We start from the raw sequence: 62,477 nt of genomic DNA, 5'->3' as shown, positions 1-62,477 counted from the left end.
GGTCCCAGACTGCAAGAGGGCATAGGCCAGGCTGAGGGACCCCACCAAGTGCACAAATTTTTTGCACCGGTCCTCTAGTCTATAATAATAAAAGCGTAATATGCTAAGTAGACCAGAGGTCTGGACAAAGCTGGGGCTGCCAGGGAAGCCCAGGTCCAAGGTGCTTGACAGCGGCCGGAGAGAAGCCCAGGTCCTGGTTGCCAGAGGGAAGACGAAGCCAGCAGCCAGGGGAAGGCAGGCCTACTTACACAAATTTTCATGCATTGGGCCTCTAGTATACATTATATATACATATATTTTATATATATATACTAGAAGCCCGGTGCACGATATTCGTGCACTGGGGGGTGGGGGTTCCCTCAGCCCAGCCTGCCCCTCTCACAGTCCGGGAGCCCTCAGTAGATGTCCTACGGATGGCCACATTCTGGCAGCAGAGGCTCGGAGCAGGCGTCCCGTGTGTGTGTGTGTGTGTGTGTGTGTGTGTGTGTGTGTGTCTGCTGGGGCCTGCCCCCAGCCACACCATGGAGGCTTGGAGCAGGAGCCCCTCTGTGTTGATCTCACAGGCTCCTGGCCTCCACTGCATGCTGTACTCTCCCTTCAGCTATGGCCAGGATGAGGGTGCTGCTTGCAAGCCGGGCTTTCCTGCTCCAGGATCCCCATGGCGACTGGGGAGCAGGCCCAGCTGTGGGCTGCCTACAGGCCGGGCTTTCCTGCTCCTGGATCAGGCCCAGCTTGGGGCTGCCCGCAGGCCGGGCTTTCTTTCTCCCTGATCAGGCGCAGGGCTTAGCAGTGTGGGGCTTAGGCGGCACGGGGGTCCTGACTGGGGGCTCAGGTGGCACATAGTGGTCCCGGCAGGGGGCAGGGCTTATGCCCCGCTGCCCAGGGCTGCACATGGGGTCCAGATGGCAGCTCGCGCTGTCCCGCCCTGCCTGTAGTATAGGATAGAGGCCTGGTGCACGGGTGGGTGCTGGCTGGTTTGCTCTGAAGGGTGTCCCGGATCAGGATGGGGGTCCCGCTTTGGTGCCTGGCCAGTCTGGATGATGGGCTGATGGCTGTTTTTAGGCTGCCTGCACCCCCTTTAGGGTGGGGGTCCCCACTGAGGTGCCTGGCCAGTCTGGATGAGGGGCTGAGGGCCTTTTTTAGGCTGGCGGGTGACTGAAGCTCCCAGCCTCTTCTTTTTTTCTTTTTTCTTTTCTTTTTATTCTGGGATTTATTTACTTTCTATGGCTGTCACTGGAGCTGAGAGCCAGCTTTAGCTCTGAGGCTGGCTCCAGCTTGAGGCCTCGGCTGCTGAAAGCAGATATCTGGGCTTTGTTTAGCTTCTATAATTGAAACTCTGTTGCCATCACTGCTGCTCTAAGCTCTGAGCCCACTGCCGGCTGAAAGCAGGTTTCTGGAGCTTGTTTAGCTTCTATAATTGCAACATTGTTGCATCCGGAGCTCCGAGCTGGGCGAGGGCAGGCGGGGAACCTTGGGTTCCTCCATCACTGGAGCAAGCAAGCCTCCTGTTCGCTTCAGCTGCCTGGCTGCCGGTCGCCATCTTGGTTGGCAGTTAATTTGCATATCCTGCTGATTGGCCACTGGGAAGCGTTCGGGGGTATGGTCAATTTGCATGTTTCTCTTTTATTGGATAGGATATATATTTTAAAATTGATTTCAGAGAGGGAGAGAGAGAGAGAAACATCAATTATGAGAATCATCGATTGTCTGCCTCCTACACACACCCACACTGGGGATACAGCCTGGAATCTTGGCATGTGCCCTGTTCGAGAATCAAGCTGACCTCCTGATTCATAGGTCAATGCTCAACCATTTAGCCATGCTAGCCGGGCAAATATCTCCCTCTTAAAGAAAGGGCCTGCCCCGCCCTGCCCTGCCCTGCTCATCATGGCCCAAGTCCCCTACCCGCCAACCCACTCTGGTGCCCTACCCACTCAGGGTTCCTGCAAGACCTTCCCTGGGATAAGGAGTGTGGGGCTCCATTTCCTGGCCCATCCCTGCTAGATTGTGAGGACAAGCTCTGGTCATCCATCAGGTGTCACTGCCCCTTCTGGGTTCTAATTCCTTCACACCTGGGTGGTGACAGCTCTGGTCCTACTAGCCCAGCAGGTACAATACACCCTCCCACATTTTGTAGATAAACCCTCAGGGCATCCCCCAGTAAAAGGCTTTGTGAGAAAGTCAAGGAGAGGTGGGAGGCCGCGGGATCTGCTTTGTGTCTGAAGCACCTGAGTCTGCCTCTCAAACCCACGCTGACCGCCCTGTGCTGCTTAGCTGTCCCTGCCTGGACAGCTGGAGAATTAGGGCCTGTGACTCTCAAGAGCAGGGCGGGTCCGTTTGTCACTGTCTTCTTGGTGCTGGGGAAATAGATGGCACTGACCAGTGACTTGAGTGCTTAGTAAAAGGGGTGGGGTGGTCAGCACACCCGGGGGACATGGAAGGAAGGGGCGCCATTACCAGCTTAGCCTGAAGGGCTCACTGGCCGGCCAAGTTCCAGGACCCAAAAAGCATCCTGTAGAAGAGAGGTCGCTGCCAGGAGACCCCGATGTGGTCCCTGCAGCAAGTGCTGGGGAATGAATGGCGATTTGTTTCCCAAATACTCTGCCAAAGGGGTCCCCCAGACTGGTTCTGGTTGACTGTCTTGTGCTATGTTTTTAGTGAGGTGAAATTCGCAGGAAGTAAGTACATCTGAGTCACTTCAATTGCATAGCCCAGGGCATTTGTACCTCCCAGCCTTGTGTAACTGTCTCCCCTTTCCTGTCACAGATGCCTCATCACCCTGGGCACAACCCACACCCGTTAAGCAATCACCCATTACTAACCAGGCGGAGCAGGGCATGGCTGTCAGCTCTGCTTAGCACCCTCAATGCCGTCACCCCTGCCGGTCCCTGAAAGTCCCCAGGTGGGAACTGTGTTCCATCTTCTGTTCAGTGCAGAGTTGCTTGACTCTAAGAGGGTGATATGAACGTTTTATTCTTCCAGTTCATGGAGGGATAGGGAAACACACAGCTCACTGTGCAGAGATTTCTCACTGCTGCTCTCCAGGCTCCTCATGCTCACTGTCCCATCATTCCACGCTTCTCATGACCTCACGACACAGACAAAATGCCACATGACCAGGGGAACTGAGTGGGGTTCAGGAATGTCAGACCGACATCAACCCTCAGGAACACATATTCTACCTTGACCCTGAGCCACACAGATAGAAATTTCACCAAGTAGTCGTTACTCCTTTGATGTCAGGGGCCATGTTTTTAATCTTTTTCACACAAACACATGGCAAACCAACCAGGCACTGACCTCACTGATGGGCAGGACCCTTGTTAAAACGGGCCCTTCCAGAGGCTCAGGCTTTGAGCAGGTGCCCAAAGCCCAGGGGATGAGCGGCACAGCCTCCCAGCCCACCGGTTCTGAGCAGCTGTGCAGCAGGTTTACACAACACTTTTGGTACCTGCAGTGTCATTGCTGCTACGGAAACAGTGTGACTGAGCACACCTGGAACTAATCGTCTAGAGCCGGGTTTATTCGCATCCTTTTACTTACGGGGGCAACCGAGGCCTGGAGACAGGACGCAGAGTCCAGAGCTGTTGGAGCGATTCCTGGGGTCCCGGGTCGACCACCCACTGGCTGGGACCTGGGGCAACCCCGCTGGGCTCTCTTCCTCAGGGGGAGGGTCTCAGGCCCGGCGCGTGGCTGTGAAAGACCTTTGTAAACACGTCTATTGGTGGTTATGGTTTCAGATGAAGAACAAAACCCACAGCAAAGGAGGAAATTTGTAAAAAATTAAAAATGTATTTATTTAGGGATCACTTCAGCCCTCTTGGAAAGCAATTTAGTTAAGATCATTGGTTGGGAGGAAAATACGCTGTTAAAGTCAGAAGCAGAGATACCAGATTGGTGCATGGCAGCCCCTCCAGCGAAAGTGGCACAGCATAGAGAAGGTGTTCATGACCCCGCCACCCGAACACGTGACAGAGAACCACATGGGAAGGTTCACTTCAAATCCAGAACTAGAAAGAGTCCAGCTCGTCCTGCTTGGTCTTGTTGGTCTGATAATTGTGCAAGGCCAAGGCCTTGTTTTCCTGAGGGAGACTTTCAAACACTCGAAGGTGCACAAAGTCATCATCTGCAACTTGAACCTGCAAAGAGAGAGTCCAGTGAGGGGGGCAGGTGCTGCCTCTGACCCCAAGACCCTGTGCCTGGCGGACTGTGTGAAAAAGGCCCTGAGAGCCTGGAGGCCGAGTCCCTTCAGGGCAGCGGTTCTCAACCTCTGGGTGGCGACCCCTTTGGTGGTCAAACGACCCTTTCACAGGGGTCGCCCAAAGACCATCCTGCAAATCAGATATTTACATTACGTTTCATAACAGTAGCAACATTACAGTTATGAAGTAGCAATGAAAATAATTTTATGGTTGGGTCACAACATGAGGAACTGTATTTAAAGGGCCAGAGGGTTGAGAACCACTGCTTCAGGGCATCAGCCACTAGGGTGGTGACAATCCCCTCTTCCTCCTTTGGGCGTAGCAGATGCCCATCACCCCAGCCAGCACCCCTGGCTCACTACATGCGCTCCTCAGAGCCCTTAGTTGCCCTGAAAGCTCAGTTCTCTCCTCCATGGAGGCCTGCAGGAGTGCATGCACACTCATTTTATTATTTCAAAAATATCTTTATTGATTTTTTAGAGAGAAAGAAAGAGGGAGAGATACTTTGACTGATTGCCTCCTGCATGCACCCCAACTGAGGCCAGGGATCCAACCTGCAACCCAGGTACACGCCCTTGACCGGGAATCAAACCCGAGGCCCTTTTGTGAGTAGACGGACGCTCTATCCATTGAGCCACAGCAGCCAAGGCTACAGGAACCCCCTTAAGCACCCCTGTCTTGGCTCCTGTAAGTCCCCCATCTCCCCACATCTGCATGAGCACCCCTGTAGCAGACACTCCACCTTGATGAAGTAGTTAGTCCCGGCGACCACCTGGCTCCTGTACTCCGTGGCCTTGAAAGTGGGGTACTTCTTGTTTTCCTTCTCCTCCAGCTGGGACTTCACCTAGGGGGCAGGAGAGAGGGGAACTCAGTGTCTTCCTTCCTGCAAGAGTATTTGACCATGGAGCTGCGACCTCATGTCAAATGTTACAAACTGACCTCTAAGGCCCACCCTTTACAGATTATTCCTCACAATGCAGGACCAAGCCTGTCAAACTCGTGGCCAGCACGAGGCATGTGGCCTGCCTGCGCCTTGAGGGAGGAGCCCTAACCAGGGATAAGAATGGAGGGAGAATGGAGTCAGCAGCTAAGGACAGGAGGGAGGGTCAGGAATGAAGAAGGCAGGCCCCTCCTGCCACTCCTCTGCCCTCTGCATGAGGCAGCAGGGTTCTCGCTGCAGGCCTACCTGTGTCTCAGTGCTTACCTGTCATGTAAGGTGTCATGTTTGGTCCGCAGGGATCTGACCCTGCAGACGGTGGACAAGCCTACTGGGATGAGTGACACACACAAATGCACACGGGCGTTGGGAAGGAATGGCCTCCCTCTTGGCCTGTTTCAGGAGTGGAGGCACGAAAGCAGGAATGGTGAGAAGACCCAAATGCAGGTGATGGGACTGGGCATGTGGCAGCCTCCAGGCACTGCCCGGGGTGCCAGTTCACTGATAGTACTGTGGACCGGGGGAAAGCCTGTACTAGAGGGGCTGACTGATTGCCTCCTGCATGCACCCCAACTGAGGCCAGGAATCCAACCTGCAACCCAGGTACCCCCCCTTGACCGGGAATCAAACTGGAGGCCCTTTTGTGAGTAGACAGACAGGCTGTACTAGAGCCAAGGGGAGCAGGAAAGGCCTGGGGATGGGGAGGAAGTTGCCAGAACTAGCCCTCACGGGGCCAGGAGACTGCAGAGAGCCAGGGAAGGCCAAGGTCGGGACTGGTGGGTACTACTTGAGGAGGCTGAGCCAGAATTTGGGACTTTGACATCCTCTGGCCAGGGCTCCCTCTCTGACCTGTGTTCTCCACACCTGCAGCCCAGAGAGCTTGGGGAGGAGTCAGTACCTGAGGCAGGAAGAGGGTGTCCCTGCCCTGTCCTCTAGGATCCACAGGCAAAGCCCCGCCCTCAAGAACTGCCCCCCAGCATCAATGGTGACCGCCCTTTACTTGTCACTTTCAAGTGACCAGCACCCATCAGGGAGCCCCGAGACAGCAACTCCTCTCTGCTGAGCTGATGCGCATTCACAGTTCATGCAGCAAGTGAGGAATTCCTTAGGCCTGGGAATCAGGAACCTCAGGAGAGGCTGGGTTCCAGAGCCGTGTGGGAGAGGAACTTTGCCCAAGCTGGCTCACCACGAAGTCCCTACACATTCCTCATTTTCAAAGTCTCATGGGACTGACTCACCGTCCTTTACTGTGGTCAGATGGTCTAAACCAGCCGTGTAATGATGTTTACTTTGAATTTATATTAGTTCACACAAACACTTCATCCATGCTTTTGTTCCGGCCCTCTGGTCCAGTTTAAGAACCCATTATGGCCCTGGAGTCAAAGAGTTTGCCCACCCCTGGCCTAAACCACCTGAGCAAATGGGTGGGGTGTGGGGGTTCTATCGGGTTAGGGCAGTGGTCGCATACTCATTAGTCAACAGAGCCAAATGTCAACAGTACAACAATTGAAATTTCTTTTGAGAGCCAAATTTTTTAAACTTAAACAATATAGGTAGGTATATTGTTATTAACTTAAATAGGGTCCTCCTAAGGCTTAGTAAGAGCCACACTCAAGGGGCCATAGAGCCGAATGTAGCTCTGGAGCCGCACTTTGCCGACCACGGGGTTAGGGAAGCAGCAGGTTTGTTTGACTTTGTGTCTTCTCAGAACCTGAGCCTTCCTGTGGCCCCACAAGCCCACCTTCCCCAGAACCTTCGGTAAAGGCACCCGTGTGATGCCCACTTTACAGACGAGGAAACTGAGGCACAGGAGTCAAGTGCTGCCCAGGGTCTGAACCAGGCTGTGCCTCTGCATCCCAGCCTGGTGTCTGTTTTTGTTTTACTTGCACAAGGAGCACTGGAATAAGGCAGGGCAGAAATTAGGACCCCTGCAGACCCTTCCCCAGCTTCACTGACCGGAACCGACCCAGGACAAGCACACCAGGCCCTTCCCTCTAGAAGCCAAGGCCCAGGGTCCCTGTCCCAGGCAATACCCTCCGAGTCCCGGCGGACGCTGCCCCTCTGCGGACAGGGCGGGACCCGACCCGGGCTCGGGAGGACCCTGCCGCCTACCTTGTCCGCGATGGCCTGGATCTCGGCCGTGGCGGGCCGGGTTTCGGAGGGCGCACCCCTCATCGTACGGCTCATGGTGGAGCAGCGGACACGGAGCAGCGGGCACAGAAGGGAAGAGCAGCGGGCACAGAACAATGGCCTGCGAATGGGATTAGCAGCGAAGGCAGAGCGAGGGTTTTAACTGCGAGCATGGCCCTCCCTCTGTTGTAAGACCTGGGCTCAGGTGACCAGGGGCGGAACCACACGGGGGCGGGGAGGAGGGCTGTCCGGTGGAAGGGGCGGGGCCCCAAAGCCGGTTAGGGGTGGGGTGCGGTGGGGTGGGGCATAGGAGTCGGGTAGGGAGGGGGGACCTGGGCGAGGGATGGCGTCTTGCACAACCTGGTAGCCGCGGAGGGCGCCGCCTGGGGACCACTGGCGTGCGCTGCAGTGCATTTGCCCTGTTTGGTGTTGGTCTTATTGGCCGCGGAGACACGCGGGGGAGGTATCCGGCTCTGCGCGCCTCCAAAAGGTGCCACTTTCGCGTGTTGATTATGTTGAGCAGAGGGCGATCAAGACCCAGCCATGGGATGGGGAGGACTTCCACCTCTCCCCTCATGGCATTCAGGGAAGGCCCTGGCCGGAGTGGTCAGTCCTTTGTAGCTTTCTCCTGTGCACCAAAGGGTCGTGGGTTCAACTGCGGGTTCCATATCCCCCTGGGGCCCTAAACTGGAGACAACTGATCAATGTTTCTCTCTCACGTTGATGTTTCTCTCTTGCTCTCCCTCTCCCCTCCTCTCTCTAAACTAAAGGGGGAAACAAAAAATAAAATGATTATATTAAATCATTTAGGTAGGGAGCCTGGTCCAGAAAGAGAGCAAAGATCAGAGAGAACTGTTTTTAATCTGAGACTCAGCTGCATGGCAGGGCAGACAGCTGGTTACCAAACATCTGCTCTTCCCTCTTCCTGTGATTTGTCCTCCTCCCTGTGAAGCTGCAACCCCACATCCCGGGCCTGAGCTCTGGAAGCTAGGACTTCCGCTGCCACACCCCCTGCAGGGCAGGTTCCAGGTGGGAGAGACTGAGAGATGAGTGGGAGCTGGACCTGAGAGTCCCGAAGAGAAGAAGGGAGAGACGTCTGTGCCCACTGGGCTCCAGAAGTAGCTGGGGACAGAGACTGCCAGGGCATCTTGGAGTCCAGGACCAGGCCTGCCTGGCCTCACTGCCCAGTGCATGGGACTGCTTTGCATTTCTCATCTGCAAGACCAGGTCCAGCACCCACCTTGCACCAGCCACTCTGGATGTCACCAGCGTGTGTCCCAGGGACATAGCGAAGGGCTGAGGTGTGTGAGCAGAGGGGAGGCACAAAGGAGTCCAGTGATGAGATGCCTCCCAGGGCTCAGGTTGGGGTGGAAGTGGCATTCCAGCTGCACCCCTCCCCCATCCAGGGCTGCACCTCAGGGGATGCTGGGCCTCTGCCACTACTGGGTGCTGACTGCAGGAGCAGGCCCAGCCTTTCCTTCTGTAGGCTCCGTGCAGAACCCCAATGGGAGCGGCCCATGAGCAGGTAAGCGGGAGAGTCCAGCTTTTCCTGCATCTGCCAGGGAAGAGCCTGGTTTGTAATTCAAGGACGGGTGGGAGGCCAGTGTGGAAGGAAAGGAGAGACCCCTACAATTCAGTCATAATTGAATGACTGAATGAGTGAAAAAGGAGTTACATAGCAGACCTGACAAGCTCTGGGCGCTGCTTGTTGAGCCTGAAAGTAACCACAAAGGTGATTCGATCATAAATACGTAGCTGGGCAGATCATGAAGGTAATCACATCCGAGGCCTATAGCAGGGGTGGGCAACCCCAGGCACGTGTGCCAAACATGGCACGACAGTAACTTTTGCTGGCATGCGAAACCCTCTCTTATAATCTTCCTCTCAGGATTTTTTTGTTAATATGGACTTTTTTATTTTTCAGATAAATTCAGTGTAGGTGCATCTTAGATAAATAAATGATTTTACATAACAAGTTATCTTAAAGACCATAGACATGGATTGACGAGAGAGGGGAAGAGCAATTTCTACTCCTCTGCCTTATCTGATGTGCAGATCTCCCTAGATCTGACCAGTGTTTTGGTTTCATCCACATACGATTGTGAATCTTTGTTCTCAGTGATGAATTTTGTTAAGTCTCGTAATAGGCGTAGCCTGAGGGATGAAAGTAGTAGCTCCTGTATATCGCCGAATGTCAAGAAATATAAATCTGATGTAAAATCTCTGTCATCAGTGATGCAGCAGCAAAATTCCTACTGATAATATCAAATGGAGTCCTAAAGTTTTCTGTTGGACTATCAGTGTACATGTATACATTAAAAAATAACTGTATTTTTCATCATCATATACTGTGTTTGTGTCGCTCAAATAAATTTTATTATTTCTTCAAGGTTCTTCACATACATACACCTTAAGAGATATCAAGTAGTCCTAACATGTTCTCAAAAAATTAGGGTTGGCACTCAGAAGAATTTTGAGTCAGAAATTTTGCCGGTTTTGGCACTCACTCACAAAAAGTTTGGCCACCCCTGGCCTATAGCTTCCTTAGTGAAAGGCCAATCTTTCCCAAAAGCAGCCCTGCTCATTGTTCTTATGCATTTAGGATACGATACCTTTGATAAGTCAGGGTAAATTTCTTTTCCAAACCCCTTGGAGGCATTACCACATTGGTACCAGTTATGCTGCTGCCCACATACCATCTCTACTTACTGTAAATGTTAACTATCCTGTAGTCACTAATGTAGAGGAAGTGGGTGTTTCTCCATTTTGCTTCCTGGTAGTCGACATCTCACATGTGTTGTCACATCTCCTTGCTGGGGAGGTAAGTGTGGCCTGTGTGTCTCCACCGGGAGAGGATTCTGGAAGCCCCCTCTTGATGTCTCCTGGACTCCCTCTGTATGACCTTTTCCTGTGCTGATTTGCTTTGTGTCCCTTTGCCATAACAGATCATAGCCCTCCATCCTCGTACCCTAGGCTTGAGGTTCCTGACACGTGGCCCTTTACAAAAAAAAATCTGCTGAGTCCATTCTGCATGAACATAAACACTACATTGTCACACCTAAGAAAATGAACAATTATTCTGCACTATAATCCAACATCCAGTCCATATGCAAGCTTTCCCAATTGACCCCCAAATGACATAGAGCTTTTTCTTTGCACCAGGATCCAATCAAGATTTGTATATGCAAATATGTAAAGGAGTACATCCCCTCCTTTATATAGGCGTTCATTCCATCCTTCATCCATGACTTTAACTCTGTGAAGATATCAGGACGGTTGTCTTGCGAACTGTCCCAGACAAGGGTTGTGATTGTTTCTTGTGCACCCTGCTCAGCCTTCCTGTGTCCTGGTGTTATGGGTTGGCTCAACGAGATAGACCACCGACTCAGAATTTAAATTTAAAAGCCTTTTATTAAACTGGCCAGCTGACCACAGCACCTAGCTCCCCCTCTGGGAGATTCGGAGCATGTGGCCCCGACCAAGTGTGCAGCAAGATCTTTTATTGCCAACTACACAGTGTTAGAAAAAAAAAAAGAAAAAACCAACTACAAAGCGGTTCATTAGCCGTTCCTGGTACTGTCAGGGTAAAAAGTTTACATAAAATTTATGAGCAGGGTCATACCTGGCTGGGTTCAATCATAACACATTGCTTTTTTAGCGAGATAATTAGCAATTTTTCTCTCCCATGGACCCTGCCCTTGACACAATCAGTAACTTTTTCCAGGCCGCAGTCCCTCCCTCCAACACATTCAGTAAGTTTCTCATGTTTCATTTCCTTCCCCAGCACACTGGCAGCTGGAGTGCAGCCCTGAAGGCTGGATGAGGGTCAGGTTTGACAGCCCACAGGTGCGGCTGCTGCGTGGGAGGGCCCCCCGCCCATAGTGGCCATTTCTTGGGGCGGGGACTGATAGCTTGGACCACCTTTCTTTATCTTTTTGCCATTTTCTGATGACTTTCACCCTGAATCAAAGATTCACTGGGGGCTGCACAGAGTTTTCTCCAATTCTTCCATTCCTTCTATCTGTGCTCGCTGGTTTTCTTTGCTAAAGAACCTCTGTCATCAACCAGGTTAAACTACCGCTCCCCTAAAAGGCGGGCACAGGTTTAGTGACCTTTTAATTACAACTCTATAGAGCTGTCATTGCGCTGTCCGGCCACTACGGGGCGATGGCGTGCGGCCAGGCAGAGGTCCTCCCAGGCGCCGAAGGTCAGAGAGCGGGCCCGGGCCAGGCCGGCGCGGTCCTGTGACGTCACACCGCGCGACCCGACGAAGCGCAGCGGCGCTGTCCCTGGTACCTGGGGTTCTCAGTGGCGATCGCCATGGTTCCGCGGGTGCAGCTCCCCCCTGAGATCCAGCTGGCACAGCGCCTGGCGGGGAAGGAGCAGGTGACCCGCGACCGGGCGGTGAGGAAGCTGCTTGCTCTGGCTGCCTTCTCTTATTCTCGCCTTTGATGCCCTACCTCTGTGCATCTGTGGGTTCTAACCCATCCACTCATCCTCAGTGTCCACGTGAGACCAGTTCGCCTCACCGCTCTCCTTGATTCTAGAGCAGTGGTTCTCAACTTTCTGGCCCTTTAAATACCGTTCCTCATGTTGTGACCCAACCATAAAATTATTTTCGTTGCTACTTCATAACTGTAATGTTGCTACTGTGAAGAATCGTAATGTAAATATCTGATATGCAGAATGGTCTTAGGCGACCCCTGTGAAAGGGTCGTTCGACCGCCAAAGAGGTAGCGACCCACAGATTGAGAACCGCTGTTCTAGAGGCTTTCCTTCCCCTCCGTCCTCCCTCCTCCTCACCTGTCCACACAATTGTGGTGAGAATGGGACAGCCTCACTAATGACGACTCTGCTACTGTCACCCAGGCCCCGGGCCCACTGCAGACCACTAGGCCTGGGGCTGCCTGATGCAGTGAAATGGGCTGTGCCCTTTGCAGTGTCCCTCGATTCACCACTGCTCTGCCCAGGGCCCCGCCGGTCATATTTTTCAAACCTGGGCTTTGCGGCAGGCACAGGGCCCACTCGAGCACCTACTCCAGCAGCCCCCAAATGCCATCTCATGGCTCTGGTGCACCAGGCTGAGTCCCTGCTCCCGGCCCTGCTTCTGAGCCTGTCCCTTCTTTACAGCGTCACCTCCAGCCCCAGTGCACTGAGCCTGGGCCCGCCCACCCCCTCTGTCATGTCTTTGCCTTGATCCTGTGCTCACTGCTCTTTCTGAGGCTGCCTCTCTGGTATCAGGAGCCAGATGTCCACCCTTGTGTGGGGCCCCAGCTGCTGGTGTGTGTCTGCTCCTGAGGATGTCAGTGTTTCTGTGCCAGGTGCTCTCGTGTTTTCTGCTGCCCTGGGTTGGCACCTTCTGTCAGCATTGAAGTGAAGTAGCCCAGGCCTTCACGCACCTCATTATGTGGCCTTGCTGTTTCAGGGAGAGGTGAACAAGAGGACCCATGTGGAGACCTGAGTTCCAGATTAGAGAGAAAGAGGCAGGGTCAGGGCCCAGAGGCTGACCCCAGTGGGCCCCAGGAACAACCCGGGGGCCATGGCAGGAGAGGAGTGCACAAGAGGTGGTGGCAGCCTCAGGCAGGGGCCAGAGCAAAGGTGCCTGGGTGCCAGGAGCCAGGCATAGAAAAGAAGTGGACACGGAAGAGCAAGAAATGACGTGGCCAGGCCCAGCCCTGGCAGGACAGCACTGTCTCTGCCACTCTCCCAGTCTGCGCTGTGTTGAATGAGCGAACAGGACAGGTGGGCCATGCTCCCAAGACTCGCGACATGGTCTGAAGGCCAGCACTAGCTGATGTTGGCTCTCACTCAGCCATGCCCCAGAGAGCGCTGCTGCTGTGCTGACCCTGGTCAGGCAGGACCCGCAAACAACCCTCCCTGGCAGGGCAGGGGACTAGCCATGCAGCAGGCGGCTGTAAATAAAATGCTGCACATTCTTAGAAATGGGAGTCCTGCCCTGTGTGCTCACGCTGGAAGGTTTCTGGTGGGGTGAAATGACAGGTGCCGGCTCTTGAATAGTTTTTATATTTTACTAGAGGCCCAGTGCACAGATTCGTGAACCAGTGGGGTCCCTCGGCGTAGCCTGTGGTGGATCGGGGGATCGGCCGAAACCGGCAGTCCAATGCTGCCTGCCACTCCTGCCTGCGCTCCTGCTCATCTTGGCCCCACTATGCCTGCCACCACCATTGCTCTGTAGGCTTGCTGCTGCTCTGCTGAGGTCTCCGGGCTGCAGCAGCAAGCCGTGAGCCCTGTGTTTGGCATCCATTGGTCAGCTGAGTGGTGCTCCCACTGTGGGAGTGCACTGACCACCAGGGGGCAGCTCCTGCATTGAGCGTCTGTCCCCTGGTAGTGCGCATCACAGCGACCGGTCATTCGGTTGTTTGGTTGCTTAGGCTTTTATATATATAGACTAGAGGTCCGGTGCACAAAAATCTGTGCACTCGGTGGGGGGGGGGGGGGTCCCTCAGCCCGGCCTGTGCCCTCTCGCAGTCTGGGACCCCTCGGGAGATAATGACCTGCTGGCTTAGGCCTGCTTCCGGGTGGCAGAGGGCAGGCCCAATCCCTATGTGCAGCCCCTGGTCGGGCTCAGAGCAAGGCCGATTGGGGAGTTGGGGCACCGCCCCCTGTCACACTCAAGGCAGGGTCGATGGGGAGGTTGCGGTGCCACCCCCTGTCACACACAGAGCAGGGTCGATCAGGTGGTTGGGGAGCTGCCCCCTGTCACGCACAGAGCAGGGCAGATCAGGGGGTTCAGGCGCTGCACCCTGTCACACTCAGGGCAGGGCCAATGGGGAGGTATGGCTCTATCCTGTCACACACAGAGCAAGGCCCGTGGAGGGGGGTTGGGGCGCCACCCTCTATCACCCACAGAGCAGGGCTGATCAGGGGATTGGGGCACCACCACTGTCACACTCAGGGCAGGGCCGATGGAGAGGTTATGGCTCTACTCTGTCACACACAGAGCAGGACCCGTGGCGGGGGGGGGGGGGGAGCGTTGGGGCGCCGCACCCTGTCACACACAGAGCCGCAGGGCGATCAGGGGATTGGGGAGCTCCCCCCTATCAGGCACAGAGCAGGGCTGATCAGGGGGTTGGGGCACCTTCCCCTGTCATGTACAGAGCAGGGCAGGTAGGGAGGTTGTGTCCCCGCCCCCTGTCACACACAGAGCCGCAGGGCGATCAGGGGGTTGGGGTGCTCCCCCCCGTCACACACAGAGCCGCAGGGCGATCAGGGGGTTGGGGAGCTCCCCCCTATCAGGCACAGAGCAGGGCTGATCAGGGGGTTGGGGCGCCTTCCCCTGTCACGAACAGAGCAGGGCGGATAGGGAGGTTGTGGCCCCGCCCTCTGTCACACACAGAGCCGCAGGGCGATCAGGGGGTTTGGGCGATGCCCCCTGTCATGCTGATCCCGGTGCCGGGAGCCTCGCTGCTCCGCTGATTCCGGTGCTGGTAGGCATATTACCCTTATAATATATAGGATAGAGGCCTGGTGCACGGGTGGGGGCCAGCTGGTTTGCCCTGAAGGGTGTCCTGGATCAGGGTGGGAGTCCCCACTGGTGTGCCTGGCCAGTCTGGGTGAGGGGCTGAGGGGCGTTTTCAGGCCTGTGGGTGACTGAAGCTCCCAACCTTTCCTTTTTTTCTTTTTTCTTTTTTTTATTCTGGGCCAGCTTTAGCTGTGAGGCTTGGCTCCAGCTCTGAGGCCTCAGCTGCTGAAAGCAGGTATCTGATTTGTTTGGGTTCTATAATTGTAACACTGTTGGGGTCCTGCTCACTCCAGCTCTGAGATTCCGGCTGGCTGAAAGCAGGGATCTGCGTGTGTTCTACAATTGAAACAATGTTGCGGTCCTGCTGGCTGAAGCCCGGCTGGCTGAAAGCAGGTCTGAGGTTTTGTTTACCTTCTATATTTGTAACAATGTTTCTTAAACTGCAAGCTCAGAGGCCGGCAAGGCAGGCAGGGAACATTGGCTTCCTCCATCACTCAAGCAAGCAAGCCTCCTGTTCGCTTCAAGCTCCCTTGGCTGCCAGCCGCTATCTTGGTTGGCAGTTAATTTGCATATCTCCCTGATTAGCCAATGGGAAGGGTAGCGGAGGTTCGGCTAATTATCATGTTTGTCTATTATTAGATAGGATAGAGACCTGGTGCACGGGGGGGGGGGGGGGTGGGGGGGGAGGAGGGAAGAGGGGGCAACTGGTTTGCTCTTAAGGGTGTCCCAGAGCAGGATAGGGGGCCCACTGGGGTGACTGGCCCACTTGGGTGAGGGCTCATGGAGGGCTCATGGAGGCTCCGCATGATCACTGTACCACCCTTCCACGCTCCTCATGACCTCAGGACACTGACAAAATGCCACAAGCCCCAGGGGAGCCGAGAGGGCTTCAGTAATGTCAGACCAACAATAACCCTCAGGAACACATATTCTACCTTGACCCTGAGCCACACAGATAGAAATTTCACCCAACAGTCATTACTCCTATGATGTCAGGGGCCCTCGTTTCAATCTATTTCACACAAACACGGGGCAAACCAACCAGGCACTGACTGCACTGACGGGCAGGACCCTGTTGAAACAGGCCCTTCCAGAGGCTCAGGCTTTGAGCAGGTGCCCGCAGCCCAGGGGATGAGCAGCACGGCCTCCCAGGCTGCCGGTTCTGAGCAGCTGTGCAGCAGGTTTGCGCAACATTTTGGTCCCTGCCATGTCATTGCTGCTACAGAAACAGTGTGACTGAGCACACCTAGAACTCATGGTCTAGAATCGGGTTTACTCGCATCCTTTTACTTACGGGGGCAACCGAGGCCTGGAGACAGGACGCAGAGTCCAGGCAGCGGAGTGCAGAGCTGTAGTTGGAGCGACTCCTGGGGCCTCGGGTCGACCACCCACTGGCTGGGACCTGGGGCAACCCGCGGGGCTCTCCTCCTCAGGTGGAGGGTCTCAGGCCCGGTGCGTGGCCGTGAAAGACCTTTGTAAACACGTCTATACGGTGGTTATGGTTTCAGATGAAGAACAAAACCCACAGCAAAGGAGGAAATTTGCAAAAACTTAAAAATGTATTTAAATAGGAATCATCTAAGCCCTCTTGGAAAGCAATTCAGTTAAGATCATTGGTTGGGTCCTAACTGGTTTGCACAGTGGATAGAGCGTCGGCCTGCGGACTGAAGGGTCCCAGGTTCGATTCTAGTCAAGGGCATGTACCTTGGTTGCGGGCACATCCCCAGTGGGAAGTGTGCAGGAGGCAGCTGATCAATGTTTCTCTCTCATCGATGTTTCTAGCTCTCTATCCCTCTCGCCTCCTTTCTGTAAAAAATCAATAAAATATATTAAAAAAAATAAAAGATCATTGGTTGGGAGGAAAATCACGCTTTTAAAGTTAGAAGCAGAGACACCAGATTGGTGCAGAGCAGCCCCTCCAGGGAAGGTGGCACAGCATAGAGACAGCGTTCATGACCCCGGCACGCGAACACGTGACTGAGAACCACGTGGTGAAGGTTCAGTTCAAATCCAGAACTAGGAAGAGTCCAGGTCATCCTGCTTGGTCTTGTTGGTCTGATATTTGCTCAAGGCCAAGGCCTTGTTTTCCTGAGGGAGAATTTGAAACATTTGAAGGTGCACGAAGTCATCATCTTCAACTTGAACCTGCAAAGAGAGTCGAGTGAGGGGAGCAGGTGCTGCCTCTGAACCCACGTTCCTGTGCCCGGCGGACTGTGTGAAAAAGGCCCTGAGAGCCTGGAGGCCGAGTCCCTTCAGGGCATCAGCAACTAGGGTGGTGACATTCCCATATTCCTCTTTCGGGCATAGCACACGCCCATCACTCCAGCCAGCACCCCTGGCACGCTACATTCACTCCTCAGAGCCCTTAGTTGCCCGGAAGTCTCAGTCCTCTCCTCTATGGAGGCCGGCAGGAGTGCATGCACACTCATTTTATTATTTTTAAAATATCTTTGTTGATATTTTAGAGAGAAAGAGAGAGGGAGAGATACTTTGACTGATTGCCTCCTGCATGCACCCCAACTGAGGCCAGGGATCCAACCTGCAACCCAGGTACCTACTCTTGACCGGGAATCAAACCCAAGGCCCATTGGTGTGTAGGTTGACGCTCTATCCATTGAGCAACACCAGCCAGGGCTACAGAAACCCCTTTAAGCACCCCTGTCCTGGTCCCTGTAAAGTCCCCCATATCCCCACATCTGCATGAGAACCCCTGTAGCGGACACTCCACTTTAATGAAGTAGTTATTCCCGGGGCCACCTGGCTCACGTACTCCGTGGCCTTGAAAGTGGGGTACTTCTTGTTTTCCTTCTCCTCCAGCTGGGACTTCACCTAGAGGCCAGGAGAGAGGGGAACTCAGTGTCTTCCTTCCTGCCTGGGAACCAGGAACCTCAGGAGAGGCTGGGCTCCGGAGCCGTGTGGGAGAGGAACCTCGCCCAACTGGCTCACCACGCAGTCCCTACACATTCCTCATTTTCAAAGTCTCATGGGACTGACTCACGGTCCTTTACTGTGGTCAGATATTCTAAACCACCTGAGCAAAGGCGGTGGAGTGGTGGGTGGGATTCTATCGGGTTAGGGCAGTGGTGGGCAAACTCATTAGTCAACAGAGCCAAATATCAACAGTACAAAGATTGAAATTTCTTTTGAGAGCCAAATTTTTTAACCTTAAACTATATAGGTAGGTACATTGTTATTAACTTAATTAGGGTCCTCCTAAGGCTTAGTAAGAGCCACACTCAAGGGGTTAAAGAGCTGAATGTGGCTCTTGAGCCGCAGTTTGCCGACCATGGCATTAGGGAATTGGCAGGTTTGTTTGACTTTGTGTCTTCTCAGAACCTGAGCCTTCCTGTGGCCCCACCATCCCACCTTCCCCAGTCCTGTGGGAGGGCAGGGGTGCCAACGCAAGTTAGGGGTTTGGTGGGGTGGGGTGGGGTGTCGTGGGGCAAGGAGTGGGACAAGGAGTGGTGTAGGGCGGGGGGCGCTGGGCGAGGGACGGGCGTCTTGCACAACCTGGGCGCCGCCTGGGGACCACTGGCGTGCGCTGCAGTACGTGTATCCTGTTTGGTGTTGGTCTTATTGGCCGCGGAGACACGCGGCGGAGGTATCCGGCTCTGCGCGCCTCCAAAAGGTGCCACTTTCGCTTGTTGATTATGTTGAGCTGAGGGCGATCAAGACCCAGCCATGGGGTGGGGAGAACTTCCACCTCTCTCCTCATGGCATTCAGGGACGGCCCTGGTCGGGGTGGTCAGTCCTTTGCAGCTTTCTCCTGTGCACCAAAGGGTCGGGGGTTCAACTTCGGGTTCCATATCCCCCTGGGGCCCTAAACTGGAGACAACTGATCAATGTTTCTCTCTCACGTTGATGTTTCTCTCTTGCTCTCCCTCTCCCCTCCTCTCTCTAAACTAAAGGGGGGAACAAAAAATAAAATGATTATATTAAATAATTTAGGTAGGGAGCCTGGTCCAGGAAGAGAGCAAAGATGGGAGATAACTTTTTTTATACATTTTTTAAATTGATTTTAGAGAGGAAGGGAGAGGAATAGAGAATTAGAAACATCAATGATGAGAGATAATCATTGATTGGCTGCCTCCTGCACACCACCTCCTGGGGATTGAGCCCACAACCCAGGTATGTGCCCTTGGCCAGAATCGAACCTGGGACCTTTCAGTCCGAAGGCTGATGCTCTATCCACTGAGCCAAACTGGCTAGGGCAAGAGATATCTTTTTTTTAAATCTGAGACTCAGCTGCATGGCAGGGCAGACAGCTGGTTACCAAACATCTGCTCTTCACTCTTCCTGTGATTTGTCCTCCTCCCCTGTGAAGCTGCAAACCCACATCCTGGTCCTGAGCTCTGGAAGCTACGACCCCCACTGCCACACCCCCAGCAGGGCAGGTTCCAGGTGGGAGAGACCCAGAGATGAGTTGGTGCCAGAAGCCAGTCCATCCTTGCTGCTTGACACAGTCACTGCAGGGAAGAAACATCTGCACAGCATATGTTTCAAGGGACCTGGCATATATGGCATACTGTTCTTAATATGTTTGCTCCCCTTCTTAGCGCTATGTGTTTTACCAGGGTCACCTTCCCAAGAAAGGTTGTTTCCCCAGGTGGGGATTTTTCTCTGGAGTTAGGGATGAACTGGACTAAGGAAGGGAATAAATCAGTAAAACCTCTTAAGTGCCAGGTGGGTAGTTAATCACCTTAACTACAAACAATCACGCTTAAGCTACATAATCTTTACTTAGGATAATCTCCTTCTGGTACTTCCTTGTAGCTTAACAGAACAATAGGGTAGTGACCTTGGAATGGAGATAACAAACGCCCTAACTTTTGGAATAGAATGGATAGGATTAAAATCAACTGGTATAAATACAGATATAACAGGAGAATAGAGATAGAACCTAGCTGGAGAAGGTGGCTGGAGAACCTGTCTATGCTAAATGCTGATGATCTGAACGCTGCCTTCGAGTCATTCCTTCTTCGCTGACTCCGTCCACACCTTTGGGAACCCCTGGACCTGCTGGGGCTGGACCCCAGCATCTCCGGAGCCCCACAGGGCAGAACAGAAAGGAAGCCCTCCTCTTTGCCTGGCAGTTTCCGGGGCGTGTTCTCACTGTCCTGGGCCTAGAGGCAACAGGAGCAGAAGGTGAGAGAAGCGCGGAGCACTCGTGTGGGGAAGCGTCTGGGAGCCTCAGCGGCAGCGCCAGGTCACCACGGCCCTCCTGCCGCCACTGGCGGGGTTGGGGTGGGGCGGCCAGTGGTGAGGCCGTGCCCTGAGCCGAAGCCTCCGGGGAGCGGGAGCCAGGTCGTGGGGGGACGGGCCTGGGCCTGGGAGCCACGCAAGCCGGGAGGAGGCGAGAGGCTGCTGGCGGGCTGTGAGCCTAGGCCCTCTCCCCTCGGCCTTCTGGCGGGGCCCGGGTCACCCCAAACCGCGGAGAAAGCCACCGGGAGGTGCGGCCGCGCCTTGGAGCCCTGACCCCGCTGGGTCACTCGGACTTGTAACTTGTGGGCTTACCGCAACTGAGCGAGGGGGACCCGGCCTGGTGACCTGGTGCCTGTTGGTGGAGCCCCTGGCCCTCCAGCCCTCTTCCGCCCTCCTGCGAGTGAAGGGATTCTGCCTTCCGGGTCTGGATTGCGGTTCTCGCGCCCCTGCTGTGGGGAGGGGGTGTTTAACCCGAGGCCTTCGGTCCTTCGGTGTCTTGGGAGTATTCTGTGTATGTACATATTCTGCTCTTAAGTTGATAAATATCCATATATTGAGCGTGTCCACGTCTCCTCGCCAAACCTTAGGAGTCCTTTGGCAATATGTCCTGTGTGCATTATAAATTCGCTTCCAAGCTCAACTATGCCACCGTCACCTTTGATGGGCTACACATCTCCCTCTGCGACCTAAAGGAGCAGATTATGGGGAGAGAGAAGCTGAAAGCTGCCAAGTGCGACCTGCAGATCACCAACGCACAGACCGAGGAAGAGTATACTGATGATAATGCTCTGATTCCTAAGAATTCATCTGTAATTGTTAGAAGAATTCCTATTGGAGGTGTTAAATCTACAAGCAAGACGTACCTTATACATCAAACTGAACTAGTGATGGGAACTTCAAAAGTAATTGATGACTCTTCTGCATCTGTTTCTCTGGCCCAGCTCACAAAGACTGCCAATCTTGCTGAAGCCAATGCTTCTGAAGAAGATAAAATTAAAGCCATGATGTTGCAATCTGGCCATGAATACAACCCCATCAATTACATGAAGAAGCCTCTAGGTCCACTATCTCCATCTTATACCTGTTTCCGCTGTGGTCAACCTGGCCACTATATTAAGAATTGCCCAACAAATGGGCATAAAAACTTTGAATCTGGTCCTAGGATTAAAAAGAGCACTGGAATCCCCAGAAGTTTCATGATGGAAGTGAAAGATCCTAGCATGAAAGGTGCAAAGCTCACCAACACTGGAACATACGCAATACCAACTATTGATGCAGAAGCATATGCAATTGGGAAGAAAGAAAAGCCACCTTTCTTACCAGAGGAGCCATTTTCGTCTTCTGAAGAGGATGACCCTATCCCAGATGAGTTGCTGTGTCTCATCTGCAAAGACATCATGACTGATGCCGCTGTCATTCCCTGCTGTGGAAACAGCTACTGTGATGAGTGTGTAAGAACAGCACTCTTGGAATCAGAGGAACATACATGCCCAACATGTCATAAAAATGATGTCTCTCCTGATACTTTAATTGCCAATATATTCTTGCGACAGGCTGTTAATAACTTCAAAAATGAAACTGGATATACAAAAAGACTACGGAAACAGTTGCCCCCAACAAAACCCCCAATACCACCTCCGAGACCACTCATTCAGTGGAACCTACAACCTCTGACGAGATCTCCAATATCAAGACAACAAGATCCTCCGATGATTCCAGTGACATCTTCATCAGGCCACCCGGCTCCCTCTATATCTTCATTAACTTCTAATCAGTCTTCCTTAGCCCCTGCTGTGCCTGAAAATTCATCTACCCCAGAGCCTGTTCCTGATGTAACTGTAAAGGTTTCTGTATCAGTCCACTCAGAAAAATCAGATGGGCCTTTCCAGGATTCCGATCATAAAATATTGCCAGCTGCAGCCCTTGCCTCAGAACATTCAAAGGGAACCTCTTCAATAGCAATGACTACCCTTATGGAGGAGAAAGATTACCAGGTGCCTGTGCTTGGAACCCCATCTTTGCGTGGACAGTCATTATTGCATGAACAGTTGATCCCTACAACTGGTCCAGTAAGAATAAAGGCTGCTCATACACGTGGTGGTCGACCAGCTTGGGAGCTTTCCAACAAGCTTGGATATCTGGTTTCTCCGCCACAGCAAATTAGGAGGGGAGAGAGGAGTGGCTACAGAAGTATAAACCGTGGACGACACCACAGCGAAAGATCACAGAGAACTCAAGGCCCATCACTACCAGCAACTCCAGTTTTTGTGCCTGTTTCACCCCCTCCTCTGTACCCACCTGCTCTACATACACTGCCTCTCCCTCCAGGTGTTCCTCCACCACAGTTTTTTCCTCAGTTTCCTCCTGGCCTGCCAACACCTGCTGGGTATAGCGTCCCTCCCCCCGAGTTCCCTCCAGCGCCAGCCAATTTATCAACACCTTGGGTATCATCAGGAGTGCAGACTGCTCATCCAAATACCATCCCAACAACACAAGCACCACCACTATCCAGGGAAGAATTCTATACAGTGCAGCGATGGCTAAAAGAAGAGTCTGAATCTCCCTATAGAGGTTCTTCATGCTCCAGAAGTTCTTATACTTACTCCAAATCAAGATCTGGTTCAACGCGGTCACATTCTTATTCTCGATCATTTAGCTGCTCACACTCTCGTTCCTATTCGCGATCACCTCTATACCCCAGAAGAGGCAGAGGCAAGAGTCGAAATTACCGCTCAAGGTCTAGATCTCATGCATATCATCGGTCTAGGTCAAGGTCACCACTATATAGACGATATCATTCACGATCAAGGTCCCCTCAAGCATTTAGGGGACAGTCTCCAAATAAATGTACTGTACCACAAGGGGAAACAGAACGTGAATATTTTAATAGATACAGAGAAGTTCCACCACCATATGACAGAAGAGCTCATTATGGGAGGAGTGTTGACTTTAGAGACCCATTGGAAAAAGAGCATTACCGAGAATGGCAGAGAAAATACAGAGAGTGGTATGAAAAATACTACAAAGGTTATGCTGCTGGAGCACAGCCTCGACCGCCAGCAAATAGAGAGAACTTTTCTCCAGAGATGTTTTTACCTCTTCATATCAGGAATTCTCCCTTTAAAAGGGGCCGTAGAGAAGATTATTCAGGTCGACAAAGTCATAGAAGTCGAAACATAAGTGGTAGCAACTATCCAGAAAAGCTTTCAACAAGAGACAGTCACAATCAGAAGGATAGTACAAAGTCAAAAGAGAAGGAGAGCGACAGTGCTGCAGGAGATGGTAAAGGAAGTAAACATAAGAAACATCGAAGGCGGAGAAAGGGGGAAGAAAGTGAAGGCTTTCTAAACCCAGAGTTGTTAGAACCTTCTAGAAAATCAAGAGAACCCACAAGTGGCGAGGAAAATACAACAGACTCATTATTTGTTCTTCCGAGTAGAGATGAACCAATGGATGCAGAATCCATCCCTTTAAAATCAGTGTCTGAAAAATACAGGAGAGAAAAAGATAAGCCAAAACTAAAAGGAGACAAGACCAAACGAAAAAATGATGGATATTCTGTGTCCAAAAAAGAAAACATCAAACCTGCTAAGGGATCCCAAGAAAAACTAGAGGGAGAAGGTGAAAAATCTCTATCTGAACCTCCACTTAAAAAAGCCAAAGAAGAGACTCCAAAGACTGACAGTGCCAAATCATCATCTTCCTCTCAAAAAGATGAAAAGGCCATTGGCACCCCCAGAAAAGCTCACTCTAAGTCAGCAAAAGAACACCAAGAGCCAAAACCTACCAGAGAGGGAAAAGTGAAGAAAGACTATTCCAAAGACATCAAATCAGAAAAACGAACTAGTAAGGAAGACAAGGCCAAGAAGCCTATTGAGAACAGTAAGCCTCTTGATAGCAAAGGAGAAAAAAGAAAAAGAAAAACTGAAGAGAAAGATGTAAAGAAAGACTTGGAATCATCTTCAATGAAAGTCTCTACACTCAAAGTAACTGAAATAGTGAAGCCATCGCCAAAACGCAAAATGGAACCTGATATTGAAAAGATGGATAGGACCCCTGAAAAGAACAAAACTTCATCATCAACAGCCCCAGCCAAAAAAATTAAGCTCAACAGAGAAACTGGTAAAAAATTTGGAAATACAGAAAATATATCTAATACAAAAGAAACCTCTGAAAAATTAGAGTCAACATCCAGCAAAGTTAAACAAGAAAAAGTCAAAGGAAAGGTCAGACAAAAAGTAACTGGAACTGAAGGATCCAGCTCTACTCTTGTGGACTATACCAGTACGAGTTCAACTGGAGGCAGTCCTGTGAGAAAATCTGAAGAAAAAACAGATACCAAGCAAACTGTCATCAAAACTATGGAAGAATATAATAATGATAATACAGCTCCTGCTGAAGATGTCATTATTATGATTCAGGTCCCTCAGTCCAAATGGGATAAAGATGACTTTGAATCTGAGGAAGAAGATGTTAAAGCCACACAGGCTGTGTCAAGTGTAGAAAAACCTGCCACTGTTATAAAAAATGTTAGCACTAAACCATCAAATACAGTCAAGTATCCTGAAAAAGAAAGCGAGCCAGCAGATAAACTTCCAGAACTCACCAAGGCAGTGAGCCATGAAATCATACAACATGAGGTCAATGGTTCAAAAAACTCTACATCTAGTGAAAAAGGGAAAACCAAAGACAGAGAGATCGATCATTCAGTGTTGGAGAAGGAAAATCCTGAAAAGAGGAAGAGCAGCACTCAGCCAGAGAAAGATAGGAATTTGGACCGTCTCAATGAACAAGGTAATTTTAAAAGTTTGTCTCAATCTTCCAAAGAGACTAGAACCTCAGATAAGCATGACTCCACTAGAGGTTCCTCAACTAGAGACTTTACTCCCAGTAGAGACCAAAAAACGGACTATGACAGCAGAGAATATTCAAGTTCCAAACGTAGAGATGAACGGAATGAATTATCAAGAAGAAAGGACTCTCCTTCACAGAGCAAAGATTCTGCATCTGGACAGAAAACTAAGCCAAGGGAGGAGAGAGATTTGCCTGAAAAAGAAACAGGAGATTCTGAGAAAAGCAATTCTAGTCCCTCAAGAGATAAAACCCCTCATGATCATAAAGCCACTTCTGATACTAAAGGCTTAAGTGAAGAGACAAAATCTGTAGATAAAAATCCTTGTAAGGATCGTGAGAAGCATATGTTAGAAACAAGGAACAGTAAAGAGTCAAGTGGCAATAAATTACTTTACATACTTAATCCACCAGACCCACAGACTGAAAAAGAGCAGGTTGCTGGGCAAATTGATAAGAGTGCTTCCAAGCCTAAACCCCAGTTAAGTCACTCCTCTCGACTTTGCTCCGGTTTAACTAGAGAAACGGATGAAGCTGCTTTTGAACCAGATTATAATGAAAGTGACAGTGAAAGCAATGCATCAGTAATAAAAGAGAAAGATACTTCGGGGGAAATTTCTAAGGAACTGAAAGATAAAGTCATAGAGAAAGTAAAAGAGAGCCCGGACACAGCAGCAGTCAGCCAGGTAGGTGTCACCAGGAGCCAAAGTCAGAGCAGGCCCAGTGTTAATCCAAGTAGAAGTCACAGCCCTTCTGGAAGCCAAACTCGAAGCCACAGTCGCAGTGCCAGCTCGGCAGAAAGTCGGGGCAGCAAGAAGAAGAAAAACAAGGAAAAGAAAAAGCACAAGAAACACAAAAAACATAAGAAGCATAAGAAACATGCAGGCCCTGAAGCAGAATTGGAAAAAAGCCACAAACACAAGAAAAAGAAATCAAAGAAGAGCAAAGATAAAGATAAGGAAAAGAAGAAGGAGGAGAAGAAGGAGAAAGATGACCAAAAAGTGAAATCTGTCACTGTGTAGAAGGACAGATTTTAAAAATTGACTTAATTACTAAGTCATCTGTATTAAATTTTGTTATAATGTAAAGAGATTCAAGCCTTGTAAATAAAGATAGGGAAGACCCTGTGCTGCACTTAAAATATTGCTGCTTGATGATTTGATTTTTACATCAGAGCTTTATAACACGAACTTTTGTACAGAATTGTGAGTTGTGACCATGTAACATGAGAGGTTTTGCTAGGACCAATTTTTAAAAATATATATATTTTACTGATTTTTTTACAGAGAGGAAGAGAGAGGGATAGAGTTAGAAATATCAATGAGAGAGAAACATCGATCAGCTGCCTCCTGCACACCCCCTACTGGGGATGTTCCCACAACCAAGGTACATGCCCTTGACCGAAATCGAACCTGGGACCCTTCAGTCCGCCGTCCGACTCTCTATCCACCGAGCCAAACTGGTCAGGGAAAGACCTATTATTATTTTTTTAATATTTTATTGATTTTTTACAGAGAAGAAGGGAGAGGGATAGAGAGTTAGAAACATCGATATGAGAGATCGATCAGCTGCCTCCTGCACACCCCCTACTGGGGATGTGCCTGCAACCAAGGTACATGCCCTTGACCGGAATTGAACCCGGGACCCTTGAGTCCGCAGGCCGATGCTCTATCCACTGAACCAAACCGGTTCGGCAAGACCTATTATTTTTAACCACCATTAATTAGTTGCGGTGGAGTTTACTGTACTGTGAAATATTCACATTTGAATGTTTTAACTGCCTGGCAAAAGCTGATATCAGTTCTAAAATATCAGCAGAATGATTTACAGACCTGACAAGCTCTGGGCGCTGGTTGGTAAGCCTGAAAGTAACCACAAAGGTGATTCCTTCATAAATTCCTAGCTGGGAAGGTCGTGCGGGTAATCACATCCTAGGCCAGGGGTGGGCAACCCCTGGCACCCGTGCCAAACATGGCACGCCAGTAACTTTTGCTGGCACACAAAACCCTCTCTTATAATCTTCAATTTACAATTTTTGTGAATATTTGAATGACTTAAATGTTAAATTACAAGGAACTGGCAAGACACTTGATGTTATGTTTGGTTACATAAAGGCTTTTGAAAAGAAAGTGGAAGTCTTTCAGAGGGATGTAGATGGTGAGAGATTTAGATATTTCCCAAACCTCAGGAGGCACATCAAAGACCTCCCAAAAGGTGACAGAACAGACTGTCAAAGCCTCCAAAAGCTGTTTTTAAACATCATCGAGTCAACTATTGAGCAGTTCTTTTCAAGATTTGTGAAATTCAGAGAACTGGAAGAGACAGCAAAATTCATGAGGTTTCCAGACAGCATGAAACTGGAGGAACTAAACTTACAAACATTTTCATAGACAGACATGGCTGACTTTGAAATGCAGTTGATTGAATTTCAGAGTAGCTCAATTTGGAAGAAGAAATTTATTGGCCTTAGAGTTGACTTGGAAAACATTGAAAAATGCAATTAGAGACAGAAGTACCAGAGAGAAGTATCAAAAACGAACTACTGAGGACTTGAAATGCGATTCCAGAAATTTTTTTCTGTTTAAAAAACTTTGCATGTTCTCATTCACATACGCTTGTGAATCTTTGTTCTCAGTGATGAATTTTGTTAAGTCTCATAATAGGAGCAGCCTGATGGATGAAAGTAGTAGCTCATGCTTATCTCTGAAGGTCACGAAATATAAACCTGATGTAAAATCTCTGTCATCAGTGATGCAGCAGCAAAAGTCCCACTGATAATATCAAACGGAGTCATAAAGTTTTCTGTCGGACTATCAGTGTACATGTATACATTAAAAAATAAATATATTTTTCATCATCATATACTGTGTTTGTGTCACTTGAATGAATTTTATTATTTCTTCAAGGTTCTTCACATACATACACCTTAAGAGATATTAAATAGGCTTAACATGTTCTCAAAAAATTAGGGTTGGCACACAGGAGAATTTGAGTCAGATTTTGCTGGTTTTGGCACGCACTCACAAAAAGGTTGCCCACCCCTGTCCTAGGCCTATAGCTTCCTTAGTGAAAGGCCAATCTTTCCTGTAAGCAGCCCTGCCCATTGTTCTTATGCATCTAGGATACGATACCTTTGATAAGTCTGGGTGATTTTCCTTTCCGAACCCCTTGGAGGCATAACCACATTGGCACCAGTTATGCTGATGCCCACATACCATCTCTACTTACTGTAAATGTTAACTATCCTGTACTCACTAATGTGAAGGAAGTGGGTGTTTCTCCATTTTGCTTCCTGGTAGTCGACATCTCACACTTGTTGTCGCAGCTCCTTGCTGGGGAGGTAAGTGTGCCCTGTGTGTCTCCACCTGGAGAGGATTCTGGAAGCCTCCTCCCGGTGTCTCCTGGACTCCCTCTGTATGACCTTTTCCTGTGCTGATTTGCTTTGTGTCCCTTTGCCATAACAGATCATAGCCCTCCATCCTCGTAGCCTAGTAGATCCACAGGCTTGGGGTTCCTGACACGTGGCCCTTAAAAAAAATCTGCTGAGTCCATTCTGCATGAACATAAACACTACATTGTCACACCTAAGAAAATAAACAATTATTCTGCACTATAATCCAACATCCAGTCCATATGCAAGCTTTCCCAATTGACCCCCAAATGACATAGAGCTTTTTCTTTGAACCGGGATCCAATCAAGATTTGTATATGCAAATATTAAAGGAGTACATTCCCTCCTTTATATAGGTGTTCATTCCCTCCTTCATCCATGATTTTAACTCTGTGAAGATATCAGGACGGTTGTCTTGCGAACTGTCCCAGACAAGGGTCGTGATTGTCTTCTTGTGCACCCTGCTCAGCCTTCCTGTGTCCTGACAGCTGGGGTGCAGCCCTGAAGGCTGGATGAGGGTCAGGTTAGACTGCCCACAGGTGCGGCTGCTGCGTGGGAGCCCCCCCCCCCCCCCCCCCCGCCTACAGTGGCCGGCCATTTGGGGCGGGGACTGATAGCTTGGACCACCTTTCTTTAGCCCTTGTGCCATTTTCTGATGATTTTCGCCCTGATTCAAAGATGCATTGGAGGCCGCAGAGAGTTTTCTCCAATTCTTCCATTTTCTTCTATCTGTGCTCGCTGGCTTTCTTTGCTAAAGAACCTCTGTCATCAACCAGATTAAACTACAGCCCCCCCTAAAAGCCCGGCAAACTTGTAGTGACCTTTGAATTACAACTGTCTAGAGCTGTCATTGCGGTGTCCGGCCACTACGGGGCAATGGCGTGCAGCCGGGGAGAGGTCCAGGCTCCCGGTGGTCAGGGAGCGCCCCGGGCCAGACCGGCGCGGTCGTGTGACGTCACACCGCGCGACCAGGCGAGGCGCGGTGGCGCTGTCCTTGGTACCTAGATCTCCATGTTTCCGCGGGTGGAGTTCCCCCCTGAGATCCAGCTGGCGCAGCGCCTGGCGGGGAACCAGAAGGTGACCCGGGACCGGGCGGTGAAGAAGCTCCGGAAATACATCGTGGCCAGGACTCAGCGGGCTGCAGGTTGGCGCGTGGCCTGCGGGGCCGCCTCGGGGACTGGTCCTGCGGTTCGGGTCGTGGCGCGGCCTGGCAGGAGGGGGTTGTGGTACGATCCCGGCTGGGTGGCCTCCGATCCACGAGGTCCTGCGCGTCTAGGGGGTATTTCCACTGCCCCTCCCCGCGGCATTGTCACTTGTCAGTAATGCGCCTTGTGTAATTGTTGGGTTGTCATTTGAGTTTCACTGTAGCGTACGCCCCGCGAAAGCAGAGAACATGCTTGTTAGCTCGTCTGTGTAACAGAGGTTCTCAAAGTGTGGCACCCCATCGGCAACGGCAGCATCACGGGGTCGTTTGTTGGAAAGGCAGTTTCTTGGTCTCATCCCAACCTCGATGGATCAGAATCTGGCCGTAGGGTCCGCGATCCGTGTGTTAGGAAGCCCCCAAGTGATTCTAACACTGGCGCTCAGGTCTGAGAACCACTGCTCATTTACACAGTGCCAGACACAGGAACTCAGTCAATATTTTGAGTGATTTTATGTGTCTTCGTCCTGTACTGGCCCGATGACTTAACCTTTCCTTTTGAAATTTGGAGTGTAATGCAGAAAAGTGCACCAACCCCAAGTGTGACGATGGATGAATTATCCCCCTAAGATAGCCAGCTGCCATCCAACTCAGGAGATAGTGACTCACTCAGTTTTGAATCTCCAAAAACGTACAGTGCCTGCTACTTGGCGATGCTCAGTTTTTATTGAAAGGATGAAATGGCAGTTGCCTGGGGGAGTCCCTGCGGGCCCAGGCCCAGTGGGTTCCGAGTTAGAAGGATGTCTTGGGAGGAGAGGGAAGGTCCCTTGGACCCTGGTACTAAAAGGCTGGGGTCCACCTAGTCTGAGTGTTGCTGTTTTGATGCAGGTGGTTTCACTCATGACGAGCTGCTGAAGGTGTGGAAAGGACTGTTTTATTGCATGTGGATGCAGGACAAGCTGCTCCTCCAGGTGAGCATACGGGAAGGCAGAAGGAGCTGGAGCAGCAGTGTCAGTGGGAGGCCAGATGGGCGTGTGGTTGACTCTGGGCGAAGTTTACAGCTTTTTCTTTTTTCCTTTGGGCTTTATTTATTTATTTACTAATGGCAGGAAAGTGAGGGCCTTTGTTCAGAGAGGGTCTTATATTTGTTGAGTTGAGCACCATAGCCACACAGGTGCTCATCAGTGCAAGTCAGCGCCCGAGTGAAGCCTGGTGTATGTGAGAGATCACAAACTGAACCCTAAATGATGGAAACCAAGGGAGAGGGTCTAAGTCCTCTGAGGCACAAATTTCTCCTGCAGCCTTTTTAACTAGTTTTTCCTTAAAAAGAAAACTATTTTTTATTTTTTTAAAATCTATTTTATTGATTTTTTTTTACAGAGAGGAAGAGTGAGGGATAGTTAGAAACATCAATGAGAGAGGAACATCGATCAGCTGCCTCCTGCACACCCCCCACCAGGGATGTGCCCACAACCAAGGTACATGCCCTTGGCTGGAATCAAACCTGGTACCTTTCAGTCTGCAGGCTGACGCTCTATCCACTGAGCCAAACCAGGTAGGGCAGAAAACTATTTTTTAGAGCATTTTTAATTTGCAGAAAAATTGAGAGGAAGGTACAGAAGTTTCCCGTTATCTCCTGCCCCCCTCACATGCACAGCTGCCTTTGTTACCAGCATCGCCCACCAGATGGAACATTTGTTATAGTCGATGAACTAACACTTGACACATCATCGTTATCCTCAGTCCATAATTCACCTGAGGGTTCACCCTGGTGTATGGTCTGTGGGTTTGGACAAATGTATAATGACATGTATTCATCACGATGGTGTCTTACAGAGTACTTTCATTGCCCTAAAATGCTAGCCTTTGTAAAACAGTGTTTATTAGAATATGAAGTGCTTACTCTTCTTTAGGATCCCCTGGGTGGGGGGGCAGTACTGAAAGTGCAGAATCCTGCACTGTATTCCATGCCTCTAACTAGAGTCTCAGGAAGGCTCTGGAATTACCCATTTAGCAAGTGCACGGAGTGCTGCTTGGCCAGTGACAGGGGCAGGCAGTGAGTAAGTTGCAGGGGTCTGGTTGGCTCCCTCTTTTTATTATTATTATTTTAAAAATATCTTTATTGATTTCAGAGAGGAAGAGAGATAGAAACAATGATCAGAGAGAATCATTGATCAGCTGCTCCTGCGCGCCCCCTACTGGGGGTCAAGCCCGCAACCCAAGCATGTGCTGTTTATCAGAATCAAACCTGGGACCCTTCAGTCCACAGGCCAACGCTCTATCCACTAAGCCAAACCAGCTAGGGCTGGTTGGCTCCCTCTTTCTGCTGGTCAGGTGGCTGCATGTCCTGCGGCTTCCTGCTCTGGCCTGCCTTCTCTTATTCTCTCCTTCAACGGCCAAAGCTCTGTTGCTCAGGGCTCAGCCGGATCATGAGGGCAGTGACTGCCCTGTTGCAAGGTTCTGCTGGCCCCAGCTGTAGAGTGAAGCCCTTCGCAGCAGGGACGTAGCTTGCAGACCTCACGCACACTGGGCTGAAGCAGTCAGTGAAGCCTGTCTCATGACGGGTGGGCAGCTGAGTGTGTTGCTTGTTGTTGTGAGGCCGCATTTCTTCAGGGGCTGAAGGAGTTTTTTGACTGTTTCCTGCACAGGAGGAACTAGGAAGGACCATCTCCCAGCTCGTCCATGCTTTTCAAACCACAGAGGCACGTGAGTATCCTTACCCCTTGGGAAGGCCAGAACCACTGAGTCAGTAGCTTCCACACACAGAAGCCTGGATTCTAAGATCTAGAGCAAGAGAGAAGTCCCCATGGTAGCTGGTGTCTGCTGGTACTTATGTGTGAAACCCTTCAACTCGTATTAACTCATTTACCTAAAATACACTCAGCTCAAAAGTCTAAGGGGCTAACACCCTACATTTTATTTATTTATTTATTTATTTATTTATTCGTTCATTTATTTATTTAAATATATTTGTATTGATTTCAGAGAAGAAGAGTGAGGGAAAGAAAGAGAAACATCAATGATGAGAGAGAATCACTGATCAGCTGCCTACTGCACGCCCCCTACTGGGGATCAAGCCCGCAACCCGGGCATGTGCCCTTGACTGGAATCGAACCCTGGACCCTTCAGTCCACAGGGCGACGCTCTATTCACTGAGCCAAACCCACGAGGGGAATACCCTATATTTTAAAGTTAAAGTGGCAAGCTGGTGTGGTGCTACCAAGCTGCTGCACTGACTCTTGTCTGATGGTTGTGATTTCCTCAGTGAGCTTTTTCTCTTCTGACCACGATCGGCAGTTCTCAACACTTCTGCTTTCCCATGGGGTCACTTGGGGGTTTTTAGAGTCTTGATGTCCAGACCCTGCTGTCCTTAGTTGGAGTTCTGAGGGCGGGGCCTAGGCACCAGCATTGTGCCTCCCTCTGCTGCCCTAAGGGTGGCCAGGGCCAGGGAGCATCACTGGTATAGGCCCTAGGACCATTGCTAGTGGTTTAGTTCAGACTTAAATAGGCAAAGGATTAAAATTTGCTGGAGAGGCGGGGCTGCGGCGTGCACAGAAACTACTTTCTCAACTTGGAAGAGTCTAACTGCATTGTAGTCATTAGTGGAGGAGAATATGTACCTTCTGTACTTTTTACCTTCTAAGAACCTGCAGAAGAGTCTGCTCAGCAAAAGGCAAAGTATAGAGTGTTCACCTAGTGACACTGGAATGAGTCAGTGAACACCGGCCCTTCCATTGCTGAACCCTCTGATCAGCCCTTTGCTGTTGGGGAAGCCTGTAACGGGAGATAAGAGATGCCCTTTGTGTCCTGATGTCAGGGTGTGGGCAGGGCTGGTTTCTCCTGAGGCCTCTTTCTTCGGAATGAAGTCGCTGTCTTCTCCCTGCTGCCTCACGTGATTGCCCCTCGGTGTCTGTGTCCTGATCACATTTTATAAGGACAGCAGTCTGATTGGATGAAGTCCCACACAGTGACCTTACTGTATCTTAACTACCTCTTTAAAGACCATATCTATAATAATAAAAGCATAATATGCTAATTAGACCAGAGGTCTGGACGAAGCTGGGGCTGCCAGGGAAGCCCAGGTCCTGGGTGCCAGAGGGAAGCCGGTGCCAGCAACCAGGGGAAGGAAGGTCTACTCTTACACGAACTTTCATGCATTGGGCCTCTAGTATACATTATATACATATATTTTATATGTGTATATATATTTATACATACATATATTTTTTTTAAATTGATTTTAGAAAGGGAGAGAGAGAGAGAAACATCAGTGATGAGAATCATCGATTTGCTGCCTCCTTACACTTCCCCCCACTGGGGATGCAGCCTGCAACCGGGGCATGTGCTCTGACCGAGAATCAAACTGACCTCCTGGTTCATAGGTCGATGCTCAACCATTGCACCATGCTGGCCGGGCATATATCTCCCTCTTAAAGAAAGGGCCTGCCCTGCTCTACCCTGCTCATCGTGGCCCAAGTCCTCTCCCCCACAACCCACTCTGGTGCCCTACCCACTCAGGGTTCCTGCAAGACCCTCCCTGGGATCAGGAGGGTGGGGCTCCCTTTCATGGCCCATCCCTGCTAGATTGTGAGGACAAGCTCTGGTCATCCATCAGGTGTCACTGCCCCTTCTGGGTTCTAATTCCTTGGTGACAGCTCTGGTCCTACTAGCCCAGCAGGTACTGTACACCCTCCCACATTTTGTAGATAAATCCTCAGGTCATCCCCCAAGTAACAGGCTTTGTGAGAAAGGCAAGGAGAGGGCGGGAGGCCGCGGGATCTGCTTTGTGTCTGAAGCACCTGAGTCTGCCTCTCAAACCCACGCTGACCACCCTGTGCTGCTTAGCTGTCCCTGCCTGGACAGCTGGAGAATTAGGGCCTGTGACGCTCAAGGGTGGGGCGGGTCCCTTTGTCGCTGTCTTCTTGGTGCTGGGGAAATAGATGGCACTGACCAGTGACTTGAGTGCTTAGTAAAAGGGGTGGGGTGGTCAGCACCCCCAGGGGGGCACAGAGGGAGGGTGCACCATTACCAGCTTAGCCTGAAGGGCTCACTGGCAGGCCAAGTACCAGGACCCAAAAAGCATCCTGTAGAAGAGAGGTCGCTGCCAGGAGACCCCGAGGTGGTCCCTGCAGCAAGTGCTGGGGAACGAATGGCGAGGGCGAACCCACAGGTCAGCACCCAGAGCCCAGGGTTGGGAGAGGAGAGGCTGGGACTGCTGGGCAGATGGAAGAGCGCAAGCCCAGCATTTATTCCCCAAATCCTCTGCCAAAGGGGTCCCCCAGACTGGCTCTGGTTGACTGTCTTGTGCTATGTTTTTAGGGAGGTGAAATTCACAGGAAGTAAGTACACCTGACTCTCTTTAAATGCACAGCCCAGGGCATTTGTACCTCCCAGCCTTGTGTAACTGTCTCCCCTTTCCTGTCACAGGTGCCTCATCTCCCTGGGCACAACCCAAACCCACTAAACAATCACCCATTACTAACCAGGCGGAGCAGGGCACTGCTGTCAGCTCTGCTTAGCACCCTCAATGCTGTCTCCCCAGCCGGTCCCTGAAATTCCCCAGGTGGGAACTGTGTTCCATCTTCTGTTCAGTGCAAAGTGGCTTGACTCTAAGAGGGTGGTATGAACATTTTATTCTTCCAGTTCATGGAGGGACGGGGACACACACAGCTCACTATGCAGAGATTTCTCACTGCCACTCTCCAGCCTCCACATGCTCACCGTCCCGCCCGTCCACGCTCCCCATGACCTCAGGACACAGACTAAATGCCACAAGCCCCAGGGGAGCTGAGTGGGGTTCAGGAATGTCAGACAGAGATTAAGCCTCAGGAATACATATTCTACCTTGACCCTGAGCCACACAGATAGAAATTTCACATAATAGTCACTACTCCTATGATGTCAGGGGCACTCTTTTCAATCTATTTCACACAAACATGGGGCAAACGAACCAGGCACTGACCACACTGATGGGCAGGACCCCTGTTGAAATGGGCCCTTCCAGAGGCTCAGGCTTTGAGCAGGTGCCCACAGCCCAGGGGATGAGCAGCACAGCCTCCCAGGCCGCTGGTTCTGAGCAGCTGTGCAGCAGGTTTGCACAACACTTTGGTCCCTGCCGTGTCATTGCTGCTACGGACACAGTGTGACTGAGCACATGTGGAACTCATGGTCTAGAATGGGTTTTTCTCGAATCTTTTACTTACGGGGGCAACCGAGGCCTGGAGACAGGATGCAGAGTCCAGGCAGCGGAGTGCAGAGCTATTGTTGGAGCGACTCCTGGGGCCCCGGGTCGACCACCCACTGGCTGGGACCTGGGCAACCCCGCTGGGCTCTCCTCCTCAGGTGGAGGGTCTCAGGCCGGGCGTGTGGCCGTGAAAGACCTTTGTAAACACGTCTATTGGAGGTTATGGTTTCAGATGAAGAAAAAACCCACAGCAAAGGAGGAAATTTGCAAAAACTTAAAAATGTATTTATTTAGGGATCACTTCAGCCCTCTTGGAAAGCAATTTAGTTAAGATCATTGGTTGGGAGGAAAATACGCTGTTAAAGTCAGAAGCAGAGACACCAGGTTGGTGCATGGCAGCCCCTCCAGCGAAAGTGGCACAGCATAGAGACGGCGTTCATTTCTGACTCCAACACTCGAACACGTGACAGAGAACCACGTGGTGAAGGTTCAGTTCAAAATCCAGAACTAGAAATAGGCCAGCTCGTCCTGCTTGGTCTTGTTGGTCTGATAATTGTGCAAGGACAAGGCCTTGTTTTCATGAGGGAGACTTTGAAACACACGAAGGTGCACAAAGTCATCATCTGCAACTTGAACCTGCAAAGAGAGAGTCCAGTGAGGGGGGCAGGTGCTGCCTCTGACCGCAAGTCCCTGTGCCTGGCGGACTGTGTGAAAAAGGCCCTGAGAGCCTGGAGGCCGAGTCCCTTCAGGGCAGCGGTTCTCAACCTGTGGGTCGCGACCCCTTTAGTGGTCAAACGACCCTTTCACAGCAGTCGCCCTAAGGCCATCCTGCATATCAGATATTTACATTACGATTCAAAACAGTAGCAACATTACAGTTATGAAGTAGCAATGAAAATAATTTTATGTTTGGATCACATGAGGAACTGTACTTAAAGGGCCAGAAGGTGAGAACGACTGCTTCAGGGCATCAGCCACTAGGGTAGTGACATTCCCAACTTCCTCTTTCGGGCGTAGCAGATGCCCATCACCCCAGCCAGCACCCCTGGCTCGCTACGTTCGCTCCTCAGAGCCCTTAGTTGCCCGAAAGGCTCAGTCCTCTCTTCCATGGAGGCCTGAAGTAGTGCATGCACACTCATTTTATTTTATTATTTTAAAAAGGTTTTTAGTGATTTTTTAGAGAGAAAGAGAGAGGGAGAGATACTCGACTGATTGCCTCCTTCATGTACCCCAACTGTGGCCAGGGATCCAAACTGCAACCCAGGTAACCGCCCTTGACAGGGAATCAAACACGAGGCCCTTTGGTGTGAAAGCTGATGCTCTATCTATTGAGCCACACCAGCCAAGGCTACAGGATCCCCTTAATCACCCCTGTCTTGGCTCCTGTAAGTACCCCATCTCCCCACATCTGCATGAGCACCCCTGTAGCGGACACTCCACCTTGATGAAGTAGTTAGTCCCCGCGACCAGCTGGCTCTTGTACTCCGTGGCCTTGAAAGTGGGGTACTTCTTGTTTTCCTTCTCCTCCAGCTGGGACTTCACCTAGGGGGCAGGAGAGAGGGGAACTCAGTGTCTTACTTCCTGCAAGAGTGACTGACACAGGAGCTGCGGCCTCATGTCAAATGTTACAAACTGACCCCTAATGCCACCCTTAACAGATTATTCCTCGCAATGCAGGGCCAAGCCTGTCAAACCTGTGGACGGCATCAGGCATGTGGCCTGCCTGCGCCTTCAGGGAGGGGCCCTAAACAGGGATAAGAATGGAGGTGAATGGAGTCAGCAGCTAAGGACAGGAGGGAGGGTCAGGAAGGGAGAGGGCTGGCCCCTCCTGCTGCTCCTCTGCCCACCTATGCGGCCGGCAGGATTCTCACTGCAGGCCTACCTGTGTCTCAGTGCTTACCTGTCGTGTGCAAGGTGCCATGTTTGGTCCGCAGGGATCTGACCCTGCAGACGGTGGACAAGCCTATGGGGATGAGTGACACACACAAACGCACACGGGCGTCTGGGAAGGAATGGCCTCGCTCTTGCCTGTTTCAGGAGTGGAGGCAGGAAAGCAGGAATGGTGAGAAGACCCAAATGCAGGCGATGGGACTGGGCATGTGGCAGCCTCCAGGCCCTGCCCGTGTGACAGTTCACTGATAGTACTGTGGACCGGGAGAAAGACGGGCTGGACTAGAGCCAGGGGAGCAGGACAGGCCTGGGGATGGGGAGGAAGTTGCCAGTTACCACCCTCAAGGGGCCAGGAGACTGCAGAGGGCCAGGGAAGGCCAAGGTGGGGACTGGTGGGCACTACTTGAGGAGGCTGAGCCAGAATTTGGGACTTTGACATCCTTCTAACCTCTGTTCTCCACACCTGCAGCCCAGAGAGCGTGGGGATGAGTCAGTACCACAGGCAGCAAGAAGGTGTCCCTGCCCTGTCCTCTAGGAGCCACAGGCAAAGCCCCGCCCTCAAGAACTGCCTCCCAGCGACAATGGTGACCGCCCCTTACTTGTCACTTTCAAGTGACCAGAACCACATCAAGGAGCCCCGAGACAGCAACTCCTCTTTGCTGAGCTGATTCACATTCACAGTTCACACAGCAAGTGAGGAATTCCTTAGTCCTGGGAACCGGGAACCTCAGGAGAGGCTGGGCTCCGGAGCCGTGTGGGAGAGGAACCTCGCCCAACTGGCTCACCACACAGTCCCTACAAATTCCTCATTTTCAAAGTCTCATGGGACTGACTCACCATCCTTTACTGTGGTCAGATGGTCTAAAGTTTAGACTCTAAACCACTAGAGCACAGGGGGTGGAGTGGGGGTGGGGTTCTATCCGGTTAGGGAAGCAGCAGGTTTGTTTGACTTTGTGTCTTCTCAGAACCTGAGCCTTCCTGTGGCCCCACAAGCCCACCTTCCCCAGAACCTTCGGTGAAGGCCCCCCTGTGACGCCCACTTTACAGACGAGGAAACTGAGGCACAGGAGTCAAGCGCTGCCCAGGGTCTGAACCAGGCTGTGCCTCTGCCTCCCAGCCTGGTGTCTGTTTTTGTTTTACTTGCACAAGGAGCACTGGAATAAGGCAGGGCAGAAGTTAGGACCCCTGCAGACCCTTCCCCAGCTTCACTGACCGGAACCGCCCCAGGACAAGCACACCAGGCCCTTCCCTCTAGAAGCCGAGGCCCAGGGTCCCTGTCCCAGCGTCCATACCCTCCGCGTCCCGGCGGGCGGTGCCCCTCTGCGGACAGTGCGGGACCCGGCCGGGGCTCCGGAGGACCCGGCCGCCTACCTTGTCGGCGATGGCCTGGATCTCGGCCGTGGCGGCCCGGGTTTCGGAGGGCCCACCACACATCACCGTGGGAGCGCTCATGGCGGATCAGCAGGCACAGAAGGGAAGAGCAGAGAAGGTAGAGGGAGGGTTTTAACAGCGAGCAGGGCCTTCCCTCTGTCTTAAGTCCCGGGCTCAGGTGACGCGGGGCGGAACCACGTCGGGGCGGGGATGAGGGCGGTCCGGTGGGACGGGCCGGACGCCAATATTGGTTAGGGGTGGGGTGGGGTGAAGCATAGGAGTGGTGTAGGGCGGGGGGAGCTGGGTGAGGGACGGGCGTCTTGCACAACCGGGTCCGTGCGGAGGGCGCCGCCTGGGGACCACTGGCGTGCGCTGCAGTGCGTATATCCTGTTTGGGGTTGGTCTTATTGGCCGCGGAGACACGCGGGGGAGGTACCCAGCTCTGCGCGCCTCCAAAATGTGCCACTTTCGCTTGTTGATTTTGTTGAGCAGAGGGGGATCAAGACCCAGCCATGGGGTGGGGAGAACTTCCACCTCTCCCCTCATGGCATTCAGGGAAGGCCCTGGCCGGAGTGGTCAGTCCTTTGCAGCTTTCTCCTGTGCACCAAAGGGTCGTGGGTTCAACTGCGGGTTCCATATCCCCCTGGGGCCCTAAACTGGAGACAACTGATCAATGCTTCTCTTTCACATTATGTTTCTCTCTTGCTCTCCCTCTCCCCTCCTCTCTCTAAAATAAAGGAGGGAACAAAAAATAAAATGATTATATTAAATCATTTAGGTGGGGAGCCTGGTCGAGAAAGAGAGCAAAGATCAGAAAGAACTTTTTTTAAATCTGAGACTCAGCTGCATGGCAGGGCAGACAGCTGGTTACCAAACATCTGCTCTTCCCTCTTCCTGTGGTTTGTCCTCCTCCCTGTGAAGCTGCAAACCCACATCCCGGGCCTGAGCTCTGGAAGCTATGACCTCCGCTGCCACACCCCCTGCAGGGCAGGTTCCAGGTGGGAGAGACCCAGAGATGAGTGGGAGCTGGACCTGAGAGTCCCCAAGAGCAGTGGGGAGAGACGTGTGTGCCCACTGGGCTCCAGAAGTAGCTGGGGACAGAGACTGCCAGGGCATCTTGGAGTCCAGGACCAGGCCTGCCTGGCCTCACTCCCCAGTGCATTGGACTGCTTTGCACTTCTCATCTGCAAGACCTGGTCCAGCACCCAGTTTGCACCAGCCACTCTGGATGTCACCACCGTGTGACCCAGGGACATAGTGAAAGGCTGAGGTGTGTGAGCAGAGGAGGCACAAAGGAGTTCAGTGATGAGATGCCTCCCAAGGACTCAGGTTGGGGTGGGAGTGGCATTCCAGCTGCACCCCTACCCGACTCCAGGGCTGCACCTCAGGGGATGCTGGGCCTCTCCCACCACTGGGTGCTGACTGCAGGAGCAGGCCCAGCCTTGCCTTCTGTAGGCTCGGTGCCAAACCCCAATGGGAGCGGCCCATGATCAGGTAAGTGGGAGAGGCCAGCTTTTCCTGCACCTGCCAGGGAAGAGCCTGGTTTCTAATTCAAGGAAGGGTGGGAGGCCAGGTGTGTAGGGGAAGGAGAGACCCCTACAATTCAGTCATAATTGAATGACTGAATGAGTGAATAAGGAGTTACATAGCAGACCTGACAAGCTCTGGGCGTTTCTTGGTGAGCCTGAAAGTAACCACAAAGGTGATTCGATCATAAATTCCTAGCTGGGCAGGTCATGCAGGTAATCACATCCTAGGCCTATTGCATGGTGGGCAACCCCTGGCACGCCCGTAACTTTTGCTGGCACGCGAAACCCTCTCTTATAATCTTCCATTTACAATATTTTTCTTAGTATTGACGTTTTAATTTTTCAGATAAATTCAGTGTAGGTGCATCTTAGATAAATAAATAATTTTACATAACAAGTTATCTTAAAGAGCATAGACATGGACTGAGGAGACAGGGGAAGAGCAATTTCTATGCTTCTGCCTTACCTCTCCCTGCCTTCCTAGATCTGACCAGTGTTTTGGTTTCATCCACATAAGGTTGTGAATCTTTGTTCTCAGTGATGAATTTTGTTAAGTCTCATAATAGGAGTAGCCTGACAGATAAAAGTAGCTTGTGCATATCTCTGAAGGTCACAAAATATAAACCTGATATAAAATCTCTATCATCAGTGATGTAGCAGCAAAAGTCCCACTGATAATATCAACGGGAGTCATAAAGTTTTCTGTCGGACTATCAGTGTACATGTATACATTAAAAAATAAATGTATTTTCATCATCATATACTATGTTTTTGTTGCTCGAATGAATTTTATTATTTCTTCAAGGTTCTTCACATACGTACACCTTAAGAGATATCAAGTAGGCGTAACATGTTCTCAAAAAATTAGGGTTGGCGCGCAGAAGAATTTTGAGTCAGAGATTTTACTGATTTTAGCACGCTCTCACAAATAGGTTGCCCACTCCTGGCCTGTAGCTTCCTTAGTGAAAGGCCAATCTTTCCCATAGGCAGCCCTGCCCATTGTTCTTATGCATCTAGGATAAGATACCTTTGATAAGTGAGGGTGAATTTCTTTTCCAAACCCCTTGGAGGCATAACCACATTGGCACCGGTTATGTTGCTGCCCATATACCATCTCTACTTATTGTAAACTAGAGGCCCGGTGCACAAAAATTTGTGCACTCGGGTGGGCGAGGAGGTCCCTCAGCCCGGCCTGTGCCCTCTCGAAGTCTGGGACCCCTCCGGAGATAATGATCTGCTGGCTTAGGCCTGCTCCCGGGTGGCAGAGGGCATGCCCAATCCCTAGGTGCAGCCCCTGGTCGTGCTCAGAGCAGGGCCGATTGGGGAGTTGGGGCGCTGCCCCCTATCATGCACCGAGCAGGGAGGATCGGGAGGTTGCAATGCCACCCCTAGTCACTCTTAGGGTAGGGCCGATTGGGGGGTTGGGGCACCATCCCCGTCATACTCAAGGCAGGGTCGATGGGGAGGTTGCGGCGCTACCCCCTGTCATGCACAGAGCAGGGCCGATCAGGGGGTTGGGGCGCTGCCCCCTGTCACGCACAGAGCAGGGTCCATCAGGGGGGTTGGGGCTCTGTACCCTTTCACGCACAGAGCATGGTCGATCAGGGGGTTGGGGAGCTCCCCCCTGTCACGCACAGAGCAGGGCTGATCAGGGGGTTGAGGAGCTCCCCCCTGTCACACACAGAGCAGGGCCCATCAGAGGGTTGGGGAGCTCTCCCCTGTCACTCACAGAGTAGGACCAATAGTGGAGTTGGGGCACCGCCCCCTATCATCCACAGAGCAGGACCGATCAGGGGGTTGGGGCGCCGCCACTGTCATACTCAGGGCAGGGCCGATGGGGAGGTTATGGCTCTACCCTGTCACACACAGAGCAGGGCCTGTGTGTGTGTGTGGCGGGGGGGCGGGGGGGGGTTTGGGGCGCCGTACCCTGTCACACACAGAGCAGGTCCGATCAGGGGGTTGGGGCGCTGCACCCTGTCACACACAGAGCCACAGGGCGATCAGGGGGCTGAGGAGCTCCCTCCTATCAGGCACAGAGCAGGGCTGATCAGGGGGTTGGGGCGCCTTCCCCTGTCATGAACAAAGCAGGGCGGATAGGGAGGTTGTGGCCCCGCCCGCTGTCACACGCAGATCCCCAGAGTGATCAGGGGGTTTGGTTGCTGCCCCCTGTCACACTGATCCAGGGGCCAGGAGGCCTCGCGGCTCCGCTGATCCCGGGGCTGGGAGGCCTCTTGGCTCCACTGATTCCGGTGCTGGGAGGCATATTACCCTTTAACTATATAGAATAGAGGCCTGGTGCACGGGTGGGGGCCGGCTGGTTTGCCCTTAAGGGTGTCTTGGATCAGCGTGGAGGTCCCTGCTGGGGTGCCTGGCCAGCCTGGATGAGGAGATGATGGCTGTTTGCAGCTGGTCACACCCCCTTCAGGGTGGGGGTCCCCACTGGGGTGCCTGGCCAGTCTGGGTGAGGGGCTGAGGGCCGTTTTCAGGCTGGCGGGTGACTGAAACTCCCAACCTGTCCTTTTTTTCTTTTTTTAAATTCTGGACCAGCTTTAGCTCTGAGGCTTGGCTCCAGCTCTGAGGCCTTGGCTGCTGAAAGCAGGTATCTGGTTTGTTTGGGTTCTATAATTGTAACACTGTTGGGGTCCTGCTCACTCCAGCTCTGAGATCCCGGCTGGCTGAAAGCAGGGATCTTCGTTTGTTCTGTAATTAAAACAATGTTGCGGTCCTGCTGGCTGAAGCCAAGCTGGCTGAAAGCAGGTTTCTGGGGTTTTGTTTAGCTTCTATATTTGTAACATTGTTTCTTAGAGTGCAAGCTCAGAGGCCGCAAGGCAGGCGGGGAACGTTGGCTTCCTCCGTCACTGGAGCAAGCAAGCCTCCTGTTCGCTTCAAGCTGCCTGGCTGCCGGCCGCCATCTTAGTTGGCAGTTAATTTGCATATCGCTCTGATTAGCCAATGGGAAGGGTAGCGGAGGTATGGCTAACTACCATGTTTCTCTATTATTAGATAGGATGTTAACTATCCTGTACTCACTAATGTAAAGGAAGTGGGTGTTTCTCCATTTTGCTTCCTGGTAGTCCACATCTCACATGTGTTGTCGCAGCTCTATGCTAGGGAGGTAAGTGTGGCCTGGAAGCCTCCTCCCTGTGTCTCATGGACTCCCTCTGTATGACCTTTTCCTGTGCTGATTTGCTTTGTGTCCCTTTGCCATAATAGATCATAGCCCTCCACCCTCCTAGCCTAGTAGATCAACAGGCTTGGGGTTCTCTGACACGTGGCTCTTTACAGAAAAAATCTGCTGAGTCCATTCTGCATGAACATAAACATTACATTGTCACACCTAAGAAAATAAACAATTATTCTGCACTATAATCCAACATCCAGTCCATATGCAAGCTTTCCCAATTGACCCCCAAATGACATAGAGCTTTTTCTTTGAACTGGGATCCAATCAAGATTTGTATATGCACACATTAAAGGAGTATATCCTCTCCTTTATATAGGCGTTCATTCCTTCCTTCATCCATGACTTTAACTCTGTGAAGATATCAGGACGGTTGTCTTGCGAACTGTCCCAGACTATAGTGGTGATTGTCTTCTTGTGCACCCTGCTCAGCCTTCCTGTGTCCTGACAGCTGGGGTGCAGCCCTGAAGGCTGGATGAGGGTCAGGTTAGACTGCCCACAGGTGTGGCTGCTGCGTGGGAGCCACGCCCCCCCCCCCCCCCAGTGTCCGTCCCTTGGGGCGGGGACTGATAGCTTGGACCACCTTTCTTTAGCCCTTGTGCTATTTTCTGATGACTTTCGCCCTGAATCAAAGATTCACGGGGGGCTGCACAGAGTTTTCTCCAATTCTTCCATTCCTTCTATCTGTGCTCGCTGGCTTTATTTGCTAAAGAACCTCTGTCATCAACCAGATTAAACTACCGCCCCCCTAAAAGGCGGGCACAGGTTTAGTGACCTTTGAATTACAACTGTCTAGAGCTGTCATTGCGGTGTCCGGCCACTACGGGGCGATGGCGTGCGGCCGGGGAGAGGCCCTCCCAGACGTCCGACGTCAGAGAGCGCGCCTGGACCAGGCCGGCGCGTTCGTGTGACGTCACGCCGCGCGACCGGCCAAGCGCACTGGCGTGGTTGCTGGTACTTGGGGCTCTCAGTGGCGATCGCCATGGTTCCGCGGGTGCAGCTCCCCCCTGAGATCCAGCTCGCGCAGCGCCTGGCGGGGAACGAGCAGGTGACCCGGGACCGGGCGGTGAGGAAGCTCCGGAAATACATCGTGGCCAGGACTCAGCGGGCTGCAGGTTGGCGCGTGGCCTGCGGGGCCGCCTCGGGGACTGGGCCTGCCGGGTGGAGGCGCGGCGCGGCCCGGCGGGACAGAGGGGGGCGGCCGGGGGCGGTCCCGGCTGGGTGGCCTCCGAACCACGTGATCCCGCGCTCCTACGGGGGTATTTCCACTGCCCCTCCCCGCGGCATTGTCACTTGTCAGTAATGCGCCTTGTGTAATTGTTGGGTTGTCATTTGAGTTTCACTGTAGCGTACGCTCCGCGAGAGCAGAGAACATGCTTGTTAACTGGTCTGTGTAACAGAGGTTCTCAAAGTGTGCCACCCCGGGGGCAACGGCAGCATCACTGGGACGTTTGTTGGAAAGGCAGTTTCTTGGTCTCATCCCAGCCTTGCTGAATCAGAAACTGGCCGTAGCGTCCGCGATCCGTGTGTTAGGAAGCCCCCAAGTGATTCTAACACTGGCGCTCAGGTCTGAGAACTACTGCTCATTGAACACAGTGCCAGACACAGGAACTCAGTAAATATTTTGAGTGATTTATTTGTCTTCATCTCGTGCTAGCCCGATGCCTTAACCTTTTCTTTTGAAATTTGGAGTGTAATGCAGAAAAGTGCGCCAACCCCAAGTTTGACGCTGGATGAATTATCCCCCTAAGCTAGCCAGCCACCATCCAACTCAGGAGATAGTGACTCACTCAGTTTTGAATCTCCAAAAACTTACAGTGCCTGCTACTTGGCGATTCTGTTTTTATTAAAAGGATGAAATCGCAGTTGCGTGGGGGAGTCCCTGCGGGCCCAGGCCCGGTGGGTTCCGAGTTAGAAGGATGTCTTGGGAGGAGAGGGAAGATCCCTTGGACCCTGGTACTAAAAGGCTGGGGCCACTTAGTCTGAATGTTGCTGTTTTGGTGCAGGTGGTTTCACTCATGACGAGCTGCTGAAGGTGTGGAAAGGACTGTTTTATTGCATGTGGATGCAGGACAAGCCACTCCTCCAGGTGAGCATACGGGAAGGCAGAAGGAGCTGGAGCAGCAGTGTCAGTGGGAGGCCAGATGGGCGTGTGGTTGACTCGACGAAGTTCACAGCTTTTTTATTTGAGATTTATTTATTTATTTATTAGTTAATTAATTAATTAATGGCAGGAAGGTGAGGGTCTTTGTTTAGAGAGGGTCTTATATTAGTTGAATTGAGCACCGTAGCCCCACAGGTGCTCATCAGTGCAAGTCAGGGCACGGGTGAAGCTTGGGTTATCTGTCTGGTGTTTGTGAGAGATCACAAACAGCCCTAAATCATGGAAACCAAGGGAGAGGGTCTAAGTCCTCTGAGACACAAATTTCTCCTGCAGCCTTTTCCACTTGTATTTCCTTAAAAAGAAAACTGTTTTTAGAGCAGTTTTAATTTACAGAAAACCTGAGAGGAAGGTACAGACGTTTCCCGTTATCTCCTGCCTCCCCCTCACATGCGCAGCTGCCTTTGTTATCAGCATCGCCCACCAGATGGTACATTTGTTATAATTGATGAACTAACACTTGACACACATCATCGTTATCCTCAGTCCATAATTCACCTGAGGGTTCACCCCTGGGGTATGGTCTGTGGGTTTGGACAAATGTATAATGACATGTATTCATCACGATGGTGTCTTACAGAGTAGATTCATTGCCCTAAAATGCTAGCCTTTGTAAAACAGTGTTTATTAGAATATGAACTGCTTACTCTTCTTCAGGAACCCTGGGTGGTGGGGCAGTATTGAAAGTGCAGAATCCTGCACTGTATTCCATGCCTCTAAACTAGAGTCTCAGGGAAGGCTCTGGAATTACCCATTTAGCAAGTGCACGGAGTGCTGCTTGGCCAGTGACAGGGGCAGGCAGTGAGTAAGTTACAGGTGTCTGGTTGGCTCCCTCTTATTATTATTATTACTTTTTAAAATATTTTTATTGATTTCAGAGAGGAAGAGAGATAGAAACATTAATGATCAGAGAGAATGATTGATCAGCTGCCTCCAGCACGCCCCTTACTCGGGGGTCAAGCCTGCAACCCAGGCATATGCCCTTTATCAGAATTGAACCTGGGACCCTTCAGCCCGCAGACCAACGCTCTATCCACTAAGCCAAACCTACTAGGAATGGTTGACTCCCTCTTTCTGCTGGTCAGGTGGCTGGATGTCCTGCAGCACCTTGCTCTGGCCTGCCTTCTCTTATTCTCGCCTTTGATGACCAACCTCTGTGCTCAGGCCTCATCCGGATCATGAGGGCAGTGACTGCCCTGTTGCAAGGTTCTGCTGGCCCCAGCTGTAGAGTGAAGCCCTTCGCAGCAGGGATGTCGGTTGCAGACCATGCACACTGGGCTGAAGCAGCCAGTGAAGCCTGTCTCATGACGGGTGGACAGCCTAGTGTGTTGCTTGTGGTTGTGAGGCCGCATTTCTTCAGGGGCTGAAGGAGATTATTTTACTGTTTCCTGCACAGGAGGAACTAGGAAGGACCATCTCCCAGCTCGTCCATGCTTTTCAAACCACAGAGGCACGTGAGTATCCTTACCCCTTGGGAAGGCCAGATCCACCGAGTCAGTAGCTCCCGCACAGAAGCCTGGATTCTAAGATCTAGAGCAAGAGAGAAGTCCCCATGGTAGCTGGTGTCCGCTGGTGCTTATGTGTGAGACGCTTCAACTCGTATTAACTCTTTTACCTAAAATACACTCAGCTCAAAAGTCCAAAGGGCTAATACCCTACATTTAATTATTTATTTATTTTAAATATATTTTTATTGATTTTAGATAGGAAGGGAGAAGGAAAGAGAGAGAGAAACATCAATGATGAGAGAGAATCACTAATCAGCTGCCTCCTGCACGCCCCCTATTAGGGAACGAGCCCGCAACTCGGGCATGTGTCCTTGACCAGAATCGAACCCAGAACCCTTCAGTCCGCAGGTGGATGCTCTATCCACTGAGCCAAACCTGCTAGGGCAATACCCTATATTATAAAATTAAAGTGGCAAGCTGGTGTGGTGTTACCCAGGTGCTGCACTGACTCTCCTCTGACCGTTGTGATTTCCTCAGTGAGCCTTTTCTCTTCTGACCACGATCAGCAGTTCTCGACACTGTCGCTTGCCCATGGGGTTACTGAGGGTCTTTAAAGTCTTGATGTCCAGACCCTGCTGTCCTTAGTTGGAGTTCTGAGGGCAGGGCCTAGGCACCAGCATTGTGCCTCCCTCTGCTGCCCTAAGGGTGGCCAGGGCCAGGGAGCATCACTGGCATAGGCACTAGGACCATTGCTAGTGGTTTAGTTCAGACTTAAATAGGCAAAGGATCAAAATTTGCTGGGTGGTTGGGGGCCGTGCACAGAAATCGCAGAAACTACTTTCTCAACTTGGCGGAGTCTAACTGTATTGGAGTCATTAGTGGAGGAGAATATCTACCTTCTGTACTTTTTGCCTTCTAAGAACCTGCAGTGGAGTCTGTTCAGCAAAAGGCAAAGTATAGAGTGTTCACCTAGTGACGCTGGAATGAGTCAGTGAACGCAGGCCCATCCATTGCTGAACCATCTGATCAGCTCTTTGCTGTTGGTGAAGCCTTAACGGGAAATAAGAGATACCCTTTGTGTCCTGATGTCAGGGTGTGGGCAGGGCTGGTATCTCCTCAGGCCTCTTTCTTTGGCATGAAGATGCTGTCTTCTCCCTGCTGCCTCACGTGATTGCCCCTCGGTGTCTGTGTCCTGATCGCATCTTGTAAGGACAGCAGTCTGATTGGATGAAGTCCCACACAGTGACCTTATTTTATCTTAGCTACCTTTTTAAGGACCATATCGATAATAATAAAAGCGTAATATGCTAATTTGACCAGATGTCCGGATGAAGCCGGGGCTGCCAGGGAAGCCCAGGTCCTGGGTGCCAGCGGGAAGCCGGTGCCGGCAGCCAGGGGAAGGAAGGCCTACTCTAGCACTAATTTCATGCACTAGGCCTCTAGTATTTAAATAAAGTCCTGTTTCCATGTATGGGGGTTAGAGCTTCAACACAGATGTCTGAAGGGCACAGGTCAGCCCCTTGGCTCTTGCGTAGCCATTATCAGCAGGGTTTTGCGTTTGATTGGTTAGTACGGCTAGTGGGCAAGTGGCGAGGTCCTGCACGAGTGTCAGGCAGAGCCTCAGCCGAGCCACAGGGAGGCCGAGGGCCTGGGGAGGAAGTGGCCTGAGCAGCCTCCTTTCTTGCTGGTGGCTTTGCGTGCTCTTTGCACCTGTTCTTCGGAGAATGTGGCTGCCGCTCCGAGTTGTGGTGAGCTCTGCTTTTCTTCCTGAGGTTCCTCACGGCTCCATTTCTAAGCCAGATTCACAGCTCAGCCAGCTCAGACTGAGAATGGCAGAGGCTGGTTGCACACAACGCCCTGACCAGGTATCTTCATATTCTGTCACTTTACTTCCCAGAGTGGCTTCCAGGTTCCTCCATAATTCTCCTGTGGCCTGTTTTCCTCCCCAGAGAACCTGTTCCTTCAGACCTTCTGGCAGACCATGAGTCGCGAGTGGACGGGCATAGACAGACTGCGCCTGGATAAGTTCTACATGGTGAGGAAGCAGCGCGCCCCCCTCGGCCGGGTCCCCTGCGGTGCCAGAGTGGCGCGGGGAGCAGGTGTGAGCACCCAGAGAGTTGGGGAGGGAGGGCTGGGGGTGCAGCATGGAGTGGTCTGGCCTTTGAGCCTCCCACCCCAACAGGGCAGAGCTAAAGGCTTCTGGTCAGTGCGGCCACCCTGACCACTGACCATAGCCTGGTGGTCGCTCAGGGAGCCTAGGTCTTGTTCGGGGTGCACATGCCTAGGATTGTGCAGTACTTGACCCATCTCTGAAGGTTGGCAAGTAGGCACAGAATTCACTCCTTGAAACACCGTACAGGCTTTCAGTTCAGAGGAGGAGGGTTACAGTTGCCCTCCTGGAAGGTTGTGGGGAGCCGTGAATGCCGGTGGAGCTGTGGGGCTCGTGCCCTCGGTGGAAGCCCTTGGGAGCCTGGGTGCCAGCACTGAAGTTGGCTTCTTCCAGCCGGGGGCAGCAGTACAGTTGTTGTTTGCAGGATCCCCTTTCCCCTCCTGTGAATTTAGGTTACTGATTTGCCTTTATAAACAGCTCCCCACCCCCATCCTGTGTTGAACTATAGTGTTGTTACTAAGTGGTGTTCACTGGGACTTGGGACAGTCCCCAGATGAGGGGACAGTGTTGCTGTCTCAGAGCGGGTGACCCACTGGGCACACTGTACAGGGCAGTGGCCAAGCCTCACTGAGGACGCGTCCCCTCAGGGCAGCAGTTCATGTGTGATTCTGTCACTCAGCTCAGCTCCGACTGGCTCAGGGTCATGTGGACGCCGCAGGCAGACACTGAAGGGTGGTCCCGGCAGAGAGCTGAGGAGGGAAAGAGGTTGGACACGAAGGCAACGGGCAGAGGAGCAGGGCGGGGCCAGGCTTTGCACTTTTACAAAATACAGGTTTATCAGGCGGGGAGCTCTATGTGATCAGCACATGGGGCCTGAGGTGCAGTCGCTTCGCTAGGATGGATTCGGTTGCTTGTTGAGGCCCATTTCCCAGGTCCCCTTGTGACCATGTCTAGCAGCACAGCCCCCTTTTGATGGCACTGCAGGTAGGGAATGAGGTAGGACAGGCGTCCTGGCTGCTGGGAGTGCTCTGTCCTGTCCTCTCACCTCTGACCACGACTGGACCCTCTGCGGGATGTGGGGTCAATATGCAGAAGGCAGGAAAACTGGGCCAGAAATGCTGTGAGCATTGCACTGGGGAACGGGGGATTGTGAGGCAGGCATTGGGCTCGATTGAAATGCTGAGGTTTTAAGGGGAGAGTTTACTGCATGGAGATCAGAAAGAAAGTAAACCTTTTGCTCTGTTGGGGGGAGATGTTCTCAGTTGCCGGACCCAGTTTTTACAGGGCCTCTGCTGCCTCTGGGCACCTGTGCTTCATTCCCGTCCTTACTCCTGAAGCAGGGCCCAGTCCACCTCCGCTGCTGTTCATGGTGCCTCAGTTGCTCCCCAGGTCTCCTCTATGTGCCTGACTTCCTGGTGCGCTGGGAAAGTTGGGGCATCTCAGCCCTGGGCAGCAACACCTCTCCAGGGTTCTGAGGGCTTGGTGTTCTGTCCACCTACAGCTCTGGGGCCTGCTGTGTGTTTGGGACTCGCAGATGACCACGGGCAGAGGGGCTGTCTGGGGAAGTCTGGGTTGCGCTACCACTAACGGAGCCTCCTTGTGTGCCACAGCTCATGCGGATGGTCCTGAAGGAGTCCTTGGCGGCCCTGAAAATGCGGGGATGGGAGGAAAGGTCAGTACTCACAGCACGTCCTGTGCCTGCTGCTCGAGGGCCGGTCCCGATGCCTGTCCCTGGGGGATTGGGTTCACGGGTTCTCTTTTAATTATTTGTTGTAAAGGAGACGTCAGCCTTCACATTAGAGAGTGACCCGACGGCACTTCCAGTGAAGGTGTTTTAAAAATTATAGTTTGGGTGTGTTGATGTAAATATTTGTTTTCAACCTTGATGGTAAGTTGTGAATTAGAATTGAGTTCTCACATAAAAAATATTGTGTGTTTGTGTTAGCTCTTTTGTCAATGATCATTGTACGGGTTCTGGAAATACTTAATTTGTTCAGACTTCTCCCTTTGCCAGTAGCGCTGTGGTGGGGTAATCTGTGTCCTCTAACCTGCAAGGGGTTTCCATTCCTGCGGGCACGGGCAGAGCTGCTCTGCTGCAGTGGGCGGCCTGGGCTCTGCTGGGGCTCAGCTCTTCCCAGCCCCTCCTGGGACCGGGCAGGGCGGGTCCTGCTGCCTGGCCTGGAGCTGTGCGTCCAGCTGATGGGGAGCTGGTTTCTAACCTCGGGGGTCGGGGGCAGGCAGAGCCACCACACAAAGTGGGTTTCTGAATGTTCACATTAAAATTTTTTTAAATTAATTTAAAATTTGGTTTCTTTAGAATTGTTTTCTAATTTTGAGAGTGATATATGTTCAGTATAAGGAACTCAGAATTTATAAGGCATTAGAAAGCGATTTTAACTCCAACAGACACTTTTTAAGATGCTGCATTGTTTTGTGCACATGGTACGGAAGTGGTATCATTCAAACATGACATTTGCAGACTGCTTTTTATTTTACTGAGGATGCACCAGAAACATCCTGCACGATTTTAGGACAGGGATGGGGAAAGACAGGAGGAAAGGGGCTTAGAAACAATGGATTTTGAATTGATTTATAATTAAAAAGTGTACATTAAAGGAGTTAATTTCAAGTAGGTGGATACTAAAACCAGTCCCCAGATGTTAGAATAGCTACTGAACCAGAGACTTCAGCTTACAGCCCCAGGTATGCTAGGACTTTTTACCTTTGGAAAGCAGTTAGCAAAACCTTGGCCCTGCCCACTTTTTCCCCATGTGAAAGATCACCAGGAGTTGGACTACAGTTAGCTATTTTTTTTGTTTAGCGTCCTTGAGGGTGACTTTATGTTGGGGTAGGAGTCCTTTGGTTTTGAGTGGTGTCATCCCTAAGTCCCCATGGGGACCTTGAGGCCTGGGGTCTCACTCATTTCAGGACCTGGGGCTGTGGGTTCCCCCGGAGTAGCTAGTGACTGAAGCGGAATCCAGTGTTAGAGGGACGGTTGACTTCAGTGAACTTCTTATTGGTTTGTTATTATGGAGGTGGTTTCGTCCTCGCTGTCACTAGTGGTTCAGTGCAGGGATCATGTTGAAGCATTTGGCCTCCCGTTGCCTGGGTGACCGGTGCTGGTGTGACCTCTACCCTTCCCTGTCCTGACACAGTGTCTGGGACCAGTTTGTTTTGGGTAAGTGTTCGTTAGCGTGATCAGCAGCCCTGGGAGGAGGCCTCCTGTACCTGCTCTGGCTTCAACTCCTTTTTCCCACGTTTCCTTCCCCAACTGGTGAAACCCTCCTGTTGCCAAACACCCAGGTCATCCAGGCAGCCCCTTAAAGAATGCCCATTTCCAGCTCAGGTGTAGAGATCTGTGTGTCATCACGTGCCCAGGATTTCAGATGCCTGTAGACCCTGTAGATGGGTCTCCAAGCTCTCTGACCTGGGAGCCCAGGCCTCTGGTCACTGAAACCAACGTGCCAGGGAGCGGTCTGTTGTGACCTTACGGGCCCTGTACTTGGTGAAGCAGCACCTGGGAGCAAGCTCATCCCCGTCTGTGGCCTCCATCTCCTTCCTTGGCATTTGCTGTGTCCTGGTGTGCCTTCCTGAGCAGTTCCCAGCGAGGACAGCCGGGAGGGGTGCGAGACAGCAGGTGGTGCTAGCCTCCTGTCGCCCCACGCCTCTCCCTGCACTCGGGCAGGGAGGGCCTGTGAGTGCTCACACATCTCGCACTTTGTAGCTGAGTTCAGTCAGGTCACACGAATCGGTGATTGACAGGGTCCTTTGTCCTGGAGGACCGCGTGGGGTTGCAGGTTGGCGTGCTGGAGGGCCGGGTGTCTGTGTGACAAAGGGAGAGAACACCATGCCCTGGTGCCTGTCCCGGCTGCTGCTGTATGTGCTCCTTTCTTTCTTCAGACAGATTGAGCAGCTGTTGGAGCTGCTGACGACCGAGATCCTGCTCCCCGATAGCCAGGCCCCCAACGGGGTGAAGAGTCACTTCATCGAGATCTTCCTGGAGGAGCTGGCCAAAGTGGGCGCCAGTGAGGTGAGGGGGCGTGGGGTGGGGGTGGTAGTGGGCTGGACAGGGTGGGCAGCTGAGCTGGGTGTTGGTGAACGAGGGCCTGAGGCAGCTTCCGCTTCACTTCCCCTGCAGCTGACGGCAGACCAGAACCTCAAGTTCATCGAGCCCTTCTGCAGAATTGCTGCCCAGACTAAGGAGTAAGTGGCAGGGGCTCCCTCCTGCCGGCTCTTCTTTTGCACTGAATTCTTCTGGGGGCTGTCTGGGGATTGCTGTTCCCTTTGGGGAAGAGGGTACGCGTTGTGTCCACATGACAAATTCACCAGAGGGGCCGTTGGCCGGCGGTTTGGAGAGATGGTCACAGGAGTCAGCAGGTCTTTTCCTTGCGGGTCCCGCCTGACGCCTGCCTTCCTGCCTGCCTCCCATTCAGCTCCGTGGTTCTACATAACATCAACCGAGGCATCTTTGAAGCGATTGTGGAACAGGCCCCGCTCGCCATTGAAGACCTAATGAATGAAATGGAGGAGGAGGAGGGGGAGATGTCAGAGGATGATGGGCAGGAACAGGGCGTGGCGTCCAAGAAGCCACCTGAAGGTGAGGCTTACAGTGGGTTCACTACAACGTATCTGCCCCCTCTGTGCCACCTGCCCTGGGCCTGTCTGGTCTCCTCGTTTCTGCCTTTACCCCCAAAGTCTGTTATTGGCCTGATGGCCAACGTGTCCTTGAAAAACAAGCACCATGTCACTCACTCCCCTGGCCCTCGCTCCATGTGCGCCATCCTGACTCCCCTGGCCCTCTCTCTCCCACCGGTGTCCACCCTCTGTCACTCCAGGGGCCTCCCCTCACCACCCTGCTTGAAGCGAAGCCTCCCAGGCCTCGCCTGCCTCCCTTGCTGTCTCACTTCCTGGCATAACCCGCTTCTAGTTGCATAAATCACTGTTGATTGTCCCAGCCCATCTTTCCCACTGATGTCGACTCCACCAGGACAGGGAGCTCTGTTGATCATCGATGTAGTAGTCTGTGCCAGGATTTGGTCCTTTTTAAGGCCGAATGGTGTTCCATTGTGTGCATGGACCACATGTTGCTTATCCAGTCATCTGTAGGTAGACACTGATTCCTTCCAGGTTTTATCTGTTGTGTCAACATGGGTGTACAGTGTAGCTTTTTTTTTCTAATGAAGTTGAATGTTTTGTTACTAAACTTTATTTTTGATAGTTTAATTGTAGCCTAGTCTAAAAATCATAGGGTGCTGGGAAAAGATGCACATTGTGTTTATCTGCAAGCATTAGAAAGTTAGGGGTATTTTCTTCCAATAGTATTGCTGTAGTTTATTTTTTCATGGTATTACTAAAAGTTGCTATTAAAAATCTTCTATCTACCATTAACTTAAGACAACTCTGCCAATTGAAGTTGTTTCATGCTTTCCATTTTCACTCCTCAATAGATGTACACATTTCTCATATGCTTCTTCACTCATTAGTTCTCTAGTTCTGAAGGCTTACTCAGTGTCATGTTGATCACCCAACCATCTTCATAACAAGATTTGTTGACAAGTCCTGGATTTTCTGCAAGAGCTTCTTTAATTTCAGTTACTTCTGATGGAGGAGAATAGAGTTCACTAGCAGCTTTCACACTTTCCAAAGCACCACACTCATCTTTTTTATTTTCTTTATTTTTAAAATAAATTATTGATTTGGGCGGGGGGGGGGGGGGGGGGGGAGGGCGGCGGCGAAAGGGAGTGAGAGAAACATGGATTTGTTGTTTCACTTATGTATACATTCATTGATTGATTCTTGTATGTGTCCTGACTGGGGATCAAACCCTCAACCTTATCGGGACGATGCTCTAACCAACTGAGCTCCCCGGCCAGGAACAAACTCATCTTGCTTGTTCAGTTTTGTCCTGACTTCAGGCAGACTGCAGTAAACAACATTTCCCAAAGCTTCCTGTACAAAATGGCTGTTTCCCATTGTGTCCGTACCCTTTTCTGTCGTTATCCATTCACGTTTCTCTGAATTCACCCACCAGTATCAGATTGGGGCGGGCCTACAGTGTATTTCTTTGAGACCCTGCTTTCAGTTATTTTGCGTTTATACCCAAAAGTGGGATCACTGGATCGTATGGTAATTCTACTTTTGATTTTTTGAGAAACCACTGTACTTTTTCCACAGTTGCTGCACCATTTTACATTCCCACCAACAGTGCACACGGATTCACATTTCTCCACATCTTCGCCAACACTTGTCATTTTCTGGGGTTTTTTGATAGCTGTCCTCATGGGTGTGAGGTGTATCGGGTTGTGGTTTGAGTTGCATTTCCCTAATGATTAGTGATGTTGAGCATCCTTTTATGTGCTAGTTGGCCATTTGTATGTCTTTGGAGAAGAGTCTATTCGAGTCCTTTATCTACTCTTCACTGGATTGTTTTTGTTGAATTTTAGGAGTCCTCTATATATTCAGGATACTAGCCCCTTACGAGATGTGTGATTTGGAGATAGCTTCTCCCATTCTGAGTTGTTTTTACTCTATCGATAGTCTCTTTTGATGCACAACATTTAAAAATTTTCATTAAGTCCATTTTGTCTATATTTTCTCTTGTTACCTGTGCCTTTTGTGTAACATCCAAGAACTCAATGCCACACCTAATGCTGTGAAGCTTTTGTCCTGTTTTTTTCTAGGAGCTTTATTAGTTTAGGTTTATATGCAGGTCGTGGGTCATTAGAGCTAATTTTTGTATGTGGTGTTAGGGAAGACCCGGCTTCTCTCTTTCGCTTGTGATGGCCAACTTTCTGGCACCCTTCCCTGAAGAGACTGTCCTTCCCCACTGACGGGTCCTGGCGCCCTTGTGGAAGGTCATTTGACCATAAATTAGGGGTTAACGTCTCCCTCCCCTTGGCTTTCTTGTTAGTCAGCACCCCCCTCTCTGCCTCCTGCACGTTCTCTGGCATCCTGCATCTCACCTGTCCCTCCCTTTCTCTCTCACTCTAAGCACCTGAGTGGCCCTGGCCCAGGCAGACCCAGGAGTCTCCTGACAGGCCTGCCCCTGCCCACCTGTGCCTGCTTGCCGCCTCGCTGTCCTCATCTGCCACACACACCTGCCCTCATGGCCACCTGTGGTCCAGCAGTTTTCTCTGTAGGCAGTGACGTGAAAGCCCCAAATGACTGAAACATCGTCTCCACAGGCCCGCCCTGTGGCTGGACCAGCTGCCCTTCTCCCTTGCGTCCAGAGTCTGGCACCACATGTACATAAGACGACACTCATAATTCCCTCTTAATTTCCCTCCTCAAGGACCGGTCAGGCCTTCACGTCCTCTGGGGCGTCTCCCTTGTTTCCAGGCTGCGGTGGCCCCACTTCCCTCAGCGTGAGGCTGTCTGGGTCCCCCGTCTCGTGCTGTGGGCTCCCACAGCCACACCTTGCACTCTGGGCGCTGACAGACAGGGCTGGCTCCCAGTTGTTTGAGTTGATGCAGCTCTTTCATCCTAGGCTCCTGTGGGGCTCGCCCGGGCCTGGGTGAGGAGCAGGGCGAGGACGATGAGGACAGCATGGGCGCCGTCCTTCAGGTGGGTGGCCTGGGCTCGTGGGCTGAGCTCAGCCTCTCTCCTCGGCTTTATAGCCGACTCTGGGAGCTGGCAGAGCTGGAGGGGGGGAGGCGTCAGGGACGGGGAGGGCAGCCGTTGGCTGAGACTTGGGGAGTCCTACGTCTGCCAGAGCACAAGTCCTTGAAAACGGGGTTGGGGGCCGGGCAACTGGAGACGGGGTTCAGAGGCTTCACCGTACATCAGCTGCCCAGCCCCAGGACTGCCCACCGCCTCCTGGGGCGCTGGGGCCACTGAGGACCTATGATTCCAGGCGCATTGGGAACGTGGAATATTTACAACTTTTCAGTATTGATTACTTGAGAAATTAGTCAGATTTTAGATATCTTGATTTAAATAAAATTTATCAAAATTAATTTTCCTTGTTTTCATGTGGCTACCAGAGGATTTAAATTTGCAGAGAGGTTTCCCTCTTTTGGGGGGGGGCGGGGCACTGTCCTGGAGTGAGCTGTACACAGTCACCTTTGCTGAGGGGACAGCAGGTGTGTCCTGTGGGCCAGGTGCTTCTCTCTACTTGCTCACATTCTGGCGGCACCTGGCAGTGACCGGCTCTTTGTCTCCATGGTGTCTCTTTGTGAATCAGTTTGACTACGAGGCTGTTGCTAACAAGCTGTTTGAAATGGCCAGTCACCAGAGCACCCCTTCTCAGAACAGGAAGCGTCTCTACAAAGTGATCCGAAAGTAAGTGTTTCTGTTCTTCCCACTGCCCTGGGGTTGCCCCTTCCCTCTTGGGCGGCCTCAGCTAGCAGGCAAGGGGGCAGGACTCCGCTTCAGAGTTGAGGTAGCGAGGGGCCTCACCGAGGGCCACCATGCTGCCCGCACAGGAGGCAGGAGGCTGGAGGTTGTGGGGTGCCTTCTCTGTTCCGCCTCCTTCCTCCTCCGGGAGCCACAGCCATGGGGAGTGACTGTCTCTTGTTCTTGCAGGTTGCAGGACCTCGCTGAAGGTGAGCACTGGGCCAAGCACTGAGACCAGCCCTGGGGAGAAGGCATCTGTCCCCTTCTCTCAGGAGAGCGTGGGAGCTCGTAGGTTCACCCTCGCAGCATGAATAGTCTGCAGAGAGGGGTCTGGGGTTCTGCAGCTCATCTTAGGTCAGTGCTGGGCCTGGGGCAGCGTGGGGCCCAGGAACCTGCACTTCTAGTAAGTTCCCAGCATGCTAAGGCTGCTGGTCTGCAGCAGACCTCTCCATGTCCTGGTGTGTGGCTGATGGAACTGGTACGGTTTATTCTGCAGACAGTTTTCTGGAAGGTTTATGATTGGAGATGTAGCATTTTCCCCGCCAACATTTCATTATAAAAATATTTACACACATAGCAAAGTTGAAAGGATTTTATCGTGAAGGCCTGCATATCCACCACCTGGATTCTGTCATCATCATTTCACTGTCCTTGTCCTATCACGAATCTGCCCACTGAGCCCTCCCTCCCTCACCCTTAAATACTCCATGCCCGTTATGAATTAAAGTCCAGTGATTCTTAGGTGAGATTTACATCCAGTGAAAGCATGGAGACTGTGCACCTGTGGGCTTTGACTGGTGCAGAGCCTTTCATCCAGCAGTGGAACATCATTGCCCAGGAGGCTCTCCCGAGCCCCTCCCTGCGTAAGCGTTTTAAAGAAGTAGGCCTGCCAGAGCCGGTTTGGCTCAGTGGATGGAGCGTCGGCCTGCGGACTGAGGGGTCCCAGGTTCGATTCCGGTCAAGGGCATGTACCTGGGTTGCGGGCACATCCCCAGTCAGGAGTGTGCAGGAGGCAGCTGATCGATGTTTCTAACTCTCTATCTCTCTCCTTTCCTCTCTGTTAAAAATCAATAAAATATATTAAAAAAAAAAAAATAAAGAAGTAGGCCTGGCATCCTATGTGCTCCAAGAATGGGTTCTTTCCCATGGTGCCGACTAGGATTTTGGGCCGGCTGAGCTGTGGTGGGCGTGGAGCAGGGCCACCTGGCACAAGCTTGGGGAGGGGCTGATTGCTGGGTCATATGGAGCAGACTGAACAGGCCTGCCCTCAGCCCCTGACCTCTGTCTGCCTTGATCCTCAGGTCTCTTTCCTGAAGAGGACGTCCCAGAAGAAGCCTACAGGGGACTGCAAGAAGGAAGAAAGGGGAGGAAGGCCAAGAAGCGTTTGCCCAAATCCCAGCTGCAGAACGAGACAGGTAGGACTAGTGCCCGCGGACGGTGAAGGTGCCTACCCACGTGTTGTAATGGGAACAACACACCTGCCATGACTCCTAGGTGTGGCCTCCAGGTGTGACGCCTCCTGCCTGCCCTGGCTGCCCCAGCACCATGAGTGCCCTGGACCAGATGCCCTGCAGCAGCAGGCTGCCCGGTGCAGCCAGGACTCGGCTTGTCTGGCTTCCGGGCCACTTGCCACCTTCCCCGCTCTCCTTGTCTGCAGTTTCAGTCTGTGCTGCTGCTTCCTGATCCTTCTTCATCTTTGATCTGTGTGCATGTGGGTTCTGACCCATCCACTCCTCATCCTCAGTGTCCGCCCGAGACCAGTTTGCCTCACCGCTCTCCTTGATTCTAGAGGCTTTCCTTCCCCTGCCTCCCCCCTCCTCCTCAGCTGTCACACAATTGTGGTGAGAATGCAACAGCCTCACTAAGGACGACTCTGCTACTGTCACCCAGGCCCTGCACCCACTGCAGACCACCAGGCATGGGGCTTCCTGCTGCAGTGAAATGGGCTGTGCCCTTTGCAGTGTCCCTCGATTCACCACTGCTCTGGCCAGGGCCCCGCCATTCATATGTTTCACATCTGGGCCTTGTGGCAGGCACAGGGCCCACTCGAGCACCTACTCCAGTGGCCCCCAAATGCCATCTCATGGCTCTGGTGCACCAGGTTGAGTCCCTGCTCCCGGCCCTGCTTCTGAGCCTGTCCCTTCTGACCAGCGTCACCTCCAGCCCCTGTGCACTGAGCCTGGGCCTGCCCACCCCTCTGTCATGTCTTTGCCTTGATCCTGTGCTCACTGCTCTTTCTGAGGCTGCCTCTCTGGTATCAGGAGCCAGCATGTCCGCACTTGTGCCAGGCCCCGGCTGCTGGTGCGTGTCTGCTCCTGAGGCTGTTGGTGCTTCTGTGCCAGGTGCTCTCGTGTCCTCTGCTGCCCTGCGATGGCACCTTCGGTCAGCATTCAAGTGAAGTAGCCCAGGTCTTCATGCACCTCATTATGTGGCCTTGCTGTTTCAGGGAGAAATGAACAGGAGGACCCACGTGGAGACCTGAGTTCCAGATTAGAGAGAAAGAGGCGGCGTCAGGGTCCAGAGGCTGACCCCACTGCGCCCTAGGAACAGCCCAGGGGCCGTGGTGGGAGAGGTGTGCGCAAGAGGCGGCGGCAGCCTCAGGCAGGGGCCAGAGCAAAGGTGCCTGGGTGCCAGGAGCCAGACATGAAAAAGAAGTGGACACGGAAGAGCAAGAAATGACGTGGCCAGGCCCAGCCCTGGCAGGACAGCACTGTCTCTGCCACTCTCCCAGTCTGCGCTGTGTTGAATGAGCGAACAGGACAGGTGGGCCATGCTCCCAAGACTCGGGTCATGGTCCAAAGGTCAGCACTAGCTGATGTTGGCTCTCACTCAGCCATGCCCCAGAGAGCGCTGCTGCTGTGCTGACCCCGGTCAGGCAGGACCCGCAAACAACCCTCCCTGGCAGGGCAGGGGACTAGCCATGCAGCAGGCGGCTGTAAATAAAATGCTGCACATTCTTAGAAATGGGAGTCCTGCCCTGTGTGCTCACGCTGGAAGGTTTCTGGTGGGGTGAAATGACAGGTGCCGGCTCTTGAATAGTGTTTATATTTTACTAGAGGCCCGGTGCACAGATTCGTGAACCGGTGGGGTCCCTCGGCGTAGCCTGTGGTGGATCGGGGGATCGACCGAAACCGGCAGTCCAATGCTGCCTGCCACTCCTGCCTGCGCTCCTGCTCATCTTGGCCCCACTATGCCTGCCACCACCATTGCTCTGTAGGCTTGCTGCTGCTCTGCTGAGGTCTCCGGGCTGCAGCAGCCAGCCGTGAGCCCTGTGTCTGGCATCCATTGGTCAGCTGAGTGGCGCTCCCACGGTGGGAGTGCACTGACCACCAGGGGGCAGCTCCTGCATTGAGCGTCTGTCCCCTGGTAGTGTGCATCACAGCGACCCGACCGGTCATTCGGTTGTTTGGTCTCTTAGGCTTTTATATATATAGATACCCATTTTTGTGGGTAAGACGATTTATACATTTCTCAAAATCTGCAAGAGGGTGCCAAGTGCTGGCAGTGGGTTTCTGGACACGCTGTTACTCTCCATGTTATAGACTTGTGTTTGATGCTTGGGGTTGATGTGCCTGAGGCAGGAAGAGCAGTTCCTCTGCCCACCTTCGTCTCTGTGACTTGGAGGTAGAACCTGATCTGGCAGCCAGTGGGCAGACCTGCCTGTTCTTCCTTCCTTCCTTCCTTCCTTCCTTCCTTCCTTCCTTCCTTCCTCCCTCCCTCCCTCCCTCCCTCCCTCCCTCCCTTTCCTTCTTTCCTTCCTTCCTTTCCTTCTTTCCTTCATTCTTTTTTATTTTTTTTATTTTTATTGATTTGAGAGAGGGGAAGGTAGAGGGAGAGAGAAACATCGATGAGAAAGAACCATCAATCACCTGCCTCCTGCACACCCCCTACTGGGGATTGAGTCCACAACCCAGGCATGTGCCCTGACCCAGAATCTAGCTGATAACCTCTGGGTGTGTGGGACAACACTCAACCAACAGACACATTGGCCAGAGCCGTTCCTTATACTTCCCTTCAGCGCCTTCAGATTGTCCCAGAGGGCCATCCAGAAGGGTCTGAGTGGCTGTATGTTTGCTGGACCCTGACCAGAGTACCGTGAGGGGAACCTACTGGGATGGTTTGTGCTTTGACCAGCCCTGGCTCCTGAATACCAATTAGAGGGGAAATAAGGATGTGAAATAGTGCTGCGTGGCTCCCGGTGGCCTCCGGGCAGTGCTACAGCCATCGCCGCAGACTGTCAGGTGGGCACTATCCTGGGTTTACTCATCCTGCGTTCCACCGGCATCCAGGCCAATGGGCCACTGCTGGGCCAAGGCGTGTGGGTGAGCCCAGCAAGAGGACCGCCTTGGGGAAGTGCTGGGGTCCAGCCCCAGCGGTCCAGGGGTTCCCAAAGGTGTGGACGGAGTCGGCGAAGGATGTTTTACACAGAGACAGCGTTCAGAACTCTCTAGCTTTCCTCAGTCTCCGTGGATCTTCCCTGTGCCTGGCTAAGGCCACAGAGAGAGATCCCAAGGCAAGCTGAGCCTTTATTTTATAGTGAGAGGTAAACAAGGTAGTGGTTTCCATAGTCACACAGTAAGTTACACTGTTGTAAGTTTCACTTGTTTACACTGCTCTTGTTTCACTTGTTTTTGTTCTTGTTGCACTTCCCTCAGCCCATTAGCTTCCCGAGTAAGATCTAGGGAGCTTTATACAAGGTCAAGCCTAATTATGCTAAGAGGACTGTGCTCTCTAAGCTGGGAATTGTTTATGACTTTGCCCACAGGTCAGTCCGAGCTTAACCCTATATCAGTTCCCCACAGGGAAGACCCACTGAGGCTTGAACTGAACCCCAATTTCCAAAGCCCTGCTGCATGAGCACATCGTCCACCCAAGGGGAGCCAGGGCCATGTGCATCCCCTTCCATTCTAGCTGCTGGGCAGCTGAGGCTGG

The 62,477-nt window shown here is 52.0% G+C and overlaps 3 protein-coding genes and 1 pseudogene across 3 annotated transcripts; 2 read left to right on the top strand and 2 right to left on the bottom strand.

Moving 5' to 3' along the window:
- Positions 1 to 3,768: 3,768 nt before the first annotated feature.
- On the bottom strand, positions 3,769 to 7,464 carry LOC139004248 (cystatin-B-like). Its single transcript, XM_070407109.1, has 3 exons — positions 7,252 to 7,464; positions 4,945 to 5,046; positions 3,769 to 4,139 (listed from the first exon to the last, which is right to left on the bottom strand). The coding sequence occupies exons 1-3, from the start codon at positions 7,324 to 7,326 to the stop codon at positions 4,011 to 4,013; spliced, it is 306 nt and encodes a 101-aa protein (XP_070263210.1). The 5' UTR covers positions 7,327 to 7,464; the 3' UTR covers positions 3,769 to 4,010.
- Positions 7,465 to 20,556: 13,092 nt separating this feature from the next.
- On the top strand, positions 20,557 to 26,044 carry LOC139002321 (E3 ubiquitin-protein ligase RBBP6 pseudogene; annotated as a pseudogene).
- A 3,129-nt stretch (positions 26,045 to 29,173) lies between these two features.
- Positions 29,174 to 60,535, top strand: RRP1 (ribosomal RNA processing 1). The gene is made up of 15 exons (XM_070407105.1): positions 29,174 to 29,340; positions 30,226 to 30,308; positions 31,986 to 32,043; positions 45,499 to 45,581; positions 47,050 to 47,107; positions 49,051 to 49,136; positions 50,822 to 50,883; positions 53,112 to 53,241; positions 53,350 to 53,414; positions 53,645 to 53,808; positions 56,698 to 56,774; positions 57,394 to 57,491; positions 57,735 to 57,754; positions 58,847 to 58,960; positions 59,992 to 60,535. The coding sequence occupies exons 1-15, from the start codon at positions 29,208 to 29,210 to the stop codon at positions 60,087 to 60,089; spliced, it is 1,329 nt and encodes a 442-aa protein (XP_070263206.1). The 5' UTR covers positions 29,174 to 29,207; the 3' UTR covers positions 60,090 to 60,535.
- CSTB (cystatin B) lies at positions 35,785 to 38,973 on the bottom strand. Its single transcript, XM_070407107.1, has 3 exons — positions 38,783 to 38,973; positions 36,962 to 37,063; positions 35,785 to 36,157 (listed from the first exon to the last, which is right to left on the bottom strand). The coding sequence occupies exons 1-3, from the start codon at positions 38,861 to 38,863 to the stop codon at positions 36,029 to 36,031; spliced, it is 312 nt and encodes a 103-aa protein (XP_070263208.1). The 5' UTR covers positions 38,864 to 38,973; the 3' UTR covers positions 35,785 to 36,028.
- Positions 60,536 to 62,477: the final 1,942 nt, after the last annotated feature.

This window comes from Myotis yumanensis, unplaced genomic scaffold (genome assembly GCF_028538775.1).
Source record: "Myotis yumanensis isolate MYYU_CA2020_CCGP unplaced genomic scaffold, mMyoYum1.0.hap1 SCAF_2, whole genome shotgun sequence".
In the NCBI taxonomy this organism is placed as follows: Eukaryota; Metazoa; Chordata; class Mammalia; order Chiroptera; family Vespertilionidae; genus Myotis; species Myotis yumanensis.
The sequence above is the reverse complement of the archived record's forward strand: the minus strand, read 5'-3'. Positions and strand labels throughout refer to the sequence as shown.

Coding starts and splice junctions, on each gene's coding strand:
- CSTB (XM_070407107.1), bottom strand. CDS start 38,863: ATGAGCGCTCCCACGGTGATGTGTGGTGGGCCCTCCGAAACCCGGGCC. Junction 37,064..38,782: donor TCCAGGCCATCGCCGACAAG/GTAGGCGGCCGG, acceptor CCTGCCCCCTAG/GTGAAGTCCCAGCTGGAGGA. Junction 36,158..36,961: donor GGACTAACTACTTCATCAAG/GTGGAGTGTCCG, acceptor CTCTCTTTGCAG/GTTCAAGTTGCAGATGATGA.
- LOC139004248 (XM_070407109.1), bottom strand. CDS start 7,326: ATGAGCCGTACGATGAGGGGTGCGCCCTCCGAAACCCGGCCCGCCACG. Junction 5,047..7,251: donor TCCAGGCCATCGCGGACAAG/GTAGGCGGCAGG, acceptor CCTGCCCCCTAG/GTGAAGTCCCAGCTGGAGGA. Junction 4,140..4,944: donor GGACTAACTACTTCATCAAG/GTGGAGTGTCTG, acceptor CTCTCTTTGCAG/GTTCAAGTTGCAGATGATGA.
- RRP1 (XM_070407105.1), top strand. CDS start 29,208: ATGTTTCCGCGGGTGGAGTTCCCCCCTGAGATCCAGCTGGCGCAGCGC. Junction 45,582..47,049: donor AGGACAAGCCACTCCTCCAG/GTGAGCATACGG, acceptor TTTCCTGCACAG/GAGGAACTAGGAAGGACCAT. Junction 53,809..56,697: donor GTCCAAGAAGCCACCTGAAG/GTGAGGCTTACA, acceptor CTTTCATCCTAG/GCTCCTGTGGGGCTCGCCCG.